At 42.1% G+C, this 72,089-nt stretch overlaps 3 protein-coding genes and 1 long non-coding RNA gene across 4 annotated transcripts; 3 read left to right on the forward strand and 1 right to left on the reverse strand.

The window, feature by feature from the left end:
• Window positions 1–2,083: 2,083 nt before the first annotated feature.
• On the forward strand, window positions 2,084–18,707 carry LOC139643182 (tenascin-like; the record flags this gene model as incomplete). The annotated part of the gene is made up of 13 exons (XM_071518361.1): window positions 2,084–2,359; window positions 6,703–6,975; window positions 8,925–9,047; window positions 10,095–10,238; window positions 10,784–10,903; window positions 11,090–11,233; window positions 12,414–12,544; window positions 13,247–13,379; window positions 14,370–14,521; window positions 15,672–15,768; window positions 16,261–16,422; window positions 17,014–17,177; window positions 18,580–18,707. Coding segments are annotated over 13 exons (2,030 nt in total), but the record flags the coding sequence as incomplete, so codon positions are not given.
• A 2,547-nt stretch (window positions 18,708–21,254) lies between these two features.
• Window positions 21,255–23,560, forward strand: b3galt8 (beta-1,3-galactosyltransferase 8). The gene has a single exon (XM_071518364.1). The coding sequence runs from the start codon at window positions 21,357–21,359 to the stop codon at window positions 22,320–22,322; it is 966 nt and encodes a 321-aa protein (XP_071374465.1). The 5' UTR covers window positions 21,255–21,356; the 3' UTR covers window positions 22,323–23,560.
• A 4,080-nt stretch (window positions 23,561–27,640) lies between these two features.
• Window positions 27,641–29,380, reverse strand: LOC139643184 (uncharacterized). Its single transcript, XR_011695070.1, has 3 exons — window positions 29,270–29,380; window positions 29,110–29,178; window positions 27,641–28,223 (listed from the first exon to the last, which is right to left on the reverse strand). It is a non-coding gene; the product is annotated as an uncharacterized lncRNA (long non-coding RNA).
• Window positions 28,325–57,909, forward strand: LOC139643183 (dual specificity testis-specific protein kinase 1). The gene is made up of 11 exons (XM_071518362.1): window positions 28,325–28,506; window positions 29,388–29,491; window positions 42,528–42,721; window positions 43,725–43,846; window positions 45,766–45,814; window positions 46,829–46,978; window positions 52,988–53,161; window positions 53,558–53,641; window positions 54,345–54,431; window positions 55,895–55,977; window positions 56,149–57,909. The coding sequence occupies exons 2-11, from the start codon at window positions 29,461–29,463 to the stop codon at window positions 56,180–56,182; spliced, it is 1,008 nt and encodes a 335-aa protein (XP_071374463.1). The 5' UTR covers window positions 28,325–28,506; window positions 29,388–29,460; the 3' UTR covers window positions 56,183–57,909.
• The last annotated feature ends 14,180 nt before the right edge of the window (window positions 57,910–72,089 follow it).

Here is a 72,089-nt window from a genome sequence, read left to right on the forward strand (position 1 = left end):
TTCCTCCACCACAAATTGGAATCTGTGACAAGAACACAAAGGTAACGGTTAATTTGAGGCAAGTAAAACAACTTGGGTTAAGGTTAAATTCAACACTTGCGCGTAATTTGGTGTTAACAAGTCGTGTTCATTTCACGTATTCGTGTGAGATCAGGTTGATTTTTCTTTATGGAGCTTTGTGGGTAATAATGTCAAATGGTGATACTGCATGACCAGTTGGTTCTCCACACAGGAGAATGGGGAACACAAAGCATGACAAGAGGACTATCATTGTCTTGCATGTTCTGACATGATGTCCACTAACAACAAGGTTAGGGGGTTCCATTCCCAAACTGAAAATGTACTCATTTGTAATGCTGTAGTAGTATGCTTTGGATAAGAGTCCACCAAATGGCAGATATCAGAATGACAAAGTCATATCTCAGAATGCCATTTGATTTTATCCATCTGCATGTGCTGAATGCCCGAACCGACACCAAGCTGTTTATCATGACTTGTGATGGGAAGTGAGGCAATGAAGATAAACGGCGTCATATATTGAACTTTAGTTGGTTATTTTTCTTCACTAGAAATACATTGAGCAGGAAAGTTTCTACAGTTGCCCTTCAGTTCCCCTAAAATGTCAGCTTAGCATTGTTCGTTCCAAACCAAACCAAGGGCCGCTGCTAACAGCAAACCTTCTGGGAAACCGAATATAGCCAAATGAAATTCAAAAAGAGCAAGGTCTAGCTCCAAAAGTATCAAACCAGCTTTGTGGCAAGGCCTGTCTGTCTTCCAGTGAACCTAACCATCACCATCAGCAATATTGAACACGAGGCTGACTCACATCCTCCCAGCTGGTGCACTCAGGACCAGAAAACCCATCATCATGAATACATCCCCCTCTCCCACGTGAGCTCTCATAAGCAATAATCAGCTGATTCAAGCGAAAGGTCCTCCAGCCCATCTCATCCCCATTGTCTTCCATCCCATTTGCTCTCCACTCTGCTCTAGCGCTCCGCGGCGGACTGAAAAGAGGATAATGGCGGCCTTGACGTTTACCTGCGCCGCCTATCTCCGCGCCTCTTTCTCGTCCGCCCTCTGAATGCTTGCACACACAATGGACGCCAATTACGGGCTTCGGCACATGGCGCTGCATGGCTTCTCCATCGGGGTTTTTGAAGTGGACGGCGTACTTCTGCCACACTGGCGGGGCTACGCCGCACCTTCAAAAGTTAATGGCTCATCCGTGGGCCATTAACGCGCTCGAGCTGCATCAGCATGTCTGCTCTGTATGTTTTAAGTCTCTCTCTCTTCCACACAGTAATACAGAGGCGGTGCCTATAGGCCACTCATAATGAGGCTGCTTCTTCACTCCGGCCTTTTGTAGTGGAAATAAGGGAATATTTCCGCTCCAGACAAAAGTGACGGTCTTCTCTCTTGGCGGCAAAGCGAAATGATTGAAATACAAATGAGTGCTGATCAATGTCAACCGCCTCCACTTCTTTCTTCCTCTTTGTTTTCAGGAGATATAGAGAGTTGATATTGCGGGGGAATCTTCCTCCGTTGAGCAGAAGCTCAATCTTGTGTTTGCTTTGTATGTTTGACAATGTACATCGATGTCGACGAGGGAGGTCCAAACAGAGACCGAGTGTTTTCTGGATCTGTGTGTGGCTGTGTGTTCTGGGGTTAGACCGATACATGGAGCCGATACTGGCGTTGTGTTAAAAATTAGATATCTGCCAGTCAGTGTCCACCTCCAATCTGGTAATCTGATGCCTATGATGCAGTGTTTTTTGATTATGTATTTTTCCTGTAATCTTGAGTTTCAATGGAGAGTTTTTAGTGTCCCATGATGTTCTAGCTGCTGTTTCCACCCTGACAAGAATACAATTCTGGGGGAAACACTGAATCCTTGGACTGTTTTGGGATGAAAATTATTAAAAGATATTGAATATCAACACAAATCAGCTATCAGCGGCTTCAGTCCAAAAAAAAAAACATCAGTATCGGCCTTGAAAAATCCACATCGGTCCAACCCCAGCGTGCCCATATGTCTGTCCCGGTCCTGTAACGTTGTGCCGATGTGTTTGTCGTCACCCAGAGGAGGAGAAGCCGGTGGTGACCAACGTCACCGTCGGCGAGGTGTCCTGGGACAGCTTCCTCCTGTCCTGGCTCGCCGACGAGGGCGCGTTCGAGGCCTTTCTGGTCGAGGTGACGGACGCCGAGACGGGCGCCGAGTGGCAAAACCACACCGTGCCCGCCGACGCGCGCAGCCTCGCCGTCTCTGGCCTCTCCCCCAGCACCTGGTACAGGGCTAATCTGTATGGGGTGTACAGGGGGGCCCTCTTAGAGCCCGTCTATGCAGACACCATCACAGGTATAGATGGCGTCAACGCTTGGGGGGGGGGGCACTTCTCTCTTTCCTTCGCTTCCTTCCCTCTGCCGCACACCACGGATTTTCCAGTGTTAATAAGTGTTGGAGTTGACAGGTGTTGATTGGAGAGTCGTTTGTTCACTCATAGAGCTGATATGACTCTTTAGCAGCTGCTCAAAACTAGCTAAAGTGTTACATTAACTCTGATGGGAGTGGACTGATAGAAACACTGGCATGCTGTTGATTTTGACACTGTCAGAGTTAATTAAAACACATCAATTACCTCATATTGAGTCTTAAAATGTTATATTTCTTAAAACAAGGGGAAAAATCTGCTGTTTCATTTGCTTCAAGATAAAGTGACTTGATTTTTGGGGGGAAATTTCTTGGAAAAATAACATTATAAGAATGCAATACTGAATGGTTGAGACATTTTCATCACAAAGATCTTCATCAGATAATTCTTTGTGACTGAAATAGTCTTAACACCTCAATAAAATGATCAGTTTTTGGAGATAGTTTGTCTGTTTATCTCTACAGACACGTTTAAAGCAAAACCTCTGCTCCCACTATCTCAGCACAAACTACTTTCCTTCCTTTCCAGAAGACTGTTTTAAAAAAAAAAAGTCATATAAAGACAATCCACCTCTCAGCCACTGTGGTGGAAGTTATTCTTCCCGGGGTAAACAAAATCTCCTTGCCATTCACGGCTCGCACAATCCAAATCCCCCGAACAACACCTTCTCATCAGCCATCCATCACGCGCCACATCCCCTCCTTTGATGCGGGGATTGTGAAATGAGCTAACGCTCTGCCGCGCCGCCCCGACAAAACCCATTCAGTCTATATTAGCCTCGCCGCCGATCCGCTTTTGATCCACCTTAAGCTGCCAGTCTTTCTGTTGGTACGAGTCCAACGCGAAGCAGCACCTGGTCTGTTGTGTGTAATATAGGCCGCCGGAGCGCAACAGGTGCAGCGGTTTACCCACCCACCGCACCAATCACAGTCATTATCAGCGATTAACAGGCCGAGAATTACATGTGCCAAATGAATGGGGTGTAAACAGTGAAGCCAAAATGACACTCGATAGTAAAATAAGGGGCTCTCTGTGGAAACTCGTTTCGTTTGCAGTGTGGTGCCAACACGCACTGGAAATGAGTCTGAAAAAAAAATCTAACTTTGATCGCACTTGTGTTCGTGTTTTGTATGGAGTCTTGAAGACTTTTGAGCAAGTTCTTTTGAGCATAGTATGTCAGCAAACTTTAGTTCACATAAAACAGACTTAAACGTCCACTTAAGAGGCTTTAATGTCTGCAATTTAAGATGATTTTTCAACCTGGAATCATCCGTCACTCAAAAAAAAAGACTAACATTGCGATGTATTACAAGCAGATTAGAATCCCATTACAAGTATAGATAAACCAAACCCCCTTCGTTTTATCCCTGAAATGTCCTTAATTTCACCATTACATAAACATGAATTATCCATTAAAAATAACGTAGCTTTAAAAAAGTAAGGTTAGTATCAGTTTTTAAGGGATTTATTCATGGGTTGATTCGTGGAGACTCTAGTAATTAAGGGATTTTTCATGCGTTTTGTGCAGGTTTACAGGTTATTAATGAGTTTTTAATGGAAAGTTCCTGTCTCCCTGAATTTTACATTAAATTAGAAAGTAAGGAGTCAAAAATTAAGGGGAGTTTAAGGTAGTTTAGGGTCTCCTCCATTAATAACTCCCTTAATTAACTGTAAGGGGATTTTACATGAAATAAGGGGTGAATTCATGTAAATGTAAGGTTATTTTAAGGGATTACTAGTTTGTAGAGTATCATGTCATTAAGTATACAGTTACCACACAAAATATTAGAATACTTTCAATTTTTGCACATTGTATTTGTCATATTGCGGGCTATCTGTGATTATTATCATGCAGTCACAATGTGCTTATAATACACTGATGATGCCTTATGATGCCTTATGAGCAGTAAAACCTTTCTGCGTTACCTCGACTTTTTGCTCGGTAGTCACTATTTGACCATTTTCTCATGTTAGCATCTATCCCGGCATTATCGCTCAGCATTTCACCGATCAGGACCAGTCAAGGGGAAGAAAGATGGGAGGACTGACAGAAGAGAAAAAACCCCGAGGCGCTTTTGTCACTTTGTGTGAGGCCTCTCGTCTGTATGCATCCCCAGCTCCCCCGGGCCTGGACTGCTCTTCATTCTCATGCTGCCATTGCCCCTGGGCTCTGGTGTTAGGGTGCCAGGGGCTGCCGGGGCCACGCAGAATATGGCAAACGCTCAACTCGGGCCCATTGTCTGCATGCTAATGCCTGGCGAAACCATCTTAACATTTACATTAGCGTCGCTTAATCCATAGAGCGCCCGAAATTGTCAATACGAGCGGCGGCTAATTTGACTGCGTTGTGCGCGGCGTTCACCGGGCCGCCGGAGGAAGCCGTCGCGGGGTAAAGTCCTCCAGCGGAAAGGGCCCGAGCAAACTTTGAATAACCGAGCGGGAAGCGTTATAAAACCGATGATTGATGGAACCACAAAGAGACGCAGACAGCGGCCAGAACAAGCTCGGCTCAGTCGTGGCTCATATTAACACAAGCTGCCGCCGTAAAGTTATCAGGCGAGACTAGAACTGGGACTGGGCTCCTCGCTCGCAGACCCCTTTTCAGCAGGTTAGCTGGCGCCTCGCACCTCCTCCAGTAACAGGCTCGCTTTTGTGAGCGGGGATTGTGTTCCCTAAGGTCCTGGGAGGGGAAGGAGGAGGGGAAGGAGGAGGGGGAGGAGGGGGGGGGGGGGGGGGTTGGTGAAATCAGTAGCCAGCTAGCACATGTTAGCTCCCTCTGATGGATGTGGCCCTCCCTCTCTTCCAGTGACCAGCTAAAGCCGCCCGGCGGCTAATGAAGAGTGACAGCTCCCCGGGATTTGTCTGCTCCGCTTCTCATTTCCACCGCTTCTTCTCACAACAAACGCCTTATGCTCCCCCCCCACCCACCCACCCACCCACCCCACTCCAAAATACAAAAAAGGGAGGTTCAGGCTAGTTCAGGGACCTCTGAGACCCTCACATTTGCTGTGGTGTTTTAATGAGCGGTGGCACCGGGTTTACAGAGGCTACGCCGAGCCCCCACTTAGTCTATCTGCTTCTTATCCCGGCTGCTTTAAAAGCACTATCCGGTCCATATATCCATCTGTGCCGCTACCGGAAGTTTCTCCGGGCTAATTAGCGGCAGTAGACTCATCCTCTGGAGGAGCGTTTTCTCCAGCAGCTGTAGACTCCCGCTGTCTCCCGGCCCTCTATTCCTATCACTGCCATTATTAGCTGCTGCTAATGACTAGTTAACTACTAGCTTTTACAGCACCACATGCACCTACTCCCATCTGTACGCACATAGCTAGATGCCTGCACTGTACTGTATTTGAGCACTTCTCTGAGAACAGCAGATGTTATTTGACAAAGCTTCCGTCGTTTGAATCCCTTAAGAATTGTCTGAGAATGAGATGCGGTTAGACTGATGTATTGATTTGCCGATACTGGCCTTTTAATAAAAATCGGATGGAGGCGACGATATGAGGGTGAGGATATTTTACTCAACAATCTGTAAAACCTGCACTGAAACTTGCCTCACCCTGCCTTAAGGAGCTGCTAACCCACCTAAAAGAACTTCATTATCCTGGGTTTCAATGGAGTTTTAGTGTCCCATGATGGTCTAACTGTTGTTTCAGAGGTTTGTCCACCCTGACAAGAATAAACTTCTTAGGAAAATACAGAGTTTTTGTCGTTTTAGGTCAAACATACTGAATTCCCGGGCACAAATAGCAGCTTCAATCCAAAAATATTGAAATATCGGCCTTTAAAAACCCATATCGGTCGAACCCTGGAATTAATCGAATGTTCCCCTTATTAACCACAGTGGCTTTGACGGGTGCATTAACTAAGGGCAAAGATTTCTCCCAGTGTGTTGCTGTGAGAAAAAGAGAACGTGATCGGACACATTCGTTTGGCTCAACGATCCTCCCAATTGCCTGACGCTCATTTCTAGAGAAAGAACCCAATTTCTTCTCTTGTCTCTTGTCTCTTTGTCTTCTCTTTTTTCCACTGGTTTGGAGCAAAACTCTTTTTTTTCTCTCTCTCTCTCTGCTCTGCAAACCCAGGCTCTCTCTCGGTTCACTGACATTGGGTTTCCGGGATATAACCGATGCTGGCATTTGCACACAGACCGATACACTCGCTGTCCCTGTCATTTTCTTTTTTGCCATGTTCACAAAAATGTCAAAGCACTCTTTAGGTCCGCAGAGGAGGAAAAAAAAAACTTGACTTTCCCGTTGTCGCTCAGAGGCCGAGCCCGAGGTGGAGGCTCTCCTGGTGTCCGACGTCACCGCCGAGAGCTTCCGCTTGGCCTGGACGGCCGAAGAGGACGCCTTCGACACCTTCGTGGTCATGGTGAGCCGGGCCGGCGGCCTGGGCGAGCCGCAGGAGCTGGTCCTGGGCAGCGAGGAGCGGAGCACGATTATCACCGACCTCGCCGAGGACGCCGAGTACAAAGCGGAGGTGTTTGGGCTCGTCGGGGGACGGCGCTCCAAGTCTGTAGTCGAGGTGGCGAGAACAGGTACAAGGGGCGTCAAGAGAGAGTTCGCGAGACCTGTGGAACCCACTCAACGTTCGACTCTTATGATAACAGCATGAAAACAGGGTCATTAATACCCGTGTTCTAACATTTGTCCGCTACACCTTGATCATCGCAGCTCTTTTTTTTCGTCGACTAACCCGGTTAACGGTGTTTGTCCAAGGCACTTAATGTTGCGACCTGGCAAAATGAAAACACTCCTCTTGAGAAAGGAAGATTGGTAAGCCCTTTTTAATGGAGGCTCCCCTGGAAAGTCATGAATCTTTGATGAGGACCAGCCGGCATCGGGCTGCGTTGTGTGCCTTGTGTCAGTGGCTGTGTGTCGGTGTGCGTCTTTTCCTCTCTGTGTGTGTGTGTGTCTGTGTGTGTTTTTTCATCTCGGTGTTTTATCCTCGTCCCTGTCTGTCAGCGCTCCTGAGCGGTTCCAGCGGATAGCGCCGGCAGGCCCTTTCATCACAGCTCAAGTGTACAGTAGTACAGTATCTGTTAGCACACGCTCTGGTTTCAGAGCAAACACACTCGCACCGCTCCGCAGAACTGCTCAGGATTGGAGTTGGACCGATATAGAGGCTTACCGATATTGTATTGGGCTTTTATTAGAAAGTGGATATCGCTCAGTCAGTGTCGTCCAGCTCTGATATGATGCACATTCAGAGTGTAGAATTGATTAATACTACACTGGCCCTGAATTGGCCCTTAACCTCAACTGATTCTAATGAGATAATTTGTTGTGATTCCACATAAATTAGCATTATGATGATGATTATTATTATTATTATTAATCATCGTTTTAGAGGCTTTTCCACCCTGCCAAGAGTAAAATTCTTGGGGAAAATACAAAATACTTTTTCTGAATTGTTATTGGAACTTGGAATTTTTTTGGCATGAAAATTGTCAATTTTAAAGATATTGATTATCAGCACAAGCTATCAGCTGTTGCCAGCTTCTATCCAACAACTATCAGTATTGGCCTTTAAAAACACATTGGTGTAACCCTAGTGTGGAGTTTTATTTAGTTAAAAGTTATATTTTTAATATTATTATTATTAGTAGTAGTAGTAGTAGTAGTAGTATTTGTTTCTATTAAGAGTTTTATTGTTAGTAATTCTGGACAAAACACTGAATACTTGTAATATTCTGGCATGAAAATGGTCAAATTTAAAAATACTGAATTTCGGCACAAAATATGAGCTATCAGCAGCTTCAATACAAAAATATCGGTACCTTTAAAAACCCATATCGGTCTAACCCTACTCAGATTTACTCAACTCTTCGTTCTGCTCTCTTCCAGTGTTGTCTCTGTCCGGTTGTCCTTGTCCTACCAAATGTTGTCTTGGGCCGCCTGGCCCCATGTGTTGGTGTCTCTCTGTGTGCAGGGAGAGGGGGGGGTGAGGGGGGGGGTTGTCTGTGTCACATAGAATGGGTGTCTATGCCTGTGTCCCCTGTCCTCCCTGGGGGTAAGGCTTTACTCTTGGGTTGCGTGGCGCATGTTTCACTTTTGTGTTTCCGTGAAATGGGGGCAAGTTAATCTCCCCGGGTCTGTCACGCAAGATACTGTGGCTCAGTGTTTCACCCGGGAAGGGCTGCCGTGAGCCCTGGCCTCCCCGGGCCCCTTTGTCTGTCTACCTCTCTCTCTCTCTCTCTCTCTCTCTCTCTCTCTCTCCCTCCCTCTCTCTCTTCTAAAACGAGTGCTTGTAAGTGGTGGATCTGTCCTGGCTTCAGTAACAGAATACATGTCTGTCTTTTCTCGTCTGCTGCTTAACGATGTGAAGAAGGGAAGACTGAAAACCGGAATCGGATGTTGTATGTTCTGCTTCTCCAGTCCGTGCCCGTCTAAAAAGGCAGTGCGCTAACAGAACCGCCTGTTTCTTGTCTCTTTTTGCCCCCCCCCCCCCCCTTCCCCGCCCTGTTTCTGTCTCGTCCCGCGCCAGACCTGGGCTCACCCAAGGGTGTCCGGTTCTCTGATGTCACCGATACGTCCGCCACCGTGCACTGGATGGTACCAAGAGCCCGGGTGGACAGCTACCGGGTGACTTATGTGCCTGCTCATGGAGGTCAGTATCGCTGTGTCTGAATAATAATACTCAGTCATTGCCATTTAGTCTTGTACAAATGACAGTATCCTGAAACGAGGAAGATCTCGCCACTTATTGCACCATAATGTCACTTGATTCAAGAAAATCCCTCCAAACAAGTTGAATTGCATTGGGAGAAAGTGAAATTACCTCACTCAAAAATCAAATATACTTTCAGAAAAGCTTCAATTTATGTCTTTTTTCCTCTTACAAGACCCTATCCCCATACAACTTACATGTTTGACTCTACTTAGTATGATGTTTACTAAGAATTGAATCCATAAAGGTTGATGCCAGTCTAAAAAAATATATATATTCCCCTCTATTCCCCATATAAAAAGAAGGATTTACCCTCAACTACTGTGCATCCCTGCTTGTATCAACAAAACAAGATTAAATGACGGACAGTGTTTGCAGTGCAGCTGATTCAAAGTCAGTGTTGGAACATAGTGCCGGTTATTAATATCTATATTCTATTGAAATTCACACCGCTGTGGTATCATTGCTCCAACCACTTCATCTTAGGTTTCATCAATGAGACTGAGTCTTCCATCATCCTCCGGGCAAACGAAGGCTCTTTTCTCCTGCGATAGACTGATTCTGCCCTCTAGTGACTAGTTATAGGTATTGCTATACAATGAGAGACTGAAATTATTCACCAGCTATCTGTAGTATCATAATACTTGACTGCTGAAACCTTATGTAGAATATAGAGTTGAGATTAAAAAAAAAAAAAAAAAAAAGGGATGCCACTTAGAGAATATGATCATCTATTTTTTTCAGTATTAATGCAATGAAGTTCATTTACCAAGTCATCACCTTACTTGCTTATAGAAAAGAAAAAGAATGAGAGAGATTATCATATATTTCTTTTAAAATACTGAGGATTGATCAAATTGTGCGACCTAGGACCAAATTTATCACTTAATTTCAATTTATTACCAAGTTTATCAGGATGGATATGAGATGGTATGAGATCTTTCAGCTGACGGCCTTATATTCCTGTGTGCTGTTTTCGACACCCAGGAAGCGCTAAGACGCTGACGGTGGACGGCTCGGAGTCTCAGACGGTGCTGCCCAACCTGACGCCCGGGGTCACCTACCGGGTCACCGTCATCGCTGTCAAGGGTCAGAGGGAGAGCGAGCCCGGGTCAGACAGCGTCACCACGGGTAAGGCTCACATCGGGCTAAACACACACACACAGTCACAATCTTAAGGCAGGGCATCATAGAAATCATAAGAAATGGCAATTTTGGCTGGATTGGTAATTGGCTGGTAATTTATCAAAAATCAAATTGTTGCACATGAATTGAAAGAACAGGCTACAGGTTTTGCTTAACAAACACGTGACAGCTCTTTTATGTTTTATGGAAAACTGGTGTTCCACTTATTTTAGCCATTGAGTGTATATCTACAGTATTTACCGTTATGTTAAAAAAGTTGTATACTGTAGCTTTATGGTTAAAGTGCCAGCATTGATTCTTGTAATGCAACAATGTTTAATTCAAGCCTTTTCATCAGAAGCGTGTTGCCCTTTGAAGCAGGTTTGTGTTCAGTTTGTGTTCAAGCAGCCTGAAGGTGGAGAGGTCTCCTGTTTCCTCACAACACAGAACAGTAGCTCCGTCTACAGGGAGACATTTGAGGAGGGTCAGCTCACACTGACTGTGGTGTGTGTGTGTGTGTGTGTGTGTGTGTGTGTGTGTGTGTGTTACAGCTCTGGATAAGCCCCGTGGTCTGACTGCAGTCAACATCACAGACACTGAAGCTCTGCTGCTCTGGCAGCCTGCCATCGCTACTGTAGATGGCTACGTCATCACCTACAGTGCAGACACAGGTATGTAAAGCACACACACACACACATATATACACACACAACAAGCACATAAAATACTGTATGTCTAGAAACTACACAGCACACATAAGTACATTCTTGCATGTGCAGAAGATACACTTAACTCTTAATAAAGGCTTTTTAGCATTTTTTTCTTAAATACGAAGCCGGCCTGTTTGTGTCCCACAGTTGCACCAGTGATGGAGCGGGTGTCAGGAAACATCATGGAGTTTGAGATGAGCTCTCTGACTCCAGCCACACACTACACTGTGAAGGTCTACGCTGTGAGGGACTCGGCCAAGAGCGCAGCCACGACGACTGAGTTCACCACCGGTCAGTCCTCAGCTCTCATATGACTCATGTTCAAACACTGTTCATTCATTCAAAGGCATCGCCAAGGTAAACTGCCAACCAGCTGATGCATATTTCTATTTGTTTACTGGAACCTGGGGCAGTTTTTAGGTTTTGTAAAGTACACTGGCTCAAACAAAATCAAAATTGCTCCATTAGCCAAGTACAATTAATGTACAGGAATATGTCTAGATAAGATTTTTTTTTTTATATACAATCAAAAACAACATTAACCTTAGCCCACATACAAAGAGATGAATGACAGTCCAACTGTCCAAAAGTCCAACTTCACAGGACAAAAGACAAAGACATTAAAAAAGACATTAAAAGGACGATATGGCATTATAGATGAAAAATCAATAGTAATCAAGCAGTCGCATACATTTTTCTTTGTTAGTGCAACTGTAACAAAAAGTAACAGTAAGTCATATGTAAAACAACCAAGGCAAATAACTATTTCATAGAAATAACCCTATAGTGTATATTTAGTTCAATTTTCACATACAGAATCATAATAACAGCACTAATAAAGACTTATTTTCTAATTTCATTCACTTTTAAACTTATAAGCTGAATATTCTTTTGTAGCCCATATAACTTTAGCGAAAAGCTGAAACTTTAATGATGCCCATGGGGAAATTGGGCCATTGCAGCAGCAGGACACAGTAAAGAAAAAGAAAAAATAGAGAGTATAAGAAGAATATAAGAATATAAAGAATTGAAATAAAAAATATATCAAATGGGGGTTATGTAAACATATGCAAAAACAATTTCAACGTTGAAATGTATGAATGAAAAGTATGACGTACTGACACAAAGAAAAAAACAAAATATGAAAACGAAAAAAATTAAATACAAAAACATCTGTCAAAAATATGAGATATATGCAGTATGAAATAAGTATGAAAATATAACAGTCATATACCGTACAGTGCAGGGTGGGACAAGATAGCACATACTGTATAATTTTTTCAGTTTTTCAGTCTCATTCATTGTGTATGCAAGCAAAAAAAGCATAATATCCTGGAGAATTTACCATTAGTCCTCCATCTGTTTAGTCTGTGTCCAACTTGCATGATGCTCTTCAGTAGACTCAGACTGGATGGAGACTTAAAGGTGTCTCCTCCAGCGTGGATGCTGAAGCCTGTTGTGTGTGTTTTAGATGTGGACGCCCCCCAGGACCTGGCAGCCAGTAATGTCCAGACGGAGAGCGCCATGCTGACCTGGAGGCCGCCCCGCGCCGACATCACCGGATACATCCTCAGCTTCGAGTCCACCGACGGCACCGTCCGGGTGGGTTTTTGACCAATTTGACCATCTTCATGCCCAAAGAAATTCAGAAAATGACAACTATTCAGTGTTTCGCCCAGAACTGTATTCTTGTCAGGGTGGAAAAGCCTCTGAAACAGCATTTAGACCATCATGGGACACTAAAACTCTCCATTGGATTCAGTTCAGGTTAAGGTCTTCCCATAGATAGCCAGTGTAGTATTGGTCAATTCTACCATAAATATGTAATAAATCAAACTACATCATATCCATCATATCAGAGGTGGATGACACTGACTGGCTGATATCTGATTTTTAAGAAAACATCAATGTCAGGCGTAATCCAAATATCGGCAAACCAATATATCAGTCTAACCCTACCTTAAACATATGACAATTTTTCAGAGATATAGTAATATGTGATTTTTAATAAAAGGCCAATATCGGCTTGATTTACTAAAATATTGGTTGATATCAGTGAAGGAAGCATTGCACTGAAATTGATGATTTTTATGTTTCTTGCCTTTTCTCTTTTGTACTCACTTATAACTCACTTGCTTTACAAAAATGTATAAAAAAGGAAGTAAAATATATAAAACTGGAGATAAGGTCTGGAAATGCATTAAAACAGTGTGGTTAAAAAATGAAAACCTAAAAAGTAACATACGATTAAAAGTGTGTCTTTAACCTGATGTGTTGTTTCTTGTGTTTGGGTTGCTCCTTCAGGAGGTGGTCCTGAGTCCCACTGCCATCTCCTACAACATGGCCCAGCTCAGCGCCTCCACAGAGTATTCAGTCAGGCTGCAGGCCATCGCCGGACCAAAGAGAAGCAGAGTCATCACCACCGTCTTCACCACCAGTGAGGGGACTCGTACACACAAAAAAAAAAATATATATATATATCCACTGGGTCTTAAAAACTCATTTGTCTTCAAACAAGTGACAAAAATCTGCCAGTGGGGTGAGATAATTACCTCCTCCAATGAAGATGGAAGATTTGTTTGCAGGATATCCAAAATTGTGTTCATGTGCTGGTAGGAAAGTCAAACAAATTAGACTTTTAAGCATCGTTGCATTCACAAGCTATTTTGTCAGAAAATCAAATCTGGCAGACAAGCGATAAACAGACATGAACCGTGACAGAGGCTGCAGCTTTGACGGTTGTAGAATTGTTCAGCGTTGGCGGAGGTTTGTGCCTTCTAGTGCCTTCTAGTTTTATTTCTTTGATACAAGCAGGGATGTAGTGGAGTGAATTTGCCCGACTTTTTATTTGTGGAATAGAGGTTAGCTACCTTTTTAGGCTGACATAAATCTATATAGTATACATCATAGTAAGTAGTGTCAAACTGATGTAAATTATACAATAGGGTCTTTTAAGGGAAAAAAAGCATAAATGAATGCAATTCTGAACATATCATTGATTTTTGATTGGTGGTTGTGATGCCTTATCACCGACTGGAGGCCATATCAAAGTTTACCTACCTATATAGTATGTCACTGGATATAAGTAAAAGAACCTGCCCGTGAGGTGAGGTAACTTCACTTTTTCCATACATTTTCTTAAATCAAGTGACTTTATCTTGATAAGAATGGAGTGGTGTGCCTTATTTCAAGATAAAAAATCATCGGAGACAACTGAAATGGTCTCACCCCATTTGCAGATTTTAAGACTCAGCACTGGATTCTTCACATCTGACTAGTCCTGACAATTTGTTCAGTGCACTGGTACAAAACCCCTCTGATCCCATCCACTATCCAACCCCTTATTACGCAATTCGTCTGCAGCTGCTCCTGTTTGGTGACTAATCCACTCCCTGTATATGTTTTTTCTGTGTGTGTGTGTGTGTAGCTGGGGTGCTGTACAGACACCCGAAGGACTGCTCCCAGGCCTTGCTGAACGGCGACACCACCTCCGGCCTGTACACCATCTACCTGGGTGGAGATGAGAGCCAGCCGCTCCAGGTTTACTGCGACATGACCACCGATGGAGGCGGATGGATTGTAAGTCATTGGCTAACCTATGGCTATATACAGCCATACATATAGCCTACTGTATGTGGCAGTATATATGGCAGCTCCCTCATGTGAGGCTCACAGCATACAGTTGTAGTTGACACTGCTGTAGTTTGTTTGTGTTTAGCACCTATCCCCGTCCCCGTTGGCGAGCTTCCACTTGCCGAAACTATTCCTCTATGCCGATGATGTTTGTCTGTATCTGGGATATGTTGTCATGATTTTCCAGACATTTCTCTTCGCCACATTAAATAATTTTGCAGTTTTTGTGACTGATGTGCTTGCAATTCAGGCACCGACTGTTTGCCTATTTTGAAAACCACATGTTGCTTTGAAAACCTCCATATAGAAGTGGTGATTGTCAGACCTTTTTTAAAGCTGATATAAGGCTAATTTGCAAGGAAAATTACCAGAGATCAGTTGAATGTCAAATTATTAATTTATTATTATTATTATTTATGTTACATATATAAGAGTAGTTTAGTGGTTAGATCAGTGGTTCTCAAAGTAGGGTTTGGGGACCCCCAAGGGTCCTTGAAGGGTTTCCAGGGGGTCCCCAGGTAAATGAGGAATAGTTTAGTTTCATTATGATTTAATTCACCAAAATTTGTCCCTGGTAGAGAGTGTATAAGAATGACTGTTGTAATCCTAGGTTTCATTTTCCCTACTATTATCTCCCCCACGTACAATGTTGTTGTAAATCAACAACAACTAAAATCTTCCCATATGGGGTCCCTGCTGGCTTAAAAATGACCTGAATCTCACCAGATCCTTCACTCCTGTCTCTCTGCTGTTCAGTCTCCCTCTCGGCAAATAGAGAACAAATACTAAACTGAGCACACTGCCCACGCTCCTTTTCTAAAAACAAGAGAATAAGACATACAGAGAGTACTGAAGATAATACAGCAAGTAATTACAACAATCAAACACCTTGAGAGCAGTAGAAAAAAATAAAGATAAAGCATCTTTGTTGACAGGTTTACAGGTTTGACACAAATGTGTTCAGGTGTAGAGATGGAGGAACATGCCGTATATACAGAAATAGATTGGATATGTAATAGAGTTTGAAATTGGGTGGGTTATTTCACAGTGACTGATCGGCGTTTCTTTTCACTGATGGTTTGTTTTCTCCTCGCAGATTTTCGTCAGACGTCAGAGTGGTAAACTGGAGTTTTTCCGCAACTGGAAGAACTACACAGCCGGCTTCGGTGACATGAATGATGAATTCTGGCTGGGTAAATTTCTACAAAATATTGGAATATAGTAATATATTTGAATATCCATATGATATGATGGATATGATGCAGTCTGTTTGATTACATATTGTAGAATTGATCAATACTACACTTGTTGTCTATAGGAAGCTCTTAGTCTGTATTGATTCTAATGAGACATTTTGATCAGATTCCACACTTTGCTTTAAAATTATTATAATAATTAGTATTATTATCTTCAGTTTAAGTGGAGAGTTTTTGGATCCCATGGTCTAAAATTCTGAGGGAAGCACAGAATATTTGGAATTTTGGGGGAATTTTTTGACATGAAAAATTAAAGATATTAATGGAATAAAATATACATAGCTTCAATCTAAAAATTTCAAAAAATCAAACCTTAATAATAAAAGCCATCATTATCATCATTATTGTCAATGTCATTTATATTTATCATATCCTACAACCTCTTCCAGGTTAGTGACTCCCAGGTGTCTCCTCTCTCCCCTCCTCCAGGTCTGAGCAACCTCCATAAGATCACGTCCGGAGGTCAGTACGAGCTGCGCGTCGACCTGAGGGACAAGGGAGAGACGGCCTACGCTCAGTACGAGAAGTTCTCCGTCTCCGAACCCCGCACCCGCTACAAGGTCCATGTGGGAGGATACAGCGGGACCGCAGGTCGGTCTGGCTTCTGTCAGCTATACATGGAGATGAACGAGGAAATCGACTAGTCTTCATCCTCTAGTTGTCTAGGCTGAAACATGTCGGTGGTTCCATTAGGAATTAGCCGCCAAATGAAGGCTTTTTGTGAAGAAAAGTGTAACACTGGTCCATTTTTTATATTATTTGTATTGATTTTATTTTTTTAAATATATTATTTATATTATTTTTAAATTTTTTGAGTCAGCTTGGTCCATTTTTCTGTTTTTATTTTTTATTTTTTTATTTTTTTTTTATAATTTATCCTATTTTATTTTATTATTTTTCCTTTATATTATTCATCATTAGTATTGGTATTAGTGTTAAAAGTCTTATCACTGGAGCATTTTTTGTTTGTTTGATTGTTTCCTTTTTTGGCATTAAATTTAAAGTGTATAATATCATGACCTGATACCACAAACTGATATCATTCAGTTCCATTCTCAATAACACTTGACTAGAGAAAAGATCTTTATTATTGCTTTTGCACATAGAGACCCAGCAGTGCTCATTCAGATTTAACAAATCAATTATTCCTAACCGACTCTCCCCCTCTGTGTGTGTCTGTAGGTGACTCTATGACCTACCACCACGGGCGTCCATTCTCCACTTACGACCATGACAATGACATCGCTGTCACCAACTGTGCCCTGTCCTATAAGGGTGCCTTCTGGTATAAAAACTGCCACCGTGTCAACCTCATGGGACGATATGGAGATAACAGTCACAGCAAGGTATGGCTGAATCCAACAGACCCCATACTGAAGTTAGGGATTTCCTAGTGAGAGTGGAGATGCTAAAATTTGTGTGATGATTGCTAATTTTATCATCTGAACATTGTTTGTTGAAGTGTTGTGTATGTTGAAGACAGGAGAGGATGTGTGTTTTCGTGTGATTAGTTCCAGAGATCCTAGAGGGGGTTCCAGAGTTCTTGAAGGGGTTTCAGGGGACCTTGAGGGGGTTCCAGGGGTTCTTGAGGGGGTTTCAGGGGTCCTTGAGGAGGTTCCAGGGGGTCCTTGAGGGGGTTCCAGAGGTTCTTGAGGGGGTTCCAGGGGTTCTCGGGGGAGTTTCAGGGGTCCTTGAGGGGGTTCCTAGGGTCCTTGAGGGGGTTCCAGATTCCAGAGGTTCTTGAGGGGGTTCCAGAGGTCCATGAGGAGGTTCCTGGGGTCCTTGAGGGGGTTCTAGAGGTTCTTGAGGGGGTTTCAGGGAACCTTGAGGGGGTTCCAGGGGGCCCTTGAGGGGGTTCCAGGGGTTTTTGGGGGGATTTCAGGGGTCCTTGAAGGGGTTTCAGGGGACCTTGAGGGGGTTCCAGGGGTTCTTGAGGGGGTTTCAGGGAACCTTGAGGGGGTTCCAGGGGGTCCTTGAGGGGGTTCCAGGGGTTCTTGGGGGGGTTTCAGGGGTTCTTGAGGAGGTTCCAGGGTGTCCTTGAGGGGGTTCCAGGGGTTCTCGGGGGAGTTTCAGGGGTCCTTGAGGGGGTTCCTAGGGTCCTTGAGGGGGTTCCAGATTCCAGAGGTTCTTGAGGGGGTTCCAGAGGTCCATAAGGAGGTTCCTGGGGTCCTTGAGGGGGTTCTAGAGGTTCTTGAGGGGGTTTCAGGGAACCTTGAGGGGGTTCCAGGGGGCCCTTGAGGGGGTTCCAGGGGTTCTTGGGGGGATTTCAGGGGTCCTTGAGGAGGTTCCAGGGGGTTCTTGAGGGGGTTCCAGAGGTTCTTGAGGGGGTTCCAGGGGTTCTCGAGGGAGTTTCAGGGGTCCTTGAGGGGGTTCCAGATTCCAGAGGTTCTTGAGGGGGTTCCAGAGGTCCATGAGGAGGTTCCTGAGGTCCTTGACGGGCTCTAGAGGTTCTTGAGGGGGCTCCTGGGGTCCTTGGTTGTACTATGCTATAACGTACTATTACTATAACAATTACAATACTAAATCAACAACTATATGGGACCCTGGGACAAAATCCTATCATTGGGAATCCTTGGCTCTATATGTGGGTCTGTTTGCTGACCTGCTGACATGAACATGTTTGAGAAAAAAAAACCTGATTTTCCACATTAAAACACATTAAAACCTCACCTGACTTCAGCGCTCACCCACTCCCCCCCCATCTCACTGACACATCATTTCTCTACTTTTTTTTCCCCCCCTCCGCAGGGCGTCAACTGGTTCCACTGGAAGGGCCACGAGCACTCGATCGAGTTCGCCGAGATGAAGATCAGGCCATTCAACTTCAGAAACTTGGAGGGAAGGAGGAAACGATCATAAACCCGCTCCCGAAGAAAAACCACCCGCCCACCCTACCGCCACCGCCACCGCCGCCACCACTAGTACTCCGTCCGGACTCCCCCGTAAACCACCTTGACCCCCCCCTCGCCTTCCCACCCCCACCCTGCAGCTACCAAAGCCACTGCCAAGAGCCCCGCTGCCTCCACTCCCGACGGACACATCTCCCTCCCCCCCCCCCCCCTTCGCTCACAGATCAGCCTCCGCTCCGACCCCCCCCCCCCACCCCCCACCCCCTTCCCTCGATTATACGGTTGATGTGGATATTACAAAAAAAAAATGGACTTAAATCAAGCCCACACACATTCTATTCACGCACCAAAGAGAGCAAACACAAACTCCCATCGCACCCACTTCTTTTTTTTTTTCTTTTCTCTTACGTTGCAGCATTTGCGGAGAGGTGTATTTGCGTGCAGCTCGGGCATTACGTCGTGTACAGTAACACATACGGTCCCCCCCCCCTTTACGTCACATCCAAGCCTTTTTCTTTCTCACACGTTGGGAGGTTTCACAGAGAGGACAGGCTGTTTACAGTACATGTGGTCTTGTTAAGGTTCAGGGCCTCTTCGCTCAACCGGGTTAACGATAGCAGATTCTGCACAAATGCCGTCAACATGCATTCGTCTCAATTTCCGACGTTTTCTAGGTCGAAAAAAGGGATTTTGCTCCGAAAGACGCCGCTCGGATGTCAGATATCTTTCGTCTAACTTGCCATTCGTTTGTCTTTGTGCGACTTACTAGTCTCGGTGTCACTTTATCCTTCCCGGGTTCCCAGCTCCCCCCCTGTCCCTCGATTCACCACGAGCCGACATCCGAAGTGATAGAAATGGGGAACGAAAAGAAAAGGAAAAAAAATGTTTAAAAAAATACCGGAGAAAAGTATTTACCCGCCACATCCCATGTCCAACGTGGACGGCGTTGTTTCCATTGGTTGTGTGAGCCCCTGAAGGCATCATGCTACTTTACAGCCACAGTATCATGTGTTTTTAAAGAAAAAAAAAAAGCTAAAGAGCAGAGATAAAAGTAAAGCTGACGTGTTTCGATTTGTTTTGTTTCTTCTATGAATCCGAGGCAGGACCTATTATTCAGTATATAATGAAATGGGGTGATTACTTTTGATTTTTTTTTTTTTTTTTTTTTGCAAAATGTGAATACAGTACATATATGTGGAACAAGAGAATGTTATGTGTTGTTGATACAAAAAGATATGGATGCTCAAATAAAAAAAAGGCCAATTCCAATTGACATAGTAAGGTCACTATGCTTTTGTTGAGGGAAATATACGGTGTTTGGGCAGGCCAAAACTAGAGAACTAGTTACCTTTTCCACTCCCCTCGTCCCCTGCTAGGGCAGGATACTAAACCACTGACCCTCTAAAGAATGCCTGTGTAAATTAAGTTTCTTTTTATTGTTTTGTTTGTTTATAACTGGGTGAACAACAGGTGTTTCTCTGTAAACCGTATTACAATAAAACGAGTTTGTTTAAAAGTAAGATGTGCTTTTTTTTTTATTTCTTTACATCAAGGATAAAACCAGGCTGAAATGAAGAATATTAAACCTACAGAATTAAAAAACATTAATTTCCTGTACTCTTCCCACTTCTGGTTAGGCAGAACTATACTTCCAGACCTCCAGAATTATTGCAATATTACATCATTATACTGTCATTATGTATGTATTGCTATTATACAGTACGATAAGCCTCTGAAACAGCATTTACACCACCATGGGACACTAAAACTCTCCACTAAAACCCACAAAAATAAAACATATTCATGCATACTTGTGTGGAATCCAATCAAAATTCAGGTTACGCTCTTCCCATAGACAACCAGTGTAGTATTGATCAATTCTACAATAAATGTGCAATCAATCAAACTGCATCATATCCATCATATCAGAGATGGCCGACACTGACTGGACCAAACCTGAAATCCCTCTGGGATGCAGAGATGCACACATAATGAAGGAGGCTGCAGCTGAAGCATCACAGGGCATTTAAATGAATCTAATGATTGTCATGATGGGTAATTGAAAGAAACCTAGTTAATTAACAAATGAATTAGCTAATTAACACAGCTCACCAAAATTGTGAATACTTTGAATAAAATACATTTTGTTTTCATTTTCTGATCATAGAATATATCTTATTATTTGGGCTCTTTTATAGAATTTTGTTTGCTATTAAGCATGATAAACTCATAAATTCACTATCAAGTACCACAGACAAGCAATAAGTCTGTATAGGAATATTATAGAACGTTTATAGTGATTTTTCGCTGGGGAATGTCGAATCTGACAGTCAATCTGACAGGCCCGCCCTCACTCATGAATATTCACAAAAACTCCACCACTCCCAGCGAAGCTCATTATAATACTATGCAGACGCAGTCGACGTCGCCCTCGCGCCCACTGGGCCTCTCAACGTCGGATATCCCGCTGCTCTTCGTCTTTGCCAGTAAGGATTTCCTGGTTCGCTCTGCTGGGAGTGGCCGCTGCCTCCCCCCCACCCCCCACCCCCCTCCCCCCTAACAACAATGCTTCAAACGGCGTGACATCTTGGCTTTTTCTGCGGCTTTTCGGCTGGCTACCGACACACACCGAGACTCGAAAGTCAGCGTGGGACCTGTTGACTTTCAATTTCGGCAATGCGGATAACTTTTTCCTGGAGGTTAGTGAAGTTCCTCGTCGTTTCAGCTCTGCTCGTCCTGTGCGCTCAGATATTAGTAAGTCGAGTTATATTCAAGAAACACCTGCCGAAGCCCAGTCCCATTCCTCCAGAAGAGTACCGGCTAATTTCCCCCGAAACCTACAAGTATGTTCTCAACCAGCCTGCTGTATGCGAGGACAGAAGCCCCTTCTTGGTTTTGATGGTGCCAGTTGCCCCAGGGGAGGCTGAAGCAAGGGCAGCCATAAGAAAAACATGGGGCACACCGAGCTCGGACATCCTGACTCTGTTCTACGTGGGGCTCCCTAAAGAGGGCCTGGCTTCGGGCGTCCAAGACGACCTGGAGCGGGAGAGCCGGAAGCACGCGGACATCATCCAAATGGACTTCCAGGACAGCTACCACAACCTGACCATCAAGACCATGATGATCATGAACTGGCTGGCCACCCACTGCCCGAGCGCCTCCTACGCCATGAAGGTGGACGGCGACATCTTCGTCAACGTGTTCCACCTGCTCGGGCGGCTGCGCGGCTCCCCCCGGCGGGGCTACATCACGGGGTCGGTGATCGCGGACGGGCGGCCGAGGAGGGACAGCAGGAGCAAATGGCACCTGTCCGAGGAGCTCTACCCCGAGGACGGCTTCCCGCCGTACGTCTCCGGGGCCGGGTACGTCTTCTCCGCCGACCTGGCCGGCCGGATCTCCCGGGCGTCCAGGTTCGTCCGAATGATCCCCTTGGAGGACGTGTACGTGGGCTTGTGTCTGCGGGTGCTGGGCGTCCGGCCGGCGTATTCCCAAAGCCTCCTGACCCTGAGGAACCTGTTTGAAATCCGGAGGTTGGAGTACGAGAGGTGCACCTTCGCCCAACGGGTCATCGTCACCGGGTTCAAGCCCTCGGAGCTGCTGCACATTTGGCAGGACTTCTCCCAAGGCCACCAGAGCTGCTGACACAATACATAATTACACTGATAACTTTATGCAAGACAAACTTTACTTTAGGTGCTTCGCGATTATGCAAAAGATGCTGAAACGAGGTTGCAAAAGAAAAGAGGAGAGTGGCAAAATAAAGACATAGCCATAAGGGTGGGGATGGGATACACACCCTGGTTAGGGTTAGGGGTTTTTGGGCAGAGGGTGAGCTTATATCAGCAAACCAATATAATCAGGGTTCCCACGGGTCATGGAATCTAGAGAGGTGTATTCCAGACAGGGGAAGTCAGGGAATTTGATAGTCTCTTGGGAAGTCTATTGGGAAGTTTTACTCTTGGGTCACTTTACAGGAATACACCAGAATGTATCCTATGACTTTTTCCACACATTTATTCCATTACATGGATTTCACCCCATTTCAAGTGGAGTGTAAAGCAGAGTGAAAAACAACATTAACAAACTAGGGAGGAATAAAAGTGTTAGGTCATACAGAAGCACGCACACTTCTTTATGGAAAGTCATGGAAAAATCATGGAATTTTCCATCAGGGCCACAGTGGGAACCCTGAATATTGGAACAATAGCAGAACAACAGTATTGATTATATTATGCAAGGCCAACTACGGCCATGGTAGAGGTTGTCTAGTAATAGAACAATTTCTCAGGATTATTTACTGCCTGCCTGAATTTGTTTGTTGTTTACGCCAAAGACGTAATGGAAGTAGTTCCACTGTTGCACTTATTCTTTAGGTAGTGCCTGATGAGTTTAAGGTCCATATTTAAAGTTTATTCTCATTACAAGAGAAAGGCCTTGATAATAGACTAGACCTTAAACATGGACCCACAGCACTCAGAAAAACACTAAGAAAAAAAACTAAGTAAAAAAAAATACACCGAATGACATTATTATACACAATGTCTGCTGCATTGCAATCTAAAGAGCTTGATAATCAGAATGTATACTTTACACAAGGACCTGCAAGTTATAATTTGACAGGTGTCATATAGCAAAGTGAACCCAAAGTGATTTGACTGTGCTAATGTGGGTATTGTAGTTACATATGACAGCCAGCTGGTGGCATGATGTACCAGCAGATGACTACTGCAGTTTACAGTTCATAGTCCAAATGCTGGTGATGTAATATTAAGTAAATTGTTTCATAAATTTACCTCATCTCTGGATATTGCAGCCATGATTTCCCTGATGAGAAAATGTATGCTATTGTATATTGACCCATGAGGTTGAGTATTTGACTTCAGTGACTTACATTTACTGTAAATTATTGTGAATGAAATAAAAAATGAAATTTCTTTACTGGAATTTGGTATTATGTTTGTGATATCTGTTATGTCGCCCATTTTGTAATTGTTAGTTATTAGTATTAGTATTTCAGTGTCTGCATCCCATGATGAACTAAATGCTGTTTCGGAGGCTGAATACATTACATTTTGAATTATTGAATACTGGCACAAAATATCGGCAAGTCTGGCACCTTCACTATAACATTGGTATCAGTATTGATCTTCAAAAACCCATATCTGTCAAATCCTGATTGATTAGGGTTAGGTGTAAGATCTCCAATACAGTTTATCATTGTTTTTAGAGAAATCAAAAATCAAGAAACAGCCATTGTATACTACTGGCTGGGGATTAAAGCCAAATCAACTGAAGACATTACAGGATGGGTTATGGTGAACCAGGCGGTAGAAGATAATGTTGTTAGCTGCTGTGTAATGATGGACCTGCTGGCTGATGAAACCTGTCGGCTGAAGCGCCAGTGAGTGGGCTCACAAATAGACGGCTGGTGGTTCATGATTCACCAGAGTCTAGCTATAGCCAAGCATCAGCAGATGGCAGCCTGACAGCCAGCCTGCAACACCTACAACACCCTCACATCTCCATAACGCTGTGGAAAACAAGCCCCGGCTTTGGACTGGTTGTGGGTTTTTTTTTCCTCTTTCTGGTCAAGCCATGAACTCCAAAAATCATATCTTTGAAAACTGATGAGCGCAGGAGGACCGATATGTTGAGCTGATATTGGCCTTTTATTAAAAATCAGATCGAGGGCTTTCAGGTGACGTAGGCTAACACAGCCTCTGGCGGCCATGTTGGAGGTCTTCAGCTCTTGGGAAACAGTGGCTGTGAACAGCATACAACTTGGCTGTCTTAGAATTCAAAAAGACCTAGCTTATATCTGTGCTGTTTTTGACAGGGAACTGATCATTTTGTCCTCTGACTGATTTTGTGTTTAATAAATGTCAGCTTGTCCTGCATCTGTCCTGTTGTTAACACATCTGCACAGCTAACATATCTAACATATCGTATAACATTTTAACATCAGTTGCTTTGCTAAATTAGCTTGCTGGCTAGTTAGCTAGCTAACAATGGGAGCGTATCTATGTTCCCAGGGTCCTATGTTCCCCAGTTCAATATTCTGTTAACACACATTAACCCTCCTATTGTGTTCAGGTCAAATTTGACCCGTTTCAAGTTAAAATTTTTCATAAATATTATCCAGTTTTTTTTTATTGGAACAAGGCTTCAAAACAGCTATATAAACACAACAAAACCAATGCTTATCATTGTATTTGATTTTGAAGGTCTCTAAAAAAAGATTGTTACATCTGTGGTGTTCAGGGTCAAATCTGACCCAGCAGAGAATATTAAAGAGTCTGGGTGGTTCTGTGGATAAAATTTTACTCAAACTTGACTCAAACTTTTGTTTGGGTTGGGTTTGATCCACAAAACTACACAGAATGTGTTACTGCTGCATGCCATACTATTAAAAACCAATGTTCTCTATGGGTCAGATTTTTCCCTATTTTTGATGATTTGATGATTTGGTTTGATGAGATTTTCAACAGCAAGGTAAATGTGGCCTTTGGACCACAAAATAAAAAAAGTAAATGTAGATTTTGTGGTTAGAGCTGGGGAACATAGGACCCTGGGAACATAGGACCCTGGGAACATAGGACCCTGGGAACATAGGACCCTGGGAACATAGGACCTTGGGAACATAGGAATGACTCCGCTAAGAACACCTAAAACCAACTGTTTGTTCAGGTTAACTGAGCTGACTCTTTAAGCTACAACCCTTTTAGTAGACCATTATCAGACGATTAACTTTTATAATGTTACTGAAAAGGAAGAATACCTGAAAAAAGACTGTAATGTGGCTGTAGGTTAATACAGCCACATTACAGTCTTTTTTCAGGTATTCTTCCTTTTTTCCTGTAATATTTTGCCATTATTTGAGCGCCAAATTTGCGAGCTGTGTTTGCTAAATTTGTTATGCAAGTGCTTTGTACTGGCCAGTCAGAGTGTCGCCCTCCTCTTATTTGATGGATGATGCAGTTTGTTTCATTACACATTCATTCCAGAACTGATTAATACTAGCCTACACTGATTGTCAGTGGGAAGCCCTAAACCTGAACTTGGTCCCATATGATTTTGTTCAACGAATTATCTTCGCTCTTACTGAACCTTGTATGTGGATGTTGGTTCATCCTCTCTTCACAAAGCCACAAAATACTGGAATGCTAAGATAAGTATGGTTAGTGATTTTTTATTTTTCCGCTTCAAAACCATCAGAATCCACTCCAGCAAGTAAAGAAATGGGGAACACTCAAAAGCAAAAATAATCAATATTAGCGTTGGATGTGGCAGTAGCTTTACACCCCTATTCGTTTTCACGTAAGGGGCCGTGATCTGGAGTTGGGCCAAGAAATGATGCCATGCTTGATAGGACACTTTCTACTTTCTGTGGTGCAAATTTGGAGGTCAGTTCGCCACACGTGAACTCTGCACGCATGTGATGGGGTGCAATTGCTTTGCGGCCGGAAAGATGTTTGTTATTTGCCATTTGTGTGGTTTTCAGTTGAAGTGAATGAGAGGTGAAGCAAGTTATGCAACATCTGATCAAATTCTATACAAGTATGCATAAATGAATAATAATAATTATCCTGTGTTTCAGTGAAGACCTTTAGTGTCCCATCATGGTCTAAATTAGTTGAGGTTAGGTTTATAATCAGCTTTTTAGGTTAAAGTTATGTCGATTTCCAGCTCTACAGTTTGGCCAGGAAGTCACAGCCTGTATTGTGAATTAATTGTATTATTAAAACTCTCCCCCTTCTCCATATATTGTCCATTTTTCTATTTCCCACACTGCCTGAGTGGGAGTTTATGCTCTGGGCTGAAGCTCTCTTGAATCCACGCACAGTGTTCAAAATATCCCCTCCTCTGCAGCATGTTGTATCTTCCCACTTGATGGATGCTATCCATTGGCACAAACCTGTTTCAGAAGAAGCTGTAGATGCAAATATATATTAATCAGACATTAAACACTAAGGTTAGACTGATATAAGTGTTTACCGTTATATTGGGCCGATATTAGCCTTTTGATAACAATCAGATCAGCCAGTCAATGTCGTCCACCTCTGATATGATGGAGCTTCCTCCCTAATCACAGCTCGTCAATATGTTTTTAATATTATAATTTTTATATCAAATGTCTGACGAGACGAATCATTCCAGTGTGGTGTGGGAGTATTTTATTCAACAGCTTCAGGGTGTCAGACTGTCTCACAGGAAAACACCCCCTCCTCAGATCCTCTTCTACTGTTATATATTATCAGTCTGTGGTGTTCAATGCATTCCAGTTCTTCCGTTATTATGTGATGAAGCGTTGTGATTTAGTTTTTTGGTGAACCCACTTTCCCCGAACCTGCCTTGTCTATTTCTACTTCAGTTGGTGATTTCCTACATTTCCCAGAATGCCTTTCAACAACCCCCAGAGAAGGTCTACTGAGGTTCTGGTCCATTGAGACTACTGTCTGGAGAAATTGGTCTCTCTGTCTCTTCTGCAGTGATTGTTGAACATCAATACAAAATGATGAGTCTAGAAAGAAGCTCTTTCTCTTCAATTCTGAAGGACGGACAACAAAACCTGACATTTAGGCTACTGTTGATGTTTTAGGGTGGATTTTTCCTTTAAAGAGCTCGAGCTGCTAACCCACCTGCAAGAAACTCATCTGGGTTTCAATGGAGAGTTTTAGTGTCCCATGATGGCATGGGCGTAGGAAGCACGGGGGACAGGGGGGGACATGTCCCCTCCAATATTAAAAGATGCTTAAAATGTCCCCCTCAAAAAATAAACCACGACATTGTGTTATTTTGCCTCCGCATTGAGAAATCAACCGTAGGACTTTTATTTTGAAAAGCCTTTGACTTCGTGCAATGTGTAATGAAGTTGAATGAAGTATCTCTATATAAGATAATAATAATAACCAGATAATATCAGTGCAGTTAGTTGGAAGGAAAATACAACTACATAAAACACTGTAATTCGAAGACGGAAATTATTATTATTGTCATTGTATTAGGCCTATTATTAAAGAGAAACAGGAAAATCTAGATAGATTGGCTGAAAGCCTGCTGTAACCAACACATAAAGTCTGATCTGTCACGTAGCAGAGTCATTCTTTCTTTATTTTCAGATCGCCTTTTTAATAGTTACTAGAAATAAGTATTGCAAAAATGTTCCTCCTGCTGTTTCTCCACCCTGACAGGAATGACATTCTGGGGGAAAACACTGAGTTGTCTTTTTTTTTCTCCAGCACTAAAATAGTCAAAAAAAACAAACATATATTGGCGCAAAATATCGGCTATCACGAGCCTCACAGAAATATCGATATCGGCTTTAAAACACCCACATCGGTCGAGGCTATACTATCCTGACAACAGCGCGGACTTTGCCAAACTGCCTCCTGGCACAGTGTTGCTCTGCTCTGCTCTGCTCTCCTCTTCTCTCCCTGCAGGCTGCAGCGGCGGGCCGGTCCGGGCGGCTCTCCTCTCCTCTCCTCTCCACTCCTCTCATCGTGTGGGCGGAGTTAACAGCCGCCGACGTAGCGAGGCTGGTTCCTAAGACAACCCATAAAACATGCATTTACATTACAGACGCTTTTTTTCCCCTCCAGCCCGTCCACAGCGAAGTGAGCCGCAGGAGAGGACCGACAAACACTGACTGAGCGCCGCAACAGCACGGACGTTATTACTGCAACCGCGCCTGCAATGCACAGGGCAGACTAGAATAAAGGGTAATATGATATGATGAATCATATTTCATCCAGCACATAAGCGCGATTTGCATTTTTTTTTTAAATTTTTATCTCCGACAAACGAGATTGGGATTGGCTCTACCGATGTAAGTATTTCCTATTGTCTGCTATGTTTGTGCAAAGTTTCAAATTGCCTGCTTCATCATAACAAGACAAACAAAAGTAATCCTATTGAAAATTATAGATGAAAACAATGCAAATATCAAAAGGTCTTTCTAGGAATATTATACCATAGGAGGTAAAAACAAATATCACAAACATAAATAAAGTCACTATAAATCTACTATTGAATAGCACAGACGCACAATATTATAGTGATAGCACAGTACTGTAGATACAATATCATAAAGTACAAAAAAGTCACTATAAACTCACCATTAAGTACCACACACTATAGGAATACTATAGAAATATTACAGTGATTTCATAGGAGGTACATTAGATCACTGTAAACTTATTATTGAGTACCATAGACACACTATAGGAATATTATAGGAATATAGTGATACCATAAAACACTGTAAAGTGCAGTATGGTCACAATAAACTCACTATAAGCCCCTATAGGAATATTATAGGGGTTTTTCATTGGGAAACAGCAGTCTGTCTTTATTGTCTTTTTTCCACTCCATCACCATAATTGCATTGCAAGCTTTTGAATATATGTGATATTGATTTATAATATCTCACTGTAAAATGCAACAGGTGGCGGCTCTCTCGTAGGCAACTCCCCTCTGTATCTCCAGGAAATAAATTTATCTGTGACATGTTGAAATCAGCAATAAAAAAAAATTCCATGACGCCAGAAATTCATATAGGCCAATCAATCTTCATGCTAGTCATAATTTACCCAGCTCCTGTTGTCAGTGTTGCCTGCATGACAGCACCTGTCTGTTGCTGTGTGAAGTCCTGCGTCTGTGCTTTCTCCTGCTCATCTGTTGTTTGCATGTATGTGGTTGTTTCCTCAGTGTCTGCGCAGAGACTTAAACCGCTGCCGCCCAGCTCCTCTGGGTTGTACCCCCCCCCCTCCCGCACCTCAAGATGCATATGAATAGCTTATTAAATCAATGGAGTAAGTATTGTGCCATTCAAATACTTTTTACAACCCTTCCTCATAGTGTTTACACTGCAAAAGTCGTTTTTTTTATGCACAGTAAATGCATAATACCACTGAATATTTGTTTGTGAGGAGAAAGTAATGTGGATTGTCTATAGTTTTGCTTGGCAGGTGCACTCAGAAAGGAAGTAGCTGACAACTTTTCTGACAGTCAACTGAGAAACCACAGCTTTCTCACTATGTTCAATCTGTGAACTGTCTGCGCAGTGTTGCCTTGCTTGACGCCAGTGTTTTCATGCATTACAGCAATTGTGCAGTAGGTGCCTGTGTGTGTGTGTGTGTCTGTGTGTCTTTTTTTGGTGTTGAGTCTTGAAAGGCTAATGCAGGTGAACCTACCTACCGACTGGACGTGAAGTGTGTCTAGCTGTGCATTGTCCTGAAATAGAAAGACCTTGGCTCAGCATCCCTGCCTGTCTAACCTTGTTCAGAGCTGTCGTGTCAGGGAAGTGTCCCGTTACCCTCCATGTTCAACACATCCTGGATAGGCCTCCGCTTTCTACTGTTGTGATGTAAAGAATCTTTCTCAAGTGGTTCAGATTGAAAAAAAAAAAAAAAACAGATTTAAAAGTCCTTTCCCCATAGAGCAAATTGCCCTGAAGACTAGGATTGTTCTTAGGGATGCACCGACACCGATACTAATATAGGGATGGGACGATATATCGCGATTCAATATATCGCGATACAAAAATGTGACGATACGTATCGTGGGGCAGAAAAATTCTGCTGTAATAATCACAAATGAGGCGCTTGACCATCACAGTTTCACAAGCTCTCCATCCAAATTATATTATTGTCACTTTGTAATGACATTTTTAAATTGTTTATATTCTAGCAGCCAATGGCATCACTAGAAAGATTTGTGGCTCAGAAATAAACAGAATTCTGCACAGTCAGACTTTGTTGTCGTTGAATTTTTATTTATTACATCGTATCGTGGTTGTATCGTGAACCCCGTATCGCATATCAAATTGTATTTTGAGGTAAGCATCGTCCCATCCTAATAGGTATCAGGTATTGTGCTGATCCCAGGCTAAAATAGATATCTGTATCAGAGAATTTCCATCTGATACCAACAAGTAAGTGTGAGAAATCAAAGTTTAGTTTAGTTTCTGCCTTCTTGAGTTTCTGCGTTCATAGAAAGAAGGATGTTAGATCTCTTTGATGGAGAACTTGATAATATCTCAGTCTTTTTTTTGTCCAGTGACCCCAGACTTGCTCTTGGTCTCTTATTGTTCATTAAAAGGGAAATGGTGCAGATCAGTAGTCAGTATCAGGCTATAAGTATAGTCAGGGATGTAGTGGAGGATAAACCCACCTAAATTCAGTTTAACCACCTTTTAAACCACCTTTTGTTTCTCTTGGTGTCTGTTTGCCTTATGATGATCACTGACAACAGGCCATAGTTTACCCTCTTTTTTCTTTACCACTACATCCCTGCTTATAGCTTACTTTGAAAGTGGCACTGTTGCCTCCCTCGTATGCGTGGCTGCTTCACTACAAGGTGAACGTCTGCAGCGGCTGTGTAGGTTGCACCAGCCCTTTGTAAACTGTTCTTAGCAAGCCATCTGTGTCTTCCACCTCCATCCCTCGCCAAGGACAAGCGATTCAGATTTAGACGTAGGCCGGGCCGTGGGAGTCTGCACAGCGAACGGATGGATGGAGTATCTAGACGAACGCAGAGAAATAGAAAGAGAATCCTAATGAATCTCTCCCTCCCCGGACACTTCTCCGGGTTTTATTGACGCTGATGTAAGGATGGGATTTGACGGGGGATTCCCCTCTGGCGGGGGGGGGGGGATCACGCTGATGATCGCCCTGCAGCGTCCTGGGCTCTCAGCCTCTAAGCTCTCGCCTCCCAGATGGTACGGCACTTATCGCGGAACATAGTCGAAGCCCATGAGCTTCACTTCTTGGCATTATTGCGGTTTCTGATTGAGCAACATCTGTTATTGATGTATAAGTGGTGAGTTTAAACACCCCCCCCCTCCCCCTACCCCCCCCTCCTCGGCTTTCCAGAGAAGGGTTTGGGTGTAACCCACCACAGACACAACATCACCCCGCCCTTGGTGGAGCGAGGATTTACAGTATGCTGCAATACAGTAGACCCTTCCTATTAGCAAACCGCAGTAAACACACATGGTTCCCATCTCAGGTCGAGTGATATAGGTTTTTGGAGGCCTATGCCGATATTTACGGTAGCTGGTAGCTGATGTGTTGTGCTGATATTTAATATCTTTAAATTTGGCCAGAAAAAAGTATTTATTTTTATCCTGTCAGGGTGGAAACTGTCTCTGAAATAGCATTTAGACCAGTGGTCCTCAACGTGGGGTCCGGGGACCACCAGGGGTCCTTGAGGGGGTTCCAGGGGGTCCTCAGCAAATTGATAAACTGTTAAATTTCACCATTATTTCATTTACAAGAAGTTAACACAATTAGAGAATGCAGAAGAAAGACTATTTTGATCATAGTTTCACTGTTATCTCTCTACCTACAATATAGAGATAGTCATGGAATTCTGGACAAAATCATATCTAATCTTCAAATGGGGGACCATGGCCCTAATGTCTACTACATGTGGGGTCCTTGATATCACTGATTTAGACCATCATGGGACACTAAAACTCTCCATTGAAACCCAGGATAATCCTGCAGCTACTACTGCTACTACTAATGCTACTACGGTTATTGCTACCACTACTGCTACTAATAATATAAACATAAGCATGCATATTTGGGTGGAATCTGATCAAAATGTTGCATTAGGATGAATTCAGGTTCTGGTCTTCCCATAGACAACCACTGCACCGCTGCAATATCGGCCCCATATATCGGCAAACCGATATATCGGTCTAACCGGAGCTCTCACCTCTGCAAACACTTCATTGAATCTCACTCCAGCTCAATCACGTTAAAGATTCCCACAGCTTTTTATCAGTGGATGTTGACTTAAACGCTGTGTAATGCTGTTAGTCTTTCCGGTGTTTGCGTAGGTCCGCTTGTTTTTTTTTTCTTTCTCACCAAGCTATAGCATGAACTTGACTGAACAAACACCGGGGTCGGCCGGTTCAACCGCTGGATGAGGTCAAGGGGGGGGAGGGGATAGAAAGGGACAGAGGTACATTGTGCCTTTTTCCGCATTTTGCGTGACCTCCAACACTGTTTCCAGCCCACTCGGCCGTCTCCACAAGTGGCATGTTGTTCTCGGAAAGGCATTCTGCGAGCAGGAAAAGATGGAGCGCACAATTGATCCGTGACGAGGAGCGAAGCATCTCTCCGCCGACGCTTCCACACAAGCGGCCGGGGCTTCACGGATAAAATCAGCGCGGTTTGTTTGGATGCCTTGCATAACCGTAGAGGGAGATGTTTGCCCGATGTGGTAAGGATCTCAAATTCCTAGATGCCCTGAATGCATTCGTCCTTGTGGGAGGAAGAATCCACCGACCGCGACTTGTTTACAAAGTTGAACATCACTTACGGTTTTTTAGGTGGACGGTGTGCTGGGTCCTATTACACAGCAGCCCCCCCCCCCTCTCCGCATGATAAGGGTACCTGGTCTCTTGTGTCACAGTGTGCTAGTAGAAGAGTATGGCACCCTTGGGGCGAGCTCGGACCAGTGGGTATACGGTTACGGTCTAGCAATGAGGGTGCACAAAAGCTTGAGGCAGATCTGGTCTAATGCCCCTTTGAATTATTCACTGGATTCAGAATGGAGGTTGGAGCGTTTCCGATGCCTTTTGTCTCGATTAATGATCGTTTCTTGAACTCTTGAACTCATCTCATGATCCAGGGCAACAGATCTTATAGTGCAGCAATGAATTGGGTGGCATAAAGTGCATAAAAGGTCACAGTTCGAGACATGCTATGGACGTTCAACTATACCTATTCATGACATGACCAATATGACTTTAAGAGGCAAGCTGGTCTTAGTTGAGCACTCCTATTTTAAGATGCCATATTAATATAGGCCTTGGGATGTTATACATTGCTATTTCCAGTGGTATCCTGGTAGCACAGCAGGCTAAGGAAAGTACATGCCATGTATTTTTGACTTGGAGGGTTCACATCTACCTCATGAACTTTGACTCTAATAAACTAGAAATTCCTGTAAGTAGTAATCTGTGAGATCCCTGTTTTTATTATTATTTTGTCGCCATCTTTGGTGCTCAGCGCTCATTGCAGTCAAACAGTGTGGGTGGAGCTTGGATTTTCTGTTGATGCAGTTTGAGTTTCTTCTTTTGTTTACGACAAACAACTGCTGTTTTTTTTTGTTTTTTTGAACAATGCAAATGTACAAATTACTTGTAAAATATCACTGAATTAATTGAGATTACATAAAGAAGTACATAAAAGTTAGATAAAAATCATAGAAACAAGTCTAATAATAAATAACTAAACAATGAAAATAGAAATAAACAACTAAATAAACAAACAAACAAATAAATGTTTTCCCAAACAAACCAAAAAATTTAAAACGCATCACTTCCTGTTCTACCAGACACCGGGTGTTTAGAACAGCAAATGTAAAGCTTTCATAAACTGAATATAGGTTGAATCACAATTATGTTGTAGCAGTTGACGATAGAGTGGATAAACATTTATTTATTTATATGAAAATGTCACGGATTATCACTTTAAAAACATTGGTATCGTTTTTGCTGTAGATTGGATATTTTCTTAATCCACATGTTGCTTTTGCATGAAAATTGTTATTGAATTATCACTCAAACTCAATATCACTCAATATCAAAGCATGATATTGAACTGAAGACTTCCCCTGTTAATTAAATCTATTGACTCAGGAACTGCAACAAGTGAGTCTATCTTTACAGAAGCAGGTCCAGCACAGAGCCCATGGGTTTCTATGCAAACTGCATGCAAACAGACTCAAATCTCCACCACTGTTCCTTTAGTGCATTAGGTCTACTTTATGAGAAAAATATAACACTAATGGCAGAGCAAGACTTACTCTTATCTTACCATTAGTAAAATCCTCCTCCTCATGCACTTAGAGAGATAATTTCACTTGTTTCCAATGCAAATCAACTTGTTTCATCAATTTTCTTGCATTGAGTGCCTTTTTCTTGAGAACAGATGAGTTATCTTTCTTATTATGCCTTATTTCAAGATATTGACACTGGAAACAAGTAGAATTTATCTCACCCCACTGGCAGAATTTTTCACTTGTTTTAAGAAAAGTGAGATTGTAAGACTGAATATGAGACTAAATGGCACTTCAAGATACTGTCACGTGTAGAAAACAATCTGAAATATGAAATGAAAGTGAATGTTTTTACCCCATTTGCAGACCTTTTTTTCCACTTTTTAAGATTCAATTCGAGATTAAATGACTTTTTGCCATGGAGATTTTTGCAGTGTTCCGTAATCGGCTCAGTAGTACACTTATCCATTAAGTCCCACATTAGACCGAAACCCTATCTGACCGAGCACAGAACTTGATCACTGTGGTGGCCAGTGATTGAAGTAGCAGTGGCTCCACATGATTCATTATCAGAAATTAATATTTGCTCTCTCACTCCTTAATCAGGGAACTTTGAAGTGACTTTTGTTTTTGTGGCCTACTGTTCTCATTGCCATTCACTGTATATAGCATATGAGTCATACATGGTCAACAATGGGTTAGCTGGGTTAGACCTGCAATGGAAATCCTCATGGATCCTCATGTATAGAGCTGGTCACTGCCTCAGGCTTATAGAAATTAAGTATAGAGGGTGTGGGGTTGTGTTCAAGTCCGCTTGCTATTTTTAAATGTCTATCCTGTTGCAGCATCCGAATTAGTAATGCAGCCTAGTTTTTGGATTACATCAGTGTGAAGGTCCAGCATACAGTATGGTGTTCCCTACATAATGTACTGTGTTATTATGTGGTCCTTTGATGCTGCAGCACCTCCAAGCTACACTAATGCTGATGCAGTTCATAGGCAAAAGCTGCACAGACACATCAATAGAGATAAACAGATAGATAAACAGAAACTTTTCAGATGTGAGTCTGTATATAATTGAATTATGCCTTGTTATGGACTACCCTAATGAAAGCTACATGCTGTGTGGGTCTTAGGGGATTGCTGCTGTCATGGAAAAACGATGTACTGTAACTGCAGTTTTAGTGTTTCAGGTTAGATTTGATGAAATTTTGAATGATGGGGAAATTTCCGTGGGGAAATTGGGTCACTGCAGTAGCAGAGAATAGGATATGGATGACAAATGTAATATAACACGGAATTGCACCAACTGAGCATATGGAAAATAATACAGGGTAACACTTCAGAAGTGAATCGTGTATGTATCATCATGTATTACAAGCAGATTATAAACCCATTAGAAGCATGGATCAAACATGAGAAAATGAAAAAAAATGACATTAACTATGCAGTCTCCCATAAACTATTCAACTCCCTATAATTTTTGCATCTTGTGTTTATCACAAGATAAACACACTCACTTTGTGCTTATAATGCGCTTATGAGCACCACTTTAAACTGTTACATAATACAGCAAATAAAAAGCAGATGCGTAATTGTGCATCACAAGCTTTATGTTTTTCGTCTTCTTGCTTAGTTGAGCTACTGAATCCCGTCAGAAGCCCTACTTTAGGGTATCAGTGTAAAAATATGAGCATTCTTTTCATCATTCCTGAAAAACATGCTTATGTTTATAGATTATGTATAGATGCTTAGATGCTTAGGTTTTTTGTTGTGCAACGGCGGAGCGCTCTGCAACGTCGCTTTGTCCACCAGAGTGAAGCGCGGTCGGGGCCGAGCGGGGAGCCACAGCTATGTGCGGTCTGGCTGTTATTGATCTGACGTCGACCCATACAACACATGCCTGCTGTCCCCCCCCACCCCCCCACCCCCACACCCACTGTGGCTCTGAAACGGGTGTCACCTCGTTTTGGAAAATCCATGAGGCAATTAACACTTAGCGCGGCTTGGCCAGAGAGGACAGTTTAAAAGGCTTGGCTTTAATGCGTGCGTCTGCAGCCAAAAAATGTCCTGGCTCGATGGCTGGTTAAGGGAGATTAAACGCTCTGCTGTGGTGTAGTTGCCCGCTTCATCAGCGTGCTTTATGCCTGAGATCACTGGGGCTCCGAGGACGGGGCTCACAAAAATCCATCCGCACTCCAGAGTCAGAATGGTTATTAGACGTCTGTTCGGCTTTGTGTGTGTGTGTGTTTAATACCCAGATCCGCCTTGTAAAGCACCTGGAAATGAAAGCGCTCCCCGTCTTCTTGTGTCAGTCCCCTGGAAAGTTGAGTTCATTAACGCTCCTATTCTGCGTGGCAAAGAGCAGATTGAGCCATCGGCCGTGCCGCTCGTATCATTTTGGCTTCGAGTGTGTGAAGTCGGAGTGAGTCACCGCCTTGACGTCACCTGCTGACGCCGTTCCCCCCCCCCCCCCCCCCCCGTTTGGGAAATGACACAGCTCAGAAGTCATCGGTTTAAGTGCCTGAACACTCACACACACACACACACACAGACTCACACATTCCCTGCTTTGGGGCTAACATCGCATCCCGGTCCGATCTTTTCGGGAAGTTCCCCCAGAGAGAAGGGAAAAGTCTCGCTTTGGTGTGAACTGAATTTTCACTGTGAAAGTGGCATTCCTTATCAGCCGGGCGGACGTCAGCCAAGGCGATGAGCAGCCCAGATAGACCCCGCCGAAGGTCTCTGTGGTCAGACGCAGGTCAGACTCACAGCGGGTTGCGATAACTGCCCTTAACCTCGGGAACTCGTATTCCCTTCTCTTTGCTTTTCTAACTTCTCCCCCCCCTATAAGTGCAAAACACACAAAGCGCGAGCGGCTCGGGAAAAAAAATCACTTGGCTCGCTCATGCAGGATTTCTGCGAGTCAAAACTGGCAACGCAGCAGCCGACTGAAACTCTGTTGTTGGCACATGTTAAAGCGCTGCCTAATTTTAGTGGAGCTTTGTTTATGTAATACGTGTGAACAGATTCACTCGTGCACAGAGTGCCTGTAAAGGGGGCTTTTTTTAATAGTATTTGAAGACATTACATAATCATATCCATTTTGGAAGAATGTTGCTCCCTGAAGTATTAGTCAGTATTTCAAAACATGGATGATTCGATCCTGAAAAGCAAAGCTGTTTTCTCAGCAAATATCTTACCTTGATGACTAATAACTTTTATAGTAACCTATCATATCCATGACTTTAAAGGTGCTATGTGTAGCATTTTTAAACATCAATATATCATTGTCAAAGTAACAGTGAATGCCTTGTAAACAAATGAGACCATGGTGGAGATGATCGGTCGCCTTTATCTCACACCAGCGGTGTTGTTACTGCTAGTGTTTCTCTAAATTAAGACTACATTTCCCATAAACCCTGGTGCCACCTAATCTAGCAAAATAAATAAATAAATAAAAACAGCCTCAAGGCCGGGAAGGTTTGCATGGTGTGACAAATGTTACTGGTCACAGTGGGATGGGGGATGCCAGTGGATGGGAAAAGAGAGAGAGAGACACAAAGAGTGGGAAATAGAGAAAGTGGAAGAGTGAAACAGAGTAGTGAGAAAGGAGAAACGAGAGATACAATGCAAAAAAAATTAATAAATCTCTTCCTTTTTTTCAGAAATATCTTGAAATACTGCAGCATAGGCCACCATTGTATTTCATCTTCATCTTTCATCTATCACCATCTTTCTACTTTGCAATAAAGCAAACATTTAACACTCTACTGCTACTACTACTACTACTAATACTGCTGCTGCTGCTACTAGGCCTACTACTACTATTACTACTGCTACTACTAGTACTACTACCGCCAATATGACTACCACAACTGCTACTGCTAAACTACCATGAAAGTACCATGAAATGTGTTGATCTAGTGTGGAATTGACAGATCATGAGGTGCCAGTAATTTCACGGTAGCTGGAAGTCCAAACAACCATACAGATCTTTCCCTGGCTGCTAAGTTGAACTCAAAGGCATCATTTAACAGAGGACCTTTGAGGATCATGGGATTGTCTTCCCAGTAATGTGAGATAATAACATCTTCATCAGTATTTTGATTCCGATCCTGATGACTTTTTTTTAAGGAGGATATTTTTTTGCAGTGTAGAGCAAAAAGGAAGAAGGGGGAAGAAGAAACAAGGGATACAAACAGAGGGGGAAAAGAGAGAGAGAGATAGAGAGACGATAGGCTGCCCTGTAAGCGTTTCTCTCGGACAGTATCGGAGCTGAAAAGTGCAGCGATTGTTTGGTCCGGAGCCGAACTCGAACAAAGGCAGCGTGAATAGCCGGGGTTGATTCCCCCACTTGATTGACAAAACCCTGCCAATTGTGTCAGCGTGTCAGCGTGTGCTTTCCACCGGCGTCATTGTAACGACTGGAGAGGCTGTTGTCCTGGTAAAAAAAAAAAAAACTCTTGACTTTCAGTGTCGTCTGTGGCAGAAATTAGGTCAGGACTACCCTCTTTACTGCAGGATAGCGAGGCACGTCGAACAGTGAATCGGCGGAAAGTGAAGTTTGTTCCACGGTACATTGATGTTTTAACCCAGCCAGACTGCACACTGCAGAGAAATATTCGTCTTAAAGGGATACTAAAGGGATAGTTTGGCCCATGTGACGAGAGGATTGGCACCAAAATCATCTCTGTGTCTTCAGTTGGTAATTCTGTCCGGTACGCTTTTAGCACGCAATATGGTAAAGGTTAAATATGTAGGTTCTGCTGTCCTGAAGCATATGAAAAGTAAATATCAGCAGGAGTTGCTGAATGGTAGTAAGTGAGACAACGTAAATGTGTTGCGACACATTTCTACATTCAAAAACACTGCAGCAGGTCGAGGCTGTGTTGTCGATGTTGTTTGAAGGCCCTCCTATCTCTTGAATGTTGTACCCTCCAACACCCATGGCGCCCCCCAAAAGACTTGGCTCGCACTTGCAGTCCATAAGCTACGCAGTGACGTCAGCTAACTGACAGCTAACAGCTAACTGACAGCTAACTGACAGCTAGCTACTGAAGGCGTGTGGAAATGCAACCCGGTCTCACGGCAGTTCGTGAAATAGTCACGAAATTGAATCTACTGATTCGGACACGATTTTTCCATTTTTTTCATGACACGAAAAAAGCACGACTTTCAAACTAATGTATTTCAGTTGGAAGTATCTTTCGTGCCTGCAACACATTTTTTTTTCTGTCAGTCGGGACTCAGGAAGTAGTGTGACATTGACGACCGAGGTTCGATTCCCAGCGTGTTCAAAGTACATTAAAGTGCCATTTCTCTAACCTTGACCAAGTTGTTTTAGTTGCCTAACTATAACCGTAACACAAGTAGTTTTATTTGCCAAAACTTATGTTTTCAAATTCGTGGTGGAGGAACGTAATTCAGGTCGTGGTGGAGGCACGTTTTTTAGGTTGTGTTTTTAGGTTGTGTTCATTTCATGAAAAAAATGGCAAAATCGTGTCCATGTACATGAATCAATAGATTAAATTTTCGTGACTATTTCACGAACTGCCGTGAGACCGTGTTGGGAAATGGCAGGTACAGTGGCTCTAAGCGGCCAACAGGCGCAAAAACAAAGATAAGCGCAAAGACTGCTGCTCTGTTAGCCTGGGAGCTAGCTAGTGTATCTGGGTGCTTTACATTTTGTTTGTTATTCTATCGTGACTAGTTAGCCTTCAAGCTAACCAATAGCAATAATATGTGACTCGAAATACGGCATCACTGAATATGTTAGCTAACCTTGATAGAAACATTTCCTACGTGTTTTCTAATTCATTATTTCATTATTGTGCTCAACGTTAGCCTTTTTTACGGCTAATGTCAGGCCAAAGTTCGTTCAAAAATCTGGCAATTTCTTTCTATTTACTTAAAAAACAGCAAATAACAGGGATGGATGGTTAGTTAATTTTAATGACACATGTCTAAACCTGCCAGGCTTGTTTGGGATTAGTAAAATACACATCAATTTAATTTAAGCATAAGACACATAAATGCACTGTTGATTCATAATGGACTTCAGTAATGATGAAGATTGAGATTTTGTTTCCGGAAGTTATGAATCTACAGGCTATAAAATAAAAACCAATACCAGCTTTGGATTACTAAAATGTTTATCTCCATACTTTGGATAATGCTAATTGCCTACGGTTACTTAACATACTGTATAATGCGTTAGCATGCACAGAGATGTTAGAATTATTTTTGCCTTAAAATGTGAAAAAATCTTCACTTACAAATCAACTTGTTCAAGGATTTTCTTGCACCAAGTGGCATTTTTGGTAAAGCTTTAATATAAGTTTATTGCACTAAGCATTAGAAGCATAGATATTGTAATAATCAGACAAACATCAGAACCCACAAAAAGCATTGTTCACATTTTAAGCAAGATTAAATGACTTGTCAAGATGGATTTTTTTTGCAGTGCCCTGTTGTTTTCTTGAGTGTGTTAAGGATGAAATGTAGCAGATAGCTGTATGTGAACCGCTATGTCTGAACCGGACATCACAAGTTGCACTGCATTCAGCGTCACCTCTCTTCACCTCTTCATATTGCAATAGTTCTGTTCACTTCACCAACTTCCTGCTGACATTAATGTGCTACAGTTTCCTGTGAAGTGTGATTTAGGTGTTTGACGGAGTCTTTCAGTTGAAGCCATGCAAGTCTTTTGGGGGGGCAGGGTGGTCTAGTGATTAGAATAACATCGTCCCATGACTGAAAAATCAAATCACATCCCACATCCAGCTAAGTGTGTCCATCAACAGCTATGTGTGCTATCGAAGTGTCTGAACCCCTACCTACTCACTCTTTCCATGTTGATCTGGATTAGAGTGTTATATAAGTGTCTAGCATGTAAATGGATTGTTCTGTAACTAGAATGTTTATTATTCAGTTGGATCTCTATTTATTATTAACAGTACCACAAGACTTGAATGTACAATTACATACAAATTACATTAAAATAAGAAGAATGAGAAGAATAAAAATAGAAATATTTTTATTATGACACTTCTACAAAATGAACACCTTCAAAGGAGCACAATCCCTTTTACATCTTTCTCTTTCATCCACTATGCAGAGCATGTATCTTTTATTAGCCTTTCTCAGAATTCTGTGATCACACCTACATTATTATGTGTAAGACAAACAGCTCACTTGACCACCCTGGACAGTGTCTCTCTGTTTAGCGACCAGCCCGTCTTTCCTGCCTCTATTTTAAGCCGCGCATTATTCAGCGTCTTTGTTTCACTCGGTAAAGTGGAAGCACTTTCCCTCGCCCATGCAGCTAATAAGTGGGAGAGCGAAATTAGGCCTTTTGTGAGCTTCTCTTTCATCCATCCGTCATTTTTTACCAAGTATACTTGCATGCATAAAGTGCCCTTTTATCCGTCGCACAATCTTTTGTGTTACGGGTGATTCGTTCAGCAACGCAGTGTGTTGAAATTATTCTAAAATGATAATTATTTTAAGTAGGTTTAGACCAATATATCTATATGTTGTCCAATATTGGCCTTTGATTAAAAAATGGATATAGTCATCCAATATGAGGAGGTGAGGATATGATTTTATTCACCAGTCTTAAGGAGGTGCTAACCCACCTAAACTTCATTACCATGACTTTCAATGGAGAGTTTTAGTGTCCCATGATGGTCTGAATGCTGTTTCAGAGACTTTTCCACCCCAAACAAGGATAAAATTCTGGGGAAAACACTGAACACTTGTCATTTTTAGAGGGATTATGAGGTGTGTGAGGTTCCACTCGCAGTGAAAAAGTCAATCATAAAAAACACAACGTTCATCAGATGAAAGTTGGGACATTGCTCATGAAAATTCATCATTTAAGGCAGCACCTCTCTCTCTGGTTGCTTGAGCATGATTCGTTTCCACTGCTTTTTTGGCATGAAAATGGCCAGAATGAATGATTTTTAATACCAGCACAAAATATCAGCTATTGGCAGCCATATCAGTCAAACCCTAACTGTGTGTGTGTGTGTGTGTGTGCTCTCCCAGCGGACATCTCCAGGATGTGTGATGTGGACGTTTCCCCTGAGCCCACCAGCCCCACCCTGTACGGCGAGTCCTCGGACCAGTACTACCATGTGGACCGCTGGCAGAAGCTACGCACCGCTGTCCGCAAACTGGAATTCTGGGAGAATTTCAGCGCCGAGCTCATCGGCAGCGGCTTCTTCTCCAAAGTCTACAAGGTATTCCTTCAACACCCCCCTTCCCCTCCCTTCCCCTTGCCTTCAATGCCAGCCTACGTGTGAGTTGCCATCAAAGCTCGCTTTGTTCCAGCCACTAATTGGGACATTCTTGCCATTCCGTGATTGGCCCACCAGCATTGGAGACCGTGGGGGCGCAACAGTCATCCCCCTACTGAGATCTTACATAACTCCTTGCCTAATCTGAAGCAAAACAACGAGTGAGAGCTGAATTTCATACATTTAGGCTTTGTCCCTGATGAAATGAGCTAGAAAGAGGCCGCAGGAAGGCTGAGAAATTGGGATAGTTAGAGATTTCGTGTGTTCAGATGTTTCTGTCTGAGAGACATTCTTAGAGAGTATAGATAGGATGGCTTCACCATCTGATCTGTCTATCTACTAGTCCATTTGAACCAAGATATGAGAAGAAAAGACATATGACTCTGTCTCTGTGGTGTTGTGGACTGAGGTCCTAGATACACTTTCTGAATCTACTTTTAAAACTACTATCACACTGTCACCATTGTATTTTTTACCAGCTTTAATAAAGCAGAAATCTACCACCACCACCACTACTACTACTAGTACTGCAGCCACCACTGTCAGTACGACTACTAATAGCAATAATAGCAATAATAACAGTAGGGATGGGACGTTCAAAATTCAATGTATCGCAATACAAAAATGTGACGTATACGTATCGTGGGGCAAAGAAACAAATCGTGATATTAGCTCCATTTTATCTTGCTGTAGTAATCACAAATGAGACGCTTGACCATCACAGTTTCACAAACTCTCCATCCAAATTATATTATTGTCACTTTGTAATGACATTTTTCAATTGTTGTTTATATTCTAGCAGCCAATGCCATCGCTAGAAAGACTTGTGGCTCAGAAATGAACATATTTCTGCACAGTCAGACTGTGTCGTCACTGAACTTTTATTGATCGCATCGTCCCTGAATAACAGACACTGATGTTACTTTGACTCGTCTGCATCTTCCAGGTGATGCACAATACCACTCGGAAGGTGATGGTGGTGAAGATCTATAAGAACGACGTGGACCAGGACAGCATTGTGCGAGAGATCAGCCTGCTGCAGAAACTCTCCCACCCCAACATCGTCAGGTAACATCTCCCACTTACTCCAATGGTACGCTTAAAGGACTACATTTGGAAGGATTCCCCTTAGTAACACATGCATTATCTCTCTCTCTAACTCCTTCTTCTTGTTGAACACCACACACACCCTCCCACTCTCTATCACATCCTCCCCCTCCCTTTTTTTTTTTTCCACATCTCACCTACACAATCGGTAATTTGTTTGCAGTTTCTATGACTACCATAGTTATAATGCATTATAAGGGCACTCAGGAATTATCTTATAATGCCTTATGCTTGTAAGAACACATGATGCTTACTGATGCATCTTATCAGTACTTATATTGCAGGTTGGTAATCTCAGTGGGACAACCTCTGATTGTTAACTAGTCATAGAAATCCATAAAATGCTTGTAATATTCCATGAGTTATACATATCTATAATTGCATTTTATGCTGATATGATGGATCAGTAAGCATTATGTGTTCTTATAAGCATGGCCATAAGGAATTATGACTGTATTATTATTGCTTATGCATACCCTTATAATACTAAGCGGGTGGTGTGTTTGCTGGGATTAGGAAAGATGGGACAAAAAATGAAACCAATGATATTTAGTGTAATACTTGACATAAAATATGTCAAGAATTTGACCCAGTGTTGAAACCAGGAGGAGCAAGTCAAGGTGTTAGTCATACAATGTTTATTTAAAATATCACACACCCTGATTTTCAATATTTATTCATACCAATTTACAGGCCAAATGCCTCATAGCCACGCAAAAAGGTGGAAAATTGAGTTTTTCAATGGAATGGGACTTGCTCCAAGTAAACTGATCAACTCAAAACATTTCCCAACCTATAGATAACTTACTGTGATAGTAAATTTTGTATCATAGTAAATACATTTTTGGTACACAATGTACCAAAAATGCATGTTTACCTCCTTTAATGTCACAAACTGAACTAAATGATCTTTTTAGCTCATAAATCACTGCAGGTTCTTGCAGATAGTGTCATAAGGCATTATAAACATATTTATAGTTTGTCATACAGTCAATACACTTATAATGTCCTATAAGCACATATTTCATAGAAAGTGTTAACATAAACTTGGTGCTTTTAATGTGATTGAAGTGTAGCCTTTGCTGTGCTGTGTGAGTCACTGCTGCAGTGAGAATTCAATGGCAACACAAATGAAACTGGACCTTGGTGCTATTTAACAGCAGTCCACAGCGGTTACATAAGGTGTGAAGCCAGGCAGGCATAATGTTTGCCCAAGCAATCTTATTTTAGCCGTTTTGCAAGGTCACAGCGACGAGGTTATCTGCGTATCTGCTGATCCCGCGGCGTACAGTACAGGAGGCAGAGATGAAAAGCAGCGGGAGTCCATACTGTTACTACCTGGTACACAGCAACCTGGCCCATAACCAAACACAACTGTGTGTAAATGATGTTTGTCAGCGCCATTGTTCCCAGGAGCCAACGTCAGAGTGTTCAGTCAGCTTTGGTCATGTTCAAATGAAATATCATATCAGGTGTGAAGGGTTTTGTTCTAAAATGAGATATCAACTATTTGAGAAAAGGGACAGTACCCTAACGAAATGATTGATAGCACACAACATTAAAACAAACTATTGTTACGTTATTTTAATTACTTCACTTTGAATTCTTATTATGTATTATATGAGTAGCCTCTAATTTGCAAAATGTAAATTCTTTGAGGTGAAAATATAAAAATGACAAATAATAATAATAATAAAAACTATTCCCATTCCTCTAGATATCTGGTAATGCTGTGCTACCTGACTTAGTTAATGAAAAGGCGAAAATACAAAGATTTAAAACAGTTGGTACAAAAATATATTTCTTATGGCTATACATATCTGGGGATGCTTATGTTCTGCAAAAAAAATATTAAAAAATTATATTTCCTATGGCTCTAGATATCTGGGAATCTGTGTGAAGGAAGACAAACTCTACCCAATCTTAGAGGTGAGTCCTAGTTTTTTTTTCGTTTTTTTTTTCTTTCACGTCACTCCTGTGTATGTTCGTAAGCAGGCTTTGTTCTGAGTGTGGAAATCATAACAGATTACACTGATATGAACTGATAATGAAGTGGTTAGCCAGTTGAGTCAGAGCATTTCACTCTTTCACTCAGGCAAGGGAGGCGTTCAATATGTTACCAGACCTGGGTCCAATAGTATTTGCAGTGTTTATAGGATTTGTCAGTGTTGCTTTTAACCTATTTAACAGCAGATGGGTGGGGTTTACCACATCAGAATAGTTCAGATACTGCCAGACAAGTTGGCAATCGCAGGAAATTATACTGTCACTTTCTGGCACTCATTGTATTATCCAAATCTATATGGACATACTCCAAGCAGTTTAAGACAAATGCCAATTATTTGCAAATCCCATTTGACCCAGATCTGTATGAAACCCATGTGGTCGACTTTACCATTACATCTTTTAAATCACTTCTTAAAACTTATTTTTGTAGACTTGCTTTTATGTAATGGTTTTGAATTTTGCCCACTTTTAATCTTGTTTGGCTTTCTTTTTTTTTTATCTTATTTTATTTGATGTGTTTCATTTTTTTCTTCTAACCTATTTTCTTTTGAATGTTTCCTATCTCCTCCTTATATATTTTACGTTTGTTGATTTTATTCCTTGCTGTAAAGCTCTAAAATTCTATTACTACGCTAATTCTAATTCTATACTAGTCTGTTTTTTGAGAAGTGCTTTATAACAGAAGTGCTATATAAACTAAATAAAATCTATTACTATTATTGTTTTTATATTATATATACTTCAGTTTATGTATTTGTAGTAAATAACTATATAACAAATATACTATTACTATTATCATCATTATATATCATTTATAATTTATTTGAATTATTGTAATTTTATTTTTGATTGTACTTATTCTTTCATAGTTTTATTTTTTCATAGTTGGGGGAAGTTTGCTACAGTGTATAACCTGGTGTGTGTTGGATGTTTCAGTATGTGAGCGGTGGCTGTCTGGAGGAGCTTCTGGCCAGGAAGGACGTTCCCCTCTCCTGGAGAGAGAAGGTGGACCTGGCCTGTGACATCACCAGAGGAATGATCTACCTGCACTACAAGAACATCTATCACAGAGACCTCAACTCCAAGGTAAACACCTCAAACCCCAGCCCACTGTATCGTCTCCAACTGCTATTCCTCAAACCACCACAGAGACTTCAGTAGGGATTCACTGTTGTTGATGGTGTGGCATAGCTTAACGACTAAAATGTAAGATGGATATCGGGGTAATACAAGAGTAAAATAGTGTCAGAGAACTTCCCCAATATTAAAATGCCAACAACTAAGTGTAACATCAGAAACAAAGGCAAAGCGACTTGATTTTCTGCCTTTTTTCCACACATAAGAATCTTAGATCTTTCTAATAGAGCAAAAAGGATTATATCTCAATAATTTTTCTCCACTGACTACAAACTAATGATCTAAGTCTGTATTCTCCAGTACTCAGAATTTGCTATTGGATCGGACACTGGCCGTTAAGTACTGAAATGATCCTGACAGTGATAAACTGGTACCATCCATTCCGAGAACTCACTTCTCAGCGAGGGGAACTCTGACACTGCTAATGATTTGAAGGGTTGAATCATCCATTGAATAGATCAGATAACACTCCCCCTTATCTGATGAATAGCAGGGCAGTGCCAAGTCAGATAATTCCCTGTGGTGTTGTGGGGGAATCACCACTTGGGCAATGCAACCAGAGAAACCAGCAAATACGATGCAAACAAGCCCTTGAGGGGAGTTTATTAGACCAGCGTGGAGGTAGTGAGGGGGTGGAGTGGTCGGTAAGGGAGGGTGTCGGCGCTCCGGGGTCCAGTGAGGTGAAGTGGAAAGGTGTTTCCGGCACAGAACGGTCATAGAACGGTCATTCCCATGTTCCGGTACGGTCGGAGCAGCAGCCATTTTGATGTGTACCGTTGGACTAGCTTCCGTATAAACTGACTTACGGCAAGTCGCCAAGGACCAAAGGAACTTCTCCGTTGTCTGCTATGGATTGCTAATACACTAATGCTGACTAGAAGAGCTAGCGAGAGACGTACAAGCCTTGATAACGCTACATTAACCTTGTCGTGAACGTTTTCACAGCCGCTGTCACGGCTGAGCGAGCGGCCGTGACACAAAGCACTGTGACTGTGACCGACCTCCGAATCAACATCCGGGGGCCCCCCTGACCCAAGAAATCATACACGCAAAACACGCAAGTTCAACACTTTGATTTCTGCTTTTCAAGCATGGCGCTAAAGATCCAAGACAGCTGCTAAGTAGATAGCGGTGCCCTCCTCAAACGCCCACCCTATTGCACATGACGTCATCTCTTTTTTTCATCATGAAGAGAGAAGATAATTTGTTGGGAAAGCAGAGGTTTAACTCGCTGCCAGGACCCATTTTGTGGTTTGTTTTAGCCTATTTAGGTACCAGATGGCTTGGGTTTGCCCCATAGCACAACGAAATGAGCACCGGAAAGTTTAGGCAGTCAAAGTGAAAAGTTTTGAAAGGCAAATTAGGACAACTTACATGATGCAATTTGAGTCTTGGTGTGCTAAACCCCACCCATCTGGTACTCCATGCAGTTAACATCAAACACTATAAATTATTTGCAAACTCAGATCGACTCAGGTCTGGTTACATATCCAGTTCCTTATTAAAAAAACAAGCGCTCTTACTGAAAAAATCCCTGTTTTTTCATTTATGGCAAATTGTGAACAATGCAGTATCAGCCTATGTCTGTCCTGGCCACACATACTCTTGTGCTGTGTGTGTGTATTAGTGTGTGTGTGCTGTAGGTACTGTCTGTCTCTTGTGGTTGCCAGGCTTCACAGAAGTGATAGCGGGTAATGCAGAGGGACGGGGCAACATGACAGTCGGCTCATTGTCATGTTAATAGACTGACACACTGAGTGCTGTTGCTGCTGCACACAACAACCTGTTAACACACACACACACACACACATGCACACTGGCTTTTGTGTGAGGGGCCTCTTCCCCTGCACCCATGTACGTCACCCTGGGGCACAACTCACTTGGCTTTGTGTCAATTCACTTTATTCACACGGTGGCCATATTTGATTTACGTCACACTCTGGCTACAGTGACTGGACTGAATTCATACCGTTAGCTAATGTTAGTAGTCAGTTACTTAAGGTTGTTTATGTTGTATTTTTCAAGTAGGTTTAATCGAGTGTAAGTTGCAGCCGACTAGTTTTAACAGTATCAGTGGCTAACGTTAGCATTAGCTAGCAACAAACTGGCTTAAAATGACTGTCAAAGAGGCTACTAAGGATATGAAGCATAATGTTGGGCTGTTACCAATACTAAATGCCAACAAGAAAAGTTAGACCTAGTTAATTTGGAGATAAATATAAAGTTATACTCTAAGTAGCTGACTGCTAACAACATTAGCTAACATTATGGATCGACGTCATGGATGTTCCTTCAATCCAGTTGCTGTAGACTGGTTTGGATCTCCTCCAGTTCTGCTCATTTCTCCACAAAGAAGGATCATTTTGGTATACATTTTCAATTTTTTGCGCAGAGACTGGTTGAGTTTCCATCTACTTTGCTGTCCTTTGGGTAGGGTTTCCCACCCCACTAAATCAACTATGGCTGCTGTGTGAATAAAGCCAATTACAGTAGGAAAATAATTGGCTTTTGCTGCAGTCTAACATTGTTATTCTTTCCATGATCCCTTACTGATGTCATTAGGCTTGGCACTTAGCACAGCCATCGATCTTCATACAGACAAACAAATGCTTTGCTCACAGTGGCTGTTTGCTCCAAACAGTGTTGGGCAATAATGCGTAATATCATTTACCGGTAGTGTGACGTATTACATTTTCAACGTCAGTAATAACACTTAAGAGTTACCAATAAAAAAAAAAAATAACGCTTTACTTTCGTTATCACCCTCTAAAGTATTAAAGTTGAATTATCCAAAAACTACCCCCATACTCTTCATTTTCCTCATGATTAGCTGTCGTCTTCTCACACTGAGTGAGCTTCGATGAGAAATGGTAGAAGTACTCCCACAGGTTTGATTTTATCAAGCCAAAGGTTAAGAGTGGAAAACAGCTTCTGCACACTTTATTGAAGCTGATTAAACTGTCATACTTTCCGTCCGACATTACCTTCATTAGGAAATGTATGGGCCTGTATAAGAACTGCCTCAGTCTCAGTAATCAATTATGTGTCACACCTGTGGCAACAGTTTCCTACTTCAGGAAGTGGTCTCTGTTTGTCATTTTTTAAGGATATTTGTATATACATTGACAAAAAGCATATTGTACACAAAAGACATACAGGAAGCACATACGTGTGTATATATTAACACATAGGGACAGTTACATGTACAAACATTGGGTAAAAGCTGTCATCAAGCATATGTTAGTACAGTTAGAGTCATTGTACCTGATGGAACTCTGATGTTCACCGAGTCTTTGCTTAAGGCTATGTGTGGTTTACCTACATATTGTATCACACAGATATCTTAGTATGTAAATTACATTTTTAGTGTCAAATGTGATACAGCCTTTTTCCTAGCATGTCTAAAGTCATATTGTGTGTGTTGTTGCAGTGGGTGCAGTGTCTCCATGGGTAGTTTCATCTCCCATGAGAGAGCAAGGAGAGTCTGTGTAGGCCTATAGACAAACATGGGGACATCTTTAAATAGCTGGTTATGGGCTGTAGTAAGAAGATGCCAGTGCTTCAGCACTACTGTATATTCTTTATCATGTGAGCTTTAGGTGTGTGGGTGGTAATAAATTAAAACAGAGAATTTGTCAAGCCAAAGGCTGACAAAAACATTGGACATCAACACTGTTGGGTTGCTTGATCATTCACAGGAGAGGGAGCTGAGAGAGCATGAGTAACAGAAACGTAATACAACAAATAGTGCAACAAATTATTGCTCTGAGGGAGTAATACGCAAAGTAATTACATTACTTTTGAAATTAGTAATGAGTAAAATATGACTGTTTTTAAGTAACAAGGCCGAAGGATAAACACAAGCTCCAATTCCTCATGTATTAAGTGTCAGAATAAGGCTGCTCATATTTCTTATGAGCCTGTTAGTCTATGGCATGTATTTTTTTCACACTGCATCCAGTGATGCAGAGTGAAATAAAACAGTCGGTATCTGTGTGACCTCCAGTCGCTGATCATTGCAAGGCAAACAACTACCAACACAAACCAAAAGCAATCATTTGTGCTTTTTTTCCCCTTTAAAGACCCTATAATCATAGGACCTATAATACTTACTGTGATGTATACTCTGAATTCTTCCTCTTCTGCTCTTTTCATATAGCAAATTACATTCAAAAGCACATTCAAGTCAACACAGCCATTGTGAATATGCTTCAAGTAACTTGAATCAAAGTCAGCTCTTGGAACAGTTGAGGCCCTTTTTTTTTTTCTTTTTTTTCCTTTTTTCCCCCTCTTGTATCTACACACGCTTTCCATTTTTGTTCCCGAAAAACTGTTGCTTTCCTTGGCAGGGAGGTGAGGGGGCCGGGGCTAAATTTAGCGGTGAGGTCTGGGACTGGAGTTGTCCCAGGAGAGCTGCGTAATGACAGGGCTACTGAATGGAAAAGGCTTCTTGAGCAATGAAAGCCAGATGCTGAGACGTCACACGCGCGCACACACACACACACACACACACACACACACACACACATACACAGACCCTCTCAAACAGAAAGAGAAACCCACAGGCATACAGACAAACATGCATGGAGAGTCGCTGGGATTTATACACATGCAAACAGCAATTAACATACGGATTAGTCACCCACACACACACACACACACACACATACACACACACACACATATATACGCATGCAAACAACAACACACATGCATTACATACACACACGGGCTCACATAGATTTGCAATTCGCAATCAGAAACACATGTATGACACACACATGCAGATTTATGCACATGCAAATAGCAACACGCATATGCATTGCACACACACACACACATACACACACATTGGGCCACCCACTGTGGTTATGAAACACAGAAAGAAAGCGGCTCTGAGCAGCTCTCCCACTGTCTTCCTCTCATCACACCTCCAGCTCTCAGCCTGTTACACTAAACCGTACAAACACTGAAATGTGCCACGATCCGCCTTCGGTAACAGTGTTACACCAATATACAGGGCTGGCAATGGCCTTTTTTTATTAAATATCAGTGTGGTGTGATCTCTGATGTGATGGAGAATTTCAAATGTCTGGGTGTCAGTGGAGAGTTTTAGTGTCCCATGATGGTCTAAATGCTGTTTCAGAGGCTTTTCCACCCTGACAAGGATACAATTCAAGAGGGAAACACTGAATACTTGAATTTCTTTGGTATGAAAAGGGTCAAACTCTTAAATATCAGTTCACGATTGGCCTAAAGCTTTGTCCTTTGTTTTGTTGTTGTGCGCAGCTGTCCATCACCAGAGTGGGTCAAGGCTGAATTATTTAGTGTGTTTTGGAAGGTGCCGGTGAGAGACTAAAGAGAGGCTGCTTGTTTGGCGGCTGGACGTCCTCTTTGCTCCGGGGTAGAAGTGCGTACTGAATGGGGGCAGATGTGATTACACAAACCTATCTATTACTGTAAGATAAAGACAAAAATAAAGCAATAAATAGAAAAAGAAATAAAGTAAAAATAAGTAAGACTAAGTAAATACATACATGAATAAATGGAAAATTGTAAAAAAAAAAAAAATAGAAAAAATGCCATAGATAGATAGATAATAGAAAAAAGAAACTGTTGGTGACGCACTGCACTGTTGACTTTTCCTGCCTTTCCCCCCTTATACAGTCCCACCTCCAATCCTACACTGCCCTCTGCTGGCAGTATGTTGCATTGCAATTCCATTAGCCATATTAAAATGTGTTTATCTATTGGAGGTGGTGCATTCAAGGACTACATATCAATGACACAGTATATAATGTCGAAAACTGCAATTAGAAGACAACTAAAACGAGCAAAAACTAGAATCACCAATCAACTACATTACTAGTTCTGGTCCCTCCATTCTAGTATTCATTCAGTTCCCGTATTTTACCGCGTCACTTATCCAACCCTACTGCTGTGGCTGTCTGTCTCCAGAACTGTCTGATCCGGGTGACGTCCCGGGGTCGGGAGGCCCTGGTGACGGACTTCGGCCTGGCCCGGGAGGTGGTGGAGCAGCCGGTCAAAGACCCCGGCAGGAAGCTGTCCCTGGTGGGCTCCGCCTTCTGGATGGCCCCCGAGATGCTCCGAGGAGAGCCGTACGACCGCAAGGTACCAGACACACTCCCGTCTCTACAGTATACATTTCAACATACACACTTCCGTTCTTACCATATACACACCCTCATTTCTGTCATTCACTCCCTTTTCCACCATTTTCTACTGTAGCCTACACACTCTGGTTTCCACCATACACACTTTGCACACTATACATAGTCCCAGTTCGGGTCTATACACTCAATTACGACCAAACACACACATTTCTACCATACACATTCCAGTGTCTATACTGTACATATTACCATTTCTACCATACACTCACATACCATACTCACTCTGGGTTTTAACCATGCACACTCCGGTTTCTTCCGTACATACTCTGGTTTCTATGTTCTATTAAAGAGAGTGGGATTACTGTAACATTGATTATTGCATTATGTGTTACAGGTGGATGTTTTCTCCTTTGGGATCGTGCTTTGTGAAATCCTGGCCAGGATCCCTGCTGACCCAGAGATACTACCCAGAACACAGGTAGAGCTCACTAACCTCACCAATAACCAATAACCAACAAATAAGCAACCAATAACCAACCAGTAAGCATGGCAATCATGACTGCTTTGCGGCCTTTAATTAATAATTAGATATAGTCCAGTCAGTGTCGTCCACCTCTGATATGATGCAGTTTGACTGACAATATATTTATTGTAGAATTGATCATGCAGACAGGTTGTCTATGGGAATGGGGATCTGAAATAATTTATTTTTATTGTTATTATCCTGGGTTTCAGTGGAGAGTTTTAGTGTCCCATGATGGTCTAAATTCAGAGGCTTTTCCACCTTGACAAGGATAATCTTTGTAATTTTCTGTATTTGTTTGGGCCTGAAAATAGTCAAATTTATAGATTAAATATTGATAGATTAAATATCTGCATACAATGTTGGCTGTCGACAGTAATGGCCTTTAACAACACATATCAGTCGAAACATCATTCATAGTTCAACACAAATAATTGTCACTCTGTAAATAGCAATAGCAATAGATGTAAATAACAACATATGTCAAGTTAATATGTGTTGTAAATGAACACAAATATGTGTTGTCCCAAATACGGCACATGGATATGTTGGAAATGGATATTTCCTTTTTAAAAGTGTCCAATGAAACATGTCCTGTTATCTAGTGTGTGTGTAGTGAATGATCATCCATGTGTGTGCTCATGCTGGTGTGTTGCAGGACTATGGGCTGGACGTGAGTGCGTTCAGGGAGCTGGTGACCGGCTGTCCTCAGCGTGTCTTGGAGCTGGCGGCCAGCTGCTGCCTGGTAGGTAGATGGACTGCAAGCCGACATGTAAACACAGGGACAGAAAATACAAGGTCATGGTGTTGCTCTGGCCTTGTCAGGGCCTGTCAGGCAAACAAAGCAATGCCGAAGAAGGAAAAAAGAGTCAGATTTGTGTAAGCAGGGACACAAAGCAGCTCTTTAATGGGGAATCTAAAGGTGGAAAAGAAAACTAACTAGAGTATATCTAGTGGTTATGACTAAAGCTGACTACCTAAAACGCCATAATGACAAAGGTAAACAGTTGTAAGTTTGTACAGCCTGTTGTTCACTAAATCAATGGTTCTCAACGTGTGGTCCGGGGACTACCAGGGGTACTTGAGGGGGTTCCAGGGGGTCCCCAGCAAATTGATGACACGCTAAACTTCACCATTATTTCATTTACAAGAAGTTAACATAATTAGAGAATGTGGAAGAATGACTGTTTTGATCATAGTTTCACTGTTATCTCTCTACCTACAATACAGATAGTCATGGAATTCTGGACAAAATCATATCTGACAATAAAAATATTGTCAGATTTGGGTCTGAGAGACAAAATCTCATCAAATGGGGGTCCATGGCTCTAAGGTGTACCAAATTAGGAGTCCTTGATATGAAAGAGTTTGAGAATCACTGCACTAACTCACAATGCAGGTATGGATATAAGTAGTATATTGATTCCTCTGCTGTCAACAGAGATTAAGTAGTAAGATGTCGTGTTCTCTGAATAAGATCAGTTATGGTCAGTACAATGTGTGTGTATACAGTGATACAGAATGGTACAAAAACAGCTGACAACACTGAGTGGCCTATTCATGTCTAAGGCACAAATGAATAGAAAATGATGAATTTTCAATCACTTCAGTACCGTGCAATCTATTGGATTTGTTTCCCACCTCTTTCTCACTAAAGCAATGTTGTACTTTAGATTTAAACTGGGTACAATTGAAGTACTACTTAGACTTTTTGGAAGTTTTGCTCATTGGTCACCTTACCCAGTATGTGAGGAGAAATCATCTCTGTGTCTCCAGTAGATAGTTCTGTCTGGTGCGCGTTAGTAATCACATGCCACTAGCATTATCGTAAAAGTGAAAAAATTAGAACTCTTCCCGTGAGCATAACTTGCTTTGTTGAGCAAAGTTAGCCAGGCAGCTAAAGTATTTGGCGTTGTTGATTCATAATGAACTTTACTAATGATGAAGATTGGGATTTTGTTTTCAGAAGTTATGAATCTACAGACCATAGAATAAAAACGAATACCAACTTTAGATTACTAATCTTCATACTTTGGATAATGCTGTTCGCCAACGATAACTTAACATACTGTATGCTAAAGTGTTAGCATGCACACCAGGCAGAGCTATTCACCAGAGAGAAAGATGATTTTGGCACCAATCCTCTCGTCACATAGTGGGTAAGGTGACCAGTGACCTTAACTGAAATCCACTCTCTTCTCATTCCAGGTGGAGTCCTTCAGACGCCCAGCGTTCACAGAGCTGCTGGACGAGTTAGGGGAGATCGCCGAGACCCTGGAACTGCCGCCAAAGTCCTCCGATCTGACCGCCAGCTGAGCAGCGGCCTATCCTGCGACGGGACGGGAGGATTCGGGATTTGTCGTCGGCTGCCGAGACAGGACGCTTGGACTGGACTGTACCTGAGCAAAAAAAAAAAAAAAAAAAAAAAACCTGAATATTTCAGCCATCTGTGGCATCACTTCTCCTCCGCCGCACAACGAAGATGAAGTCGGTTGAACTTGTCTGTGCTGAACTGGTGCATCGGTGAACGGATGAGATGTACTGGATGTCTTTTGGGAGAGCGGCGGAAACTCTCCTGAATTCTCATAGACACTTTGCTTTCACGCGCATTTGTGTACAGATGAATCATTTCGGTAGTTTGACTCATAGGGGTGGATTTATGTTTTGTTTTGTCTTTTTTCGCTGCATGTCTTATCTGACTAAAGCGTCTCATCCTCTCTTCCCTCCCCTGTTGGTTCTGCTCCTTTTGCGCGTGGGTTTTTTTTTTTTTTTTTGTAACCGACGACACAAGATGATCAAATCTGTGGATCTCTTCCCTCCATCTGCTTTCGGGTCCCTTTTGATTCGGGGTCGGGGCCCCCCCGCAGCAGGCCCCCCCCCCCCCCCCCGAACTCTCATTCAGCGCTTCTCCGGCTGGAAATTGGCTTCTATCCGTCGGTTTGAGGCGGAACAACAAACCCAGGACTAACACAGGAGCCGAAGAGATCTTTGAGAATCCAGGAGAAGCTTGTTTGAATAGGGACACTTTTAAGAAGCTATAACTTCTGACACTGTCGACGGAGACAGAAACCTCAAACTGAACCCGCAAACTTCAAAAACCCAAATTCCTGGTCATAATTCATGTTTGGTATCAGTTTAAGCTATTTATTATTCTCATAAAGGTATGTTTTTTCCTGACTGGCACATGAAAACCTCATATCTCCAACACTTTTCAGGATTCTTTTTTTTTTTTTTTAGGTCTTTAGCGTTAGCTTGACCACCCCATTTTTGAGTAATCCAATGGGTTTTGAAGCTCAAAGGGACCACGTAATCCTTCAACTGACATAGAAACATGAAAATCACCAAAAATGAAAAATGGAGTTATGAGGTTTTCACATCACACCAGCGATTATGCACACTTTTAGCAGTAGTCGTATTATTTCATTATTTATCTAATATGAGTGTATCGAGTTACACCGAGTTAAATGTGTGCGTGTAAATATTGAAGCTTTTCATCCTTTTGCTCTCCACTTTTATTTTTTTTATTGCTACCACACGTCCGGGATTGAAACGGTCCATATTCTTGCCAGTTTACCAGTATTTACTATTCCTCTTTTCTATTCTTTCATCTGTGTTTTCTCGCAGTGATTTTCCAGGCAGCTACAAGAAGAACTGTCGAGAACGCCACGTTTGGTTTCTCTTCAGGTGTTTCTTATTTAGCCTGTTTGATGGAAAGATGTCAGTGAGCATCCCCTTGTTGCACATTATGGCCTGTTGTCACCATCTGTAACATCATACAAGAGTTCCACTCGGTTTTCAGACTTGTAAATGTTCAAGGTTGTGGTTTGTTATACGGTGTATGGGACAGTTCAGATAAAACTATCCTACAAATGAATCTTTGGGATGAGTTTAGTTTGCTTGCACATGCACATCAATGATAATACAGTCAAAAAGTGGAGAGAAAAATGAAATACAAACAGAAACACAGAAGCTCCAATAGGCTTTCAGATGACAAACAGAGATACAAGTGAATTGGGCAACAGAATTCAGAAGCAACAAATTGCACAAATAACAACAAGCAGTTTTCTCCATTCAGTACAATGACTGTATTAAATCCCCATCTGCATTCAGAGGTGTTTTCAGATATGGCTGCTTTAGCTTTTCACATCCTGTAGTGGAAAACTAATGGAACCTTTATAAAATGCATTTTCTTTAATCTTCTTAAATAAACATTTTTAAAAATAGAGTTTCTGATGGAACCATATTATTCCAAAGTGACAAGGTCGTATAAACTTGCTTCAACATGCATCTCGCTTTTCCTTCTCCCCTTGTTTTATCCTGCCAGTGTTTTATGAAATATGCTGTGAATTTCTTCTCGCTTTCTTAGTTGTGTCATTTTCGCCACTTGATGCATCTCAGTACATTTTCATGTAGAAATGGACGATATCAAGATTAAAGTGCTTTTCAAAGTATGGAAAATGTATTTTACAGGTGACTCCGTAGAGAGAAACCACAAAGCTACTTATTCTCACAAAGTGCTATTTTTGTTGTAATCAAATTTTTCGTATTGTTTTAATTATAAACAAGGAAACATGTTGTCCTGAGTTGACTGACAAACTTCATTTGACAGCTAGTATCTGGAAATGAGGTCACATTTTGGTAGGATCGCCCTCCTTATTACCTATGAAAGTCATTTTTTAATACCGTCCCACAAAAAAAAATCATCAGACAGGCTTCTCTCAGTGTAGAAATAATTTCCATGCTTAGTGTCTTAGTTTAGACCCCAGGAAATAGCCATTTTAATGAGAAATAGCATATTTTAGTTAGGCTATAGTTTAGGCTATTGCTTTAAAAAAAAAAAAAAAGTTTGTTGTTTGGTTGCTTTTTTTTTTTAGAAGGAGTTCCTTTTTGGATGAAAGCAAATCTCCGACTGAGAAAACAGCTGAATCCCCTCATGGATATGTTTGTGTGTGTGTGTGTGTGTGTGTGTGTGTGTGTGTGTGTGTGTGTGTTGTGAGAGAGAGAGAGAGAGAGAGAGCAAATTGAATTGAATTGAGAGAGAGAGATGACTCAGTTTAAGGAAAAGAGAAGTTGAGCAAATGGACAGGTAAGTGTCATTGGAGTGTGTGTATGTGTGTGTGTGTGTCTCCGGTGAAAGTGGCACCATGGACCGACTAATTATTTCCGATTCACACTGAACAACAGAAGCCCAGTTGTCATTCCGCTCATATTGAAGAGTTCTTCTGTTCATTATGCGACACATCATACACATAATAAATCCATTACTCTGAAACATCACTGTAGTTAGAGGTCATACATCATGTTAGCAAATAGCTGGCTCGTCAAAATCGCTCTAACATTACACTGATGACTTTCATAGCACATTACTGTAATTCATGTGTCATTACAAACAACAGGATCATTGATTTTAGTAGCTGTGGTTTGAATCAGAACAGCCAACATGACCTCCATTATCAATTGTTGTCTTTGAAGAAATGCAATTGCAGTTACTAAACGCATCACTTTCATTAACATTCTGACACACCAATAGCTGTTCAATCAGTTGGATAAGTTGGAGTTGGAGCATGTAGCTTCACTTTCAATTCAGTGAACTTCAGTGAATTCAATCTTGGATTTGTTGGACTCAGTTAACTTCAGATTCAGTTTAATTTAACATGACTGTATCCAATTCTGGACAGCGTACAGCCAAACATTCACAATCAATAACGCATAGAATTCATCCTGTACTGTTTTCATTGAAGTATTTCATAAGTAACCAGGCTTTGTTTGTCTTTAATAAAGTTGACTTAACACTTTCACCTCATCTTGTAATAGTTTTTTCTTCCAGTCCCTGTAAACGGATGGCAGTCGTTTTGAGATGTAAAAGGCTTATGCGATTCCAGACATTTAAAGGTACTATACTTTCTGGCTCAATGCTGACCTCTATTGCTCAGTGATTGAATAACAACAACAAACGATATATATATTGTAGCAGGAATAATTCCAGTAGTCCACTCTGTTTTTCTTTTTGTCAAATTCCATCATCCTTTCCATGGATTTAATTATATCATGCCTTTCCTATCTTGAGTCAACCCCCTCCTTCCCTTGTTTTCTTTCATCCTGAGAATTCATTCCTGGACAATACACTCACACTGTGCTTAGGCCTTTGCTGCCACCCAGTCACGGATACAACTTCTGACTCTCATGCTTTGCTGCTGAGAACCAGGATGTTTAGGTCCAGATTGTAGCTTCTGGCAGACAGGTGTCTGAGTGAAAATGTAGAATGTTACATATAACCGGTGACTTGTAAAAGCAGACATTCAAGGTAGCTTCCCCAACAATGCTTATTAATAGTAATGTTATAGCATAACTCCAAATTACAGTAATGCTTTATCCTCAACACTGGCAATCTTTCACCTTCTGTGTCAGTTCACAGCACAATGCAGAGAATCAGCGGTTTAAAGCGATCAGTGGGCTTCACTGTTCACCTCACCAAGACACACACACACACACACACACACACACACACACACAAATCTAAAAGAAAAGAACAGTATTTTTAACACCACTTCTGTCTTCTCTCTATAATAGTTGTATCCTAAATGTGGGTGTGCTTGTTAGTATTTGTTGCAGTGAATCTAAAGCAGAGATATGAGATCTGCATTGGAAATTAACACTTTATAATAACCATCATTAACATATATATATTGTATCATAGCTTTTTACCCTTTTTACCGTCTCTTATCAGCTATGATACAATATATCATTTATAAACAAATGATTTTATATTACACAAACTAATGATAAATAACATAAACATATAGCATTACTAATAATTAGTAAACATTATTAATGATCATTTCATTGTTTGTTAACAGTAAAATAACTATTAACTAAAGTTTAATTAACTATCAATTTACCATTTATTAATGATGGTTATTATAAAGTGTTACCCTTTTTTCTTTAAAGCTATTTTTAACTCTGTAAAAATTGATTTGCAGCAAATAGTTAATGGCTCACTGCTATCAGGCACCTTCTCAAAGTCATTAAAAATAGCTGCCATTAAGCCACTCTTAAAAAAGAGAACTCTGGATACCTCTGTGTTAAACAACTATACCTGTCTCAAATCTTACGTTTATAGCTAAGATCATTGAGAAAGTTGTTTTTAATCAACTCAGCAATTTTTTAAACTCAAGTGGTCTTTCTGACAAATTCCAATCAGGCTTCCGACCTCACCACAGTACTGAAACAGCTCTCATAAAAGTGTTAGATGACATACGGCTGAATACTGATTCAGGTCAAATATCAGTTCTGGTTTTATTAGATCTCAGTGAGGCATTTGATACTGTAGATCACAGGGTATTGCTGGACAGGTTGGATGAGCCAAAATTTTCTTTAATTTAATAAGGCCAAAACAGAGATTATTGTGTTTGGTAACAAAGAGAAGAGAATTAATATTAGTAAACAGCTCAACTCTCGGGCTCTAAAAACCAAAGAGCAAGTCCGAAATCTTGGTGTTCTAATAGACTCAGATCTCACTTTTACCAGCCATATCAAAGCAATCACTAAAACAGCCGTCTATCATCTTAAAAATATAGCCAGAATCAAGGCTTTGGTGTCCCAAAATGACCAAGAGAAGCTCATCCATGCTTTTATTTCCAGTAGGGTGGACTATTGTAATGGTCTCTTAACTGGTCTCCCTAAAAAGTCCATTAAACAGCTGCAGCTCATTCAGAATTCTGCTGCTAGACTTTTATCCAGGACCAGGAGAACAGAGCACATTACTCCAAATCTTTACACTGGCCTCCAGTTTGTTACAGGATAGATTTTAAAGTGCTGCTACTAGTCTATAAATCACTGAATGGTCTGGGCCCAGAATACATCTCTGATATGCTTAAGGAATATAAACCGAGTAGGGCTCTTAGATCCATGGACTCAGGTCAGCTAGTACAGCCCAGAGCCCAAACTAAACATGGTGAAGCAGCATTTAGCTGTTATGCTGCATGCAACTGGAACATACTGCCAGAAGATCTTAGATGTGCCCCAAATGTAGCAATTTTTAAATCCAGGTTAAAAACATTTCTGTTTTCATGTGCCTATGATTGAGGGATAGTATGTACTTTGTATTTTCTTTTTATTACTTATCTTTTAATTATATTACTCTCTTTTTAACTACTATTTTATGTACTTTGTAGGGATAGTATGTAATTTGTATTTTCTTTTTATTACTTATCTTTTAATTATATTACTCTCTTTTTAACTACTATTTTATGTACTTTGTAGGGATAGTATGTACTTTGTATTTTCTTTTTATTACTTATCTTTTAATTATATTACTCTCTTTTTAACTACTATTTTATGTACTTTGTACTAATTATATATGGATGTTCCTTTTGCTTTTATGTATGTAAAGCACACTGAATTGCCCCGTGTACGAAATGTGCTATATAAATAAACTTGCTTGCTCGCTTGCTTGCTTGCTAATGACAAAGACTTTATTTTTTTAATGCATAAAGCTACTACATGCAGGCCATAGTGCTCAATTCTGATTTTTTGCTCAGATGTGATTGATGGGAAAAAATCAGAAATGGACCTGCAGTGTAGCTGTTACTCCTCGGCAGGGGAAAGGAGGCGATGGAAGGCCTTCCTCACCCTGGAGAAGAACCGCCTCACCTTTTTAACGGGTCTGAACTCTGCAGGAAAAGAAAAATGTGACATTTTAGTAAAAACCCTTCACTCAACATTAGGAAATATAATATGAAGCAGAAATAATACACCTGTACAGATCAAATTTGGCCGTGTATCTTACTTTTTTTCTTGACCTCAGTCGGAAGAGCGGTCGAAGCCTCCTCAGCCGGGACAGTGGTAGCGAATGCCTCCTCAGCCGGGACAGAGGTAATGAACACCTCGATGGTCGGGCCAGAGGTAGCGGACGCCTCGATGGTCGGGCCAGAGGTAGCGGACGCCTCGATGGTCGGGCCAGAGGTAGGGGACGTCTCGATGGCCGGGCCAGAGGTAGCGGACGCCTCGATGGCCGGGCCAGAGGTAGCGGACGCCTCGATGGCCAGGCCAGAGGTAGCGGACGCCTCGATGGCCGGGCCAGAAGTAGCGGACGCCTCGATGGCCAGGACAGAGGTAGCGGATGCCTCCTCAGCCAGGACAGAGGTAGCGCATGCCTCGATGGCTGGGACAGAGGTAGCGGATGCCTTGTTGGCTGGGACAGAGGTAGCGGACGCCTCCTCAGCCGGGACAGAGGTAGCGGACGCCTCGTCGGCCGGGACAGAGGTGGCGGACGCCTCCTCAGCCGGGACAGAGGTAGTGGATTCCTTGTCGTCCACGTCAGAGCCCAGAGTAACACTGTGGGTTGTGTTGCTGTCCGAGTCCCACAGTGTACAGACGCTCATGGCCAGGAAAGACTGTTGCACACTGAAAGAAGTATGACAATCAAACAATTAATCCATCAATCAATAAATCTATCAATTATATCATTCTTCCCTCCATCCACCAATCAAGCACCTGTCCAACCATTTGCTTTGTCTGTTAACAGCATTAACGCCTACACACACACACACACACACACACACACACACACACACACACACAACACACACACACAACAGACACACACACTTACTGAGGGCTGATGGCTTTGAATTTCTTCAGGTAGCTCATGTTGATGAACTCATGCTCCAGAGCGTCACTGGCTGTGATCCTCTTCTCAGCATCAGTGTCCATCATCTGTTGCATGAGGTGGAGGAAATCAAGCAGGTCTGGAATCACAAGCGCTTCACTTCCTGGTGGCCTTGGGTAGAGCTGGATTTAGAAACAAAGTCAAAGACAGGTTAGTCAAATTCACTTCACAGCTCATGGAAACAGAGCAAATGAACACTATTAACTAGCGCTATTATCTGTCTATCTGTCTGTCTATACATCTATCTAGTTGGTAATCATAGCTTGCATGTTACAGGACTTGTCAAGTGCCAAATGAAAGGGAGGAAGGAAGGAAGGAAGGAAGAAAGGAAGGAAGGCAGTAAGTAAGTAAGTAAGTTACTTGCTTTGTTACTTGACAAGTCTTGTAACATTTAAACTATACCAAATCAACACTGGCCTTGCTGTGCTGCTCACATACACACACATACAGAAACACTAGACCACTACTACTACTGCTACTACTACTACTGCTACTACTGCTACTACTATTGCTGCTGCTACTACTACTGCTGATAATGCTAGTACAACTACTATTGCAACTACACCTACTACTGTTAATGCAACAACAACTACTAGTAGTAGTAACACCCTAGCCACCATTAGTAATTACCAAGGAGCCATAAAACTTTATGAAGTCAGCTTTCCATTTCATTTCATTCAATTGCGTAAGCTCCAGTTAATCAAATTCTAAATACATTTTTCAACTCTTTCTAATGAATTTGAATTTTTTAATTTCAAGCTGAAGCAAGCACACAAATTGCGCAAATTGAACGTTTCTAGTCTTTTTCATACAAGAAAGGTGGGACTACTTACGTGCATCATTCCAGACAGTGAAGGCAGAATGTGAGTCCTGCTCTCTCTGGACTTGATTCCTGTTTCGCAGGTGAACTCCTCTGGCGTCTAAAGAAACACAGAATATATATGAGTTACTTCTTCATACAATTTTGAAAAAAATTAAAAGGATTGTTGAATCTTGTGGAAAAAACCACCTGTCCAGACAGAGCCAAGGCAGGAGGGTGTTACAATACCTTCAGCCTCCAGACGTCTGGGTCCCGTCTGAAGTAGACGTCCGTATAGAGACCAGCATCCAGCCGGTGCTGGTCTGGGAGTCCCTGCGTCTCCACGATGAATCTTATCTGGAAAGACAATACAGCATCACATTAGCCTACATTCTACATCACATCTCCATATGGGTTTGAGACTTGTCTGTGGTGGAAACCACCTGGTGGTCTTAGAGTAACTGCACAATCAAGTATAGATATGTTATGTTACTTACTGCGTCATATTCACTGGTGGAACTGTAGATGGGGGCGCCCAGGAACATGTAGGCCATGATGCAGCCCAGGGACCACATGTCGATGGCCTCGGTCACTGGGAGGCCCAAGAGAACCTCTGGAGCCCTGAAGGTGGAAGACAAGAGCCAAACATAAGAAATGTTAGAGAGACCAAGAATACAACATCTGACATGGTACCAATGCAGACACAGGACCACACTATATCAGCACTAAATATCAAGTACAGTCAAATTCAACATTTTTCCTAGTAGCTACAGAGGAATGACAGAAGCTCAGCTACTCATTTACAGCATGAAACTCTTAATAGAACTTACCTGTACCACAGAGACTGAAATGTTTCCCCAGGAGTCACCCACGATGCAGGGATGGCCAAACCGAAGTCAATCAACTTAACTTTTAGTGGCTGATCCACACAGTTCACCAGCATGATGTTATCCGGCTTTAAGTCTGTGTGGATAACACCAATTGACTTCAACCCCTTAAATGCAACAGCCAGCTGCTGCACAATAGGTCTCATTTCAATGAGAGTCAGGGGCCGGTTTAGCTCTTCCACGAAATCCTGCAGACTCTTGTCCAGCATCTCAAAGACCAGACAGGGGTGTCCTCTGTGCACGAAACCGTCGTGCCAGTTCACCAAGTTGAACATGTCTGTGTCCAACACATTGACAATGTCCAGCATGGTCCACTGGGGAGAGAGAATGACATGTTAGTCAGGTTCTTTGACAGTTAGGTGTAAACAGTTCATGTTACACATTTTAATAGACCAAGCAAAATTTGAAACATGTTACCCAAAACTTTCATGAACCTTATCATCAAAAAGAATAAAATGATCTTACCTCTCTGTCATAACTCCTCATGGCAGCAGCCCCAGTCCTGAGGACCTTCACAGCCACTGTTGTGTCTGTGTCCAGGTCCAGGCACTGGGCTACTTTGCCAAAACAGCCCTCCCCCTTGAAGACCTGGACCAGGTAGTCAGAGATGCTCTCCAGCACCTCGTTCTGCACTACCTGGAACTCCACAGGTTCCTCAGGTGCCTGGGTGAGAGGTGGGGCCGTGACGCTCCGGGGACCGTATTTCATCCTCTCCTCCTCGACTAGCCGGAACCAGGAGGAACCAGGCTCCGGGAAGGTGAATTTGGGCGATCCCTCATTCACTCGCTGGTTGCTGAGTTTTCTCCTCTCCTCCAGGACTAGCTGGAACCAGGATGAACCAGGATCCGGGAAGGTGAATTTGAGCGGTCGCTTGTTGCTGTTGCTCTTCCCTGCGCTTGTGTCCCGAGGGAGAACTGGGGAACCTGGGGAGAATATTTGTAAAAAAACGTCTTTAGTCAGAGTCATGCAGTCAACACGACACATACAGACACATAACTAAACCATTAATTATGGCCTTGAATTGAAATGCTTTCTTCTCAGTCTGAGACTATATGAAGTAGATACATGTATCAAATGCAGAAGATACTCTGAGCATTTTAATGAGGAACATTCCCAAAGAAGTCTCTGTGTGTATATGAACATATGTGTGTATGTTAAGTAGGGCTGGGACCACGATCGATTTGTCAATAATTATCGATAATGGGTGAGAAATCGATAAGTAAAGCATATAATTTTTTTATATGAATAAATGATATTCTGCATCAAGCTGTTTGTCTCCTCCGTGAGCCCAGCATTGGTTATTGAGAAACGAGTTACGTTTGTGCAAATAACTTTGTTAAGCTGAGACAGTTGAGAGATTTCGCGTGTTTAGTTGCTGTGACTCAGGCTTTGTCGCCTCCTTCTGGCGAAAATTAAAACTGCCCTAGAAGTAGACTAATGAAAATTGAATTCTTGTAGACTATACTAAAAATAATAATAAAAATATGGATAACTATCGATAATTTTGTCCCAATATATCGATTTTTCAAAATTGCTTATCCCGCTTATCCCAGCCCTAATGTTCAGTGTCACTCACCTGTCCTGCTCCAGTCCTCCGAGTCCTGCTGGATGCTCCATGGTTTCCACATGGGCCGTGCCAGTTCCTCCACTAAGTCTCTACTTGGAGACATCCATCCTGATGATGATGAGTGTTTGCTGTGCTCAGCTCGTTCTCCTGAAGTCTCCATGGCTCTTCTGTCTGTCTTGTTGCTCATTGTTTTACCAAATGACCAGTTTCCACCTCAGTGTGGACTTATAAAGAAGTCTGCTGCTGTGACTCCATAATGAGCTGTAGAACCTTACAGCTCCATTCTAAACGGCCTACCATAGAGATAAAGCGCTCTTGCTGTATCTCTATGGGGCCTACCTACAGAGTGATTCTTGCTCTAGAGCTCTTGATGTCATAATCTTAGGTGTGAGATGTGTCCATTTGAAATGAATGGGGTTTTCACAAAACTGTCCCTGTGTTTAATGCAGGATTTTTAAACTTGGACGTTTTCACCTACGTACGTTCATCTCTCTGATGGCACTGGATCCGTTGAATTGTGTAACTGTTTTCGAGTGTGTGTTTGTGTCTGTGTGTGCCCAGAATTATAGAGCATACAACACACACACATTACATATGTCACTCTCTCTAATACAACCAAGGATGTGTGTGATCTATTCCATCCAAGCACTATTTATCGTCTCATACTGGATTGCAGTATTTACTTACTAGTCAAACGATAATTTCTCTGTGTATAGTTTTACAGGATCTGAACTACAGTAAATCCACCCTCAAGAGAAGACTTAGAAGTAAAAAGATTTCTTTTGTATTTAGTTTCCATCACTGTATGTTCAGTCAGACTCCTGTCTGCCAGAGACTAGTCTGGACCTAAAGCCCAGGTTGCTCAGCCGTGTGAAAATCCAAAGTTTTATCTTATCCAAATCCAAAGTTTTATCTTAAGACTACTGTCTTACCAATGCACAAAAGCACAGGCAGGACACCAAGACTTGGGTGATGGTCAGCAGTGAGCGGCTGAACACAGTGTGAGTGTATTGTCCAGGAAGCCTTCACAGTGCTCACAATGAAGGAATACATCAATAAATAATTAAAATATATACAAAAATAGTTGTTTTTTGTTGATTTTTCGATAAGTAAAGCACATCATTTTTTTTTAATGGATAAATAGCCTAAATATTCTGCACACCGATTGGTTATCCAAACTCTCAAGTCCTGGTTTTCCCTAGTAACTGTTGACAGCAGGCCTATTCTGCTGTGATTTAGTGAGCCACATTGTGACTGAGCCTGTAACAGCAATCAGTCGGCCTGCTGCACGAGAAAAATGCCGTCTGAGAACTACACAGCATGCGTACAGCATCCAAAACACTTATTTTCATCAGCACTATTTTCATGATGAGGCTGGGGATCAAACCTGAGAGACTAAAAATGACCGTAATATATCATATGCTCATCAAATCCAGTCACTCCACTTACCTCAATGAGATTTCAAGCTTTCCAAACAAGCAGTCAGGTCCATACTCCCTGTTTTGGTAGAAATTCTCCATCACCCAACCCCCCCACCTCCACGTTAAAAGCCTAAAAAGGCCGACAAAGTCCACAATGACAAAGCCCACAACGAAACTGGAGTGAACATTGCTGTAGCATTTCAAAGGTGGAGGGGCTGAGGACTGAAACACTTCCAAGACCGACATGGAGTTTGGCCTTACAACTCCTATGATGTAGCTAACGTTAGCCACACAAGCATTCGCTTTTTCACCATCCATAGCCGACGATAGTTAACAGGATTTACGTGACACTAAGGCCAGAAACTACGGCAAGCGCAGAGCAATTCCTATATTTGTTTGCTAGGTTATGTACCGGCTTGCACACAAGTTACGGTTTATGCTATAATTTGTATTTCATTATTATAGATAAATGTTGTTATAACTGAAAAATGCATACCATTAAACTAAACGATTTCAGACCCTATAATCAATCCTGAAACTAACATGTGCTACGTAGAGATTTCCGTGAGACATAATGATATAAACAAATAGCCACACATGCGAGCCAGTTTTTGTTTTCATCTCTTTCCTAAAGCTTGTTGTCAAAAATCGGACCAACCAGTAGCTTTTCATTCTTTTAAAACTAGCTTGTCTCCTCCCTCGCTGTTAAACAGCGGCTCTCTCCCCCTCCCATCCCTGGAAAAATTATCGTAATGGTGGAATCGATGAAGCGAGCGAGTAAACTTATTAAACTAGTAAACTTGTTCAACTAGTAAATTTATACCTACCTCTTCACTTGTCATTGTGGAACATGTAGCCTTCAGTGGGAGAAAAATGTGGCAAAATGGTAACCGGTGACACTTCTCAGCAGGTACGTTTAGCTTAGCTATTAGCATTTATGCATGGTCCTTCACTAAATTTATCCTTGGGAGCCTTCGTAGTCCAGCAGCGTTGCTGTGGTTTATTTATAAATGTGTTGTGGTTTCACCCTCTAGTGGTCGGAAAATCGCTTGGTGTAGCTTTAAGAGAAATCTTACTGGTATAACATTATGGACGGTTACCACCCAGCCTTACTCCTACCCAGGGGTTAAAGTGGGCTGGAACGATCCGGAACGGTGTTCCGGCACCTTCGATTAATAAGTAAATAAATCTGATTGGCAGTTTCATACATAATAATGTCAAGCGAGTTCACAGGGCTGCCAACTCTCACGCATTGACCGTGAGACTTGACATTTTTCACACGCTCTCACGCCACAAGTCCATTTTCTCACACAGTGAAAACAAATTTATAACTGATAACTTAAAAAAAAAAGGACACTGACAGCAGGACAGACGAGACAGAGCAGCACCGTGCAGCAGAGAGTTATTCAGACCATCTGAATAGCGAGAAATATACACAAATCTATTATATTGTAATTTATTCCCATGCATGCTGCTCAGAGTAATCTCAGTCAGCAGCTCTTCTGCATCTCTCCCTCTCCTCTCGCGCCGTGCGCACCAGGCAGGAGTGAGAGTGAGTTGCTATGGTTACGGGGACACTCTATGTCTGTTGCTCTGAAACTTTCTCACGATTCCCAATAATTTTTTAGGTTAGTATGCCTATGCAAAATGATGAATGTAAGCACATCAATGCTGAAATCTAGTAATATAACATAATTTTACATTTTTGGTTAACATTATACAGGGTTGCTGTTTCTTGACTTAATCCAAGAGGTTAGGTGGTATAGAAATGCAGGAAATTTGTTTTAAATTACTATTTTTTTCTGAACCCCCCCCCCCCCCCGAAACAGGGTTCCCCCACCTGCCAAATCCCACTTTAACCCCTGCTCCTACCACCTTTTCTGGGTGAGACCCCCCAAGACTTGGGACTCAATTTGAACCCTGAATAGTGTGATACGTTTTTCCAGTTGTAAAAAAAAAAGAGATTGGGAGAGAGGTGTGTTTGTGTAGATATGCATAGATGCAAGCTGTGGCTGCATTGCATTCTGGTCTGTTGAGGCTACTGTCAGTGGAGAAACTGGTCTCTCTCCTCTTCTACAATGGATTTCTCCCTGTATGACTGTTGAACGTCGGTGCAAAATGGTGGCTGTAGAAAGATTGATTCAACATTTCAAAGATTTGCTTAAAATTCACTTGAAAGTTGGTTGAAAACAGAGCTAATAATAGGTGGGTTCCAGTTAACTCTAAAATCCTCTGTAAGGTGTGGCATTTTGAATTTGCCCAATTGGAAGTTGAAGCCGCCAACTCGCGATCCCATAATGAAAAAAGCACTACCGTAACTTTTTAGTTGCTTTTATTTTTTACAAAGTTGGGCTCTAACCAGCATGTCACCCAGTAGACTTGTTCCTTTCATGTCTGGTTACTGGGCAATTTAGCAACATACTGGGAGCTCTTGACCATGCTAATCCTGTGTCTTTGAAGCAAGGCTCTTTAGGATAATCAGTATGGAAAAGTTATGGAAATATTGCATCCACTCAATGCGTGGTGTCCCTTCCAGCGGTTATGAAACACGACTTCTCCTCCTTCTCAAAACTGTCAAGTGCTAACCTGTCTCTCTCTCTCTCTTTCACACACACACACACACACACTCACACTCACTCGCCACCGTGCTTGTTCTTAGCCCCCTACCTGAAATAAAAGCATCGCAAAAACACATCAAAAGATCATGAAAGATTCAGTGAGTCCATTCAGGGTTTTTTTCGCAACAGCTCTTTCACTCCTCCGCCTTTCCCACAGCATTAGAATATAAAGAATAGGCTTGATGGCGATGAATTATGCAGATGCTGGTCTGCGTTTTGTCTGATGATGATGATGATTATGATAAAGATGATAGGCTTTGTAGTTCTCCGACTGTGCAAGGTCAGAGCCAGGGGAAGGAGGATTATTTTGCTTCCGAATCTGCATTAAATGAACGATCATTTGAATTTACTCAACCCCTATGTGACAATATGCAAATTTATATTAGTATTTTAAGTCTCACAATGAAAATACCTTTTTTCCATTAGTCCAACAAGTAAGTGTCAAAAATCTGTTTATTAGGCTTTATAAAGGAGCAGTCGCAAATTATAGCAAGCATTTCATTGTAATCTGATCACTGCAATCCTGTCATATGCAGTCTGTTACTCCCCACCCAGTGCAGATCATGGCTCAAGGCTTTCAACAGCACCTGGTCCAACAATGGTGATACTTGATTTCCAGATTTCCATAAAATAGTTAAATAATAGATTTTTTTGGGGGGGAATTTGAAGCAAGCCTCAGCCTTTTGAGCGTATGAATGTGAAGCAGGAAAAGAGCATGGAGCTCAGTCGACTTCACCTGGATGAATAAAGGTTAAAAAAAATGCCCTCATGCAAACTGTATGAGTGATTGTGTTTGGAGCCGCAAGTGTTGCAGTGCTTCTCTTAGAGTTGAGTTGGTGAGTGCATGACCTGCATAACCTGAATAAAGAAACACAGCATACTTTATGCACTTACCTGACATTGCACTGACTCAGAATGTCCACACAGTGGAAGTGTTTGCCCAGCCAAGACTCCCTTTGCCATTTTCATGTCCTTAGTCAACACATTGGATGGATTGCATGGAGACTGCGCTGCTGGAACTGAAATAGTAAAGGTCCCACATTATACACCTTCCAGTGTTTTATTTTGTGTCTTGAGGTCCATTCAAAGCTGTGTGTATGGTGTCATGTACCAAAAACACTCTCAATCCATTTTTTTTAATCACATCTCTCTGAGCCTTACCAAGAACAGGCTATTTCTGTCGCCGTGTCTTTAAGGCTCATTAATATTAACGACCCCTCTGTTCCGATCGGCTAACCGTTTCAAGAGTGAAACGTGAGACACCGCAGCCGGGCAGCTACAGGTAGGGAAAACTCTCCGGTAATAAACAATGACAACCGCTCAACCGCTTTGAAAAAGACACTTTGTTAGTCTATTATTTCTTACAAAAATGATAATGAGCGAACCTTTGTGACGCCACAAAGTTACAGAAGTCCAAATGGCTCGTTTAGAGGCTTGCTTT

The sequence above is a fragment of the Centroberyx affinis genome, unplaced genomic scaffold (genome assembly GCF_046629955.1).
Source record: "Centroberyx affinis isolate AG114_WGS23_722 - 3 ecotype Tasmania unplaced genomic scaffold, CSIRO-AGI_Caff_v1 ptg000575l_1, whole genome shotgun sequence".
NCBI lineage: Eukaryota > Metazoa > Chordata > Actinopteri > Beryciformes > Berycidae > Centroberyx > Centroberyx affinis.

What these genes read in the sequence shown, in the direction of transcription:
- b3galt8 (XM_071518364.1), top strand. Translation starts at nt 21,357, where the DNA reads ATGCGGATAACTTTTTCCTGGAGGTTAGTGAAGTTCCTCGTCGTTTCA.
- LOC139643183 (XM_071518362.1), top strand. Translation starts at nt 29,461, where the DNA reads ATGCATATGAATAGCTTATTAAATCAATGGA. An exon ending in ACAGAGACCTCAACTCCAAG is followed by an intron (nt 46,979 to 52,987) that starts GTAAACACCTCA and finishes GTCTGTCTCCAG; the next exon opens with AACTGTCTGATCCGGGTGAC. An exon ending in AGATACTACCCAGAACACAG is followed by an intron (nt 53,642 to 54,344) that starts GTAGAGCTCACT and finishes GGTGTGTTGCAG; the next exon opens with GACTATGGGCTGGACGTGAG.